This window comes from Nycticebus coucang, chromosome 12, assembly GCF_027406575.1.
Source record: "Nycticebus coucang isolate mNycCou1 chromosome 12, mNycCou1.pri, whole genome shotgun sequence".
Taxonomy (NCBI): domain Eukaryota; kingdom Metazoa; phylum Chordata; class Mammalia; order Primates; family Lorisidae; genus Nycticebus; species Nycticebus coucang.
This window is the reverse complement of record NC_069791.1, coordinates 17,550,813-17,611,651: the sequence shown is the minus strand read 5'-3', so window position 1 is coordinate 17,611,651 and position 60,839 is coordinate 17,550,813. Positions and strand designations below refer to the sequence as shown.

General features: G+C 40.6%; 2 protein-coding genes and 1 pseudogene across 3 annotated transcripts; all 3 read left to right on the top strand.

Annotated features, from left to right (window-relative positions):
• Positions 1-17,979: 17,979 nt before the first annotated feature.
• LOC128562805 (olfactory receptor 8S1) lies at positions 17,980-18,918 on the top strand. Its single transcript, XM_053558142.1, has one exon. The coding sequence runs from the start codon at positions 17,980-17,982 to the stop codon at positions 18,916-18,918; it is 939 nt and encodes a 312-aa protein (XP_053414117.1).
• Positions 18,919-34,173: 15,255 nt separating this feature from the next.
• Positions 34,174-35,530, top strand: LOC128561378 (heterogeneous nuclear ribonucleoprotein A1-like; annotated as a pseudogene). The gene has a single exon (XR_008373242.1). The product of XR_008373242.1 is annotated as a heterogeneous nuclear ribonucleoprotein A1-like (transcript).
• Positions 35,531-44,538: 9,008 nt separating this feature from the next.
• On the top strand, positions 44,539-57,048 carry LOC128561885 (olfactory receptor 2D2). The gene is made up of 3 exons (XM_053556572.1): positions 44,539-44,656; positions 53,739-54,492; positions 56,886-57,048. Exons 1-3 carry the CDS (start codon positions 44,539-44,541, stop codon positions 57,046-57,048), a joined length of 1,035 nt encoding a protein of 344 aa, XP_053412547.1.
• The last annotated feature ends 3,791 nt before the right edge of the window (positions 57,049-60,839 follow it).

Below are 60,839 nucleotides of genomic sequence, written 5' to 3'. Positions count from 1 at the left end.
CAACAAAAATAAACGAATGGGACTTCATTAAACTGAAAAGCTTCTGTACAGCTAAGGACACAATAACCAAAGCAAAGAGACAACCTACACAATGGGAAAGGATATTTGCATATTTTCAATCAGACAAAAGCTTGATAATAGGATCTATAGAGAACTCAAATTAATCCACATGAAAAAAGCCAACAATCCCATATATCAATGGGCAAGAGACATGAATAGAACTTTCTCTAAAGACGACATGGATGGGAATGGCTAACAAACACATGAAAAAATGTTCATCATCTCTGTATATTAGAGAAATGCAAATCAAAACAACCCTGAGATATCATCTAACCCCAGTGAGAATGGCCCACATCACAAAATCTCAAAACTGCAGATGCTGGCGTGGATGTGGAGAGAAGGGAACACTTTTACACTGCTGGTGGGACTGCAAACTAGTACAACCTTTCTGGAAGGAAGTATGGAGAAACCTCAAAGCACTCAAGCTAGACCTCCCATTTGATCCTGCAATCCCATTACTGGGCATCTACCCAGAAGGAAAGAAATCCTTTTATCATAAGGACACTTGTACTAGACTGTTTATTGCAGCTCAATTTACAATCGCCAAAATGTGGAAACAGCCTAAATGCCCACCAACCCAGGAATGGATTAACCAGCTGTGGTATATGTATACCATGGAATACTATTCAGCCATTAAAAAAAAATGGAGACTTTACATCCTTCGTATTAACCTGGATGGATGTGGAAGACATTATTCTTAGTAAAGCATCACAAGAATGGAGAAGTATGAATCCTATGTACTCAATTTTGATATGAGGACAATTAATGACAATTATGGTCATGGGGGGGAACAGAAAGAGGGAAGGAGGGAGGGGGGTGGGGCCTTGGTGTGTGTCACACTTTATGGGGGCAAGACATGATTGCAAGAGGGACTTTACCTAACAATTGCAATCAGTGTAACCTGGCTTATTGTACCCTCAATGAATCCCCAACAATAAAAAAAAAGTTGAACTCAATAACAGGAATCTGCATACCCATACAAAAACATGGAAGTTAAACAACCTTATGCTGAAGGATAGATGAGTCATAGATGAGATTATGAAGGAAGTCACCAAATTTTTGGAACAAAACAACAATCAATACACGAATTACCATAACCTCTGGGATACTGCAAAGGCAGTCCTAAGAGGGAAATTTATAGTACTGCAAGCCTTCCTCAAGAAAATGGAAACAGAGGAGGTTAATAACTTAATGGGACATCTCAAGCAACTGGAGAAGGAAGAACACTCAAACCCCAAACTCAGCAGAAGAAAAGAAATAACCAAAATCAGAGCAGAATTAAATGAAATTGAAAACAGAATTATACAACAGATCAATAAATCCAAAAGTTGGTTTTTTGAAAAGATCGAGAAAATAGATAAACCTTTGGCCAACCTAACCAGGAAAAAAAAGAGTAAAATCTCGAATTTCATCAATCAGAAATGGTAAAGATGAAATAACAGACCCCTTAGAAATTAAAAAAATCCTGAATGAATACTACAAGAAACTCTACTCTCAGAAATATGAAAATCCAAAAGAAACCGACCAATACCTGGAAGTATGCCACCTACCAAGACTTAGCCAGAATGAAGTGGAAATGTTGAACAGGCCTATATCAAGTTCTGAAATAGCATCAACTATACAAATATCCCTAAAAAGAAAAGCCCAGGACCAGATGGCTTTACATCAGAATTCTACCAAACCTTTAAAGAGGAACTAGTACCTATATTACTCAACCTTTCCAAAATATAGAAAAAGGAGGAAGACTACCCAACATGTTCTATGAAGGAAACATCATCCTGATCCCCAAACCAGGAAAAGACCCAACAAGAAAAGAAAATTATAGACCAATATCACTAATGAATATAGATGCAAAACTATTCAACAAGATCCTAACTAACAGAATCCAGCAACACATCAAACAAATTATACATCATGACCAAGTCAGTTTTATCCCAGGGTCTCAAGGCTGGTTCAATATCCGTAAATCTATAAGTATAATTCAGCACATAAAGTAAAAAACAAAGACCATATGATTCTCTCAATTGATGCAGAAAAAGCTTTTGATAATATACAGCATCCCTTCATGATCAGAACACTTAAGAAAATTGGTATAGAAGGGACATTTCTTAAACTGATAGAGGCCATCTACAGCAAACCCACAGCCAATATCGTATTGAATGGAGTTAAATTGAAATCATTTCCACTTAGATCAGGAACCAGGCAAGGTTGCCCATTGTCTCCATTGCTCTTTAACATTGTAATGGAAGTTTTAGCCATTGCAATTAGGAAAGAAAAGGCGATCAAGGGTATCCACATAGGGTCAGAAGAGATCAAAGTTTCACTCTTCACAGATGATAGGATCGTATATCTGGAAAACACTAGGGATTCTACTACAAACTTTTAAAAGTGATCAAGAAATACAGCAATGTCTCAGGCTACAAAATCAACACCCATAAATATGTAGCCTTTATATATACCAACAATAACCAAACCAAGAAAAACAGTCAAGGACTCTATTCCTTTCACAATAGTGCCAAAGAAGATGAAATATTTGGGAGTTTACCTAACAAAGGATGTGAAAGATCTCTACAAAGGCAACTATGAAACTTTAAGAAAAGAAATAGCTGAAGATGTTAACAAATGGAAAAACATACCATGCTCATGCCTGGGAAGAATCAACATTGTTAAAATGTCCATACTACCGAAAGCAAAATATAATTTTAATGCAATTCCTATTAAAGCTCCATTGTCATATTTTAAAGATCTTGAAAAAATAATACTTTGTTTTATATGGAATCAGAAAAAAACTCAAATAGCCAAAACATTACTCAGCAATAAAAACAAAGCAGGAGGAATCACGCTACCAGACCTGAGACTGTACTATAAATTGATAGTGATCAAAACAGCATGGTACTGGCACAAAAACAGAGAAGTAGATGTCTGGAACAGAATAGAGAACCAAGAGATGAATCCAGCTACTTACTGTTATTTGATCTTTGAAAAGCCAATTAAAAACATTCAGTGGGGAAAAGATTCCCTGTTTAACAAATGGTGCTGGGTGAACTGGCTGGTGATCTGTAAAAGACTGAAACTGTACCCACACCTTTCACCATTAACTAAGATAGACTCTTACTGGATAAAAGATTTAAACTTAAGACATTGGACTATAAAAATACTTGAAGAAAGTGCAGGGAAAACTCTTGAAGGAATCGGCATGGGTGAATATTTTATGAGGAGGACTCCCCAGGTAATTGAAGCAGTGTCAAAAATACACTACTGGGACCTGATCAAACTAAAAAGCTTCTGCACATTCAAGAACATAGTAAGTAAAGCAAGAAGACAGTCCTCAGAACGGGAGAAAATATTTGCAGATTATACCTCCAATAAAGGTTTAATAACCAGAATCCACAGAGAACTCAAACGTATTAGCAAGAAAAGAACAAGTGATTCCATCTCAGGGTGGGCAAGAGACTTGAAGAGAAACTTCTCTAAAGAAGACAGACGCACGATCTACAAACACATGAAAAAAATCTCATCATCCTTAATCATCAGAGAAATGCAAATCAAAACTACTTTGAGATATCACCTAACCCCAGTTAAGAGTAGCCCACATAACAAAATCCCAAAACCAGAGATGTTGGCTTGGATGTGGAGAAAAGGGCACACTTCTACACTGCTGGTGGGAATGCACACTAATACGTTCCCTCTGGAAGGATGTTTGGAGAATACTTAGAGACCTAAAAATAGACCTAACATTCGATCCTATAATTCCTTTACTAGGTTTATACCCAGAAGACCAAAAATCACAATATAACAAAGACATCTGTACCAGAATGTTTATTGCAGCCCAATTCCTAATTGCTAAGTCATGGAAGAAGCCCAAGTGCCCATCGACCCATGAATGGACTAGCAAATTGTGGTACATGTATACCATGGAATATTATGCAGCCTTAAAGAAAGATGGGGACTTTACCTCTTTCATGTTCACATGGATGGAGCTGGAACATATTCTTCTTAGCAAAGTATCTCAGGAATGGAAGAAAAAGTATCCAATGTACTCAGCCCTACTATGAAGCTAACTTAAAGCTTTCACATGAAGGCTATAACCCAACTATAGCACAAGAATATGGGGAAAGGGCCAAGGGAGGGGAAGGGAGGGGGGAGGTTAGAGTGGAGGGAGGGTAATGGGTGGGGGCACACCTATGGTGCATCTTAGAATGGGTACAGGCGAAACTTAGTAAATGCAGAATACAAATGTCTACATATAATAACTAAGAAAATGCCATGAAGACTATGTTGAACAGTTTGATGAGAATATTTCAGATTGTATATGAAACCAGCACATTGTATCCCTTGATTGCACTAATGTACACGGCTATGATTTAACAATAACAATAAATAAATAAATAATAAATAAAAAAACAAATCAAGGCATTAATGTAGTTACCTTAGTTACTTTCAAAATTTTACTCCTCAAAGTTACAACCATTGAAATTACATTGTATCATATTAAAAGTAAGAATCAATTATTGGAATAGAATTGTGTCTGAGTCTGTAAAAGGCCAAAAATGCATCCTCAAGAAGGATAAAGGAACGTATCACTAGTAAATGATATTAAAAATTTTCATTCATGGCTGGGCAGCCGAGTAACAGCTTCCTTGCTACTGGGCATGGTGAATCTGGGGAGAGAAGACCCCAGGCATCTCTGGCTGCTGGGATCTGCCCAGAAACATCCCTTTGGGGACATAGGGAGTCAGCGAGAGACTTCTGGACCCCATGAGGAGGACAAAAGCAGTGGAGAACTGGCAAGTGTATGCATGTGTTTGTTCAGTCTAATCCCACTGGAAGCTTTAAGTACAACAGCAGTGAGATTGTAAACTGGAAAGGCCTTACATGTGAGCTGTTTGGGGTTTTTTTGGACTTCGCACTCGGTTGAACTACCTTGGGAGAACTTGGGCAAGAGTGCAGAGGACTTTAAGCATTGTCTAGGGCCCCAGACTGAGCTGCTGAGCCAGACGGAGCTAATAATGCTCAGCTGTGGGCCCCACGGAGCCATTGTGGGACAAATGCCCCAGAAAGCTCTGCCCTCAGGGTAGCAGAGCAAGGATTTGGCAGGTGCAAGTAATCTAGTGACTGAGAAGCCTAAAGGCGGGGACTGAGATGCCTTACAGCCTTGGCCTTCAGGGGCATAGAGTGAGACCAGTTTTGGCACACTGGGTAAGAAGCTAGCCACTTCAGGAGTGATCCCAGCCACAAGTGCTTCCTGGGAAAGCTTCTGCTTGGCAAAGTTTAGCACTTTAAAGTGCCTTTGAAGTGGGCTGAGGAGAGATTTTGGCTCTCCACCCTGCTATGTTTGAGAAATCAGAGGCAGAGGCCTCCAGTCTCCATCTTGTACAGCCGTATCAGCATTGTGATTAACCTCTCATACCCCAGAAGATCACCTGTTGCCAAGACAGTATTCGGTAAGATACAGATACTGCTTTGTTTTTTGTTTTTGTTTTAATTTCAACATTTTCCCTATAGATTTTTTATTTCTTCTTTCTTTCTTTATTTATTTTTCTAGTTTAAATATAATTTTCCATTGTTGCCTTTTTCAACAATTAGAACTTCATTTTTGCTAGTGTTTCTACCCCCATTATTTGGTTTTTCTCCCAATTTTACCCCATTAAGTTTTCTGTTTGCTTGTTTTGGTTTGATTTATAGCATTTTTGTCTTTCCTCTCTACTTGGTGGAGGTGGGATACTGTGCCCAAACAGGCTAGCAAAGAGCTACTGATCTCAAGGAAACCACCCAACCCAGCACCCCCAGAGGTTGGGGTTTTTTAAGGTTGAGTCAAAGTACCCTACTGTACACCTATATTGCTCCTATCTCCCTCTTTCTGTGCCTCTCTTCTTTTTGTCAATATTCCCTTTTACCCATCCCCTCTCCTTTCTCTTTTTTCTTTCTTTTTTTTTTCCCCTTCTTGCTCTTCAGTCTTCTCATCCTTCTGGTCCTGTACCAAAAGGATTCATCAAAACCCTAGTCCAGAGGCACGGTAACTTAAAGAGCAAGAGGAAGTGAAAGAAAAATTAGGGCAAGGAAACAGATAAAAGAAATCACTCATGAGGAAGAATCAGCAGAAAACTCCTGGCAATATGAAAAACCAGTCCAGAACAACAACAACAACACCCTGCAAGGGACTGTGAGGTAGCTACCCCAGAGGATTGCACCTATAAAGAAATGTTAGAAATGACAGAAAGGGAATTTAGAATACAGATGATGAAAACAATGAAGGAAATGATAAAAACCATGAATGAAACAGCTGATGAAGTGGAAAATAACCAAAAGGAAATCCGAAACAGACCAAATAAGAGATAAACAATATGAAGAATATAGAAAGGAGATTGCAGAGCTGAAGGAACTGAAGTAGTCAATTAGGGAACTTAAAGATGCAATAGAAAGCATCAACAGCCAGGCGCGGTGGCAAGCACCTGTAATCCCAGCGGCTTCCAGAGGCTGAGGCAGCAGGGCACCCACAGCCCAAGTCTGAGGTTGCGGTGAGCTACCACGCCCACTGCCCTCTGCTCAGGGGCATAGGGTGGGACCCTGTCTCAACCAAAAAAAAAAAAAAAAGTAAAGAAATAAAAAATAAGTTGGGCAGCGCCTGTGGCTCAAGGAGTAGGGTGCTGGTCCCATATGCCAGAGGTGGCGGGTTCAAACCCAGCCCTGGCCAAAAACCAAAAAAAAGAAAAAAAAAAAAAGAAAAAGAAATAAAAAATAAGCAATAAAATAAAATTAAAAAACAAACAAACAAACAAAAAGTATCAACAACAGGTTAGACCATGCAGAAGAAAGAATCTCAGAGGTAGAGGACAAAGCTCTTGAGATAACTCACATAGTTAAAGAGGCAGAAAAGAAGAGAGAGAAAGCAGAACTGGGTGAAAGGAGATAACACATTACTAGAAATTGAGAAGACTCTGAGATGAAGAGATTTTGAAGGTGAAAACAAATGTTATGTTTGAGAATCTAAGAGACATTAAAGCAGAGACTTCAAGTATATTGTTAGATATATGTAGGATAATATTTAGAAATAAACATATCCTACATCAAGCACACAAAGTGCACTCAGTGTGAGTTTAAAATGGCTTGCTTTTTTTCTAGAGACTTAAGGGACCTGGGCCCCCCAGGACACACACAGAGTTGGCTTCCCTGGAGATAAAAATTCCACAAGCCCATTCTCTGAAGCTGTGTGCCTCGTGAAGCCTGAGATCAAAGGGCATGCCACCCTTCCTCAGAGATACAGGCCAGAGGGTTGACATATGTTAACAACATATTGTCAGAGGTCTATAGGTGCTCTGCCCTGAGGAAAAGACACAGTCGTTACTTCATACTGAGTAAACTGAGTGAACACTTGAAGATACTCTTCCATTAACTTTGTTCCCCTGTGGCTACTTTCTTCTTTGTGATCTTTATTTAGATACCTGCCCAGAGATTAGTCAGTGTCTAGAAGAAGATGTTTACTGCAAAAGTGATTGTGTTGATATGGTAACAGGATATTTCCTTTCAAGTTAATTTCAGATAGGTAAAATGAGGTAATGGTGAAACTAACAGATAATAGATTAAGTGTGTACGTGACTAGAAAGGTATAAAATCAAACCCCTAAATAAAGAACTTTGCTACACACCATTCCATCCCGTGTAGTCTCTTTCTTGATTTAATAATTACAGGAGCGAGTTTACACCCACTGCAAAGCTGCTGTTCATTTGCATCTCTGGTCATGCAATAGATATATGAATCTAGATTTCGAAGAAGAGATTTGGTAGCCTTTTCAAACAACTGGTCAATTACATTTATTTGCTTTTGTTAACCATGGCTTCATTGCTGGGCCAAAGGGTAGGGAGAGTCTTCACAAATTTTACTTCCTAAATTTTAAGGAAAGAAAATATAGTCTTAGAGAGTAGTAGGAAGTTTTGGAACAAAAATTCATGGAGAAAGTAAGACTTTGAAGGTACCAAAACAATGGGAGAAAGCAGGTTTTACAAATAAATACTCATGATAAAACCAATTGGCATGGAAAATCTCTGCATATCAGTGTGTGTGTGTGTGTGCACCTGCGCACATGTACACGTCCTTGGAACGCATCCTCATTGCCTAGCTCACCTGTCAGCAATCCCAACCTGACCAGCCCAGAAAAAAAAACATGAAAAAGGGGACCAGGGGCAGGGGCTCACACCTATAATCCTAGCACTCTGGGGGGCCCAGGCATGTAGATTGCTTGAGCTCAGGAGTTCCAGACCAGTCTGAGCAAAAGCAGAGACCTCGTCTCTAAAAATAGTTGGGCATTGTGGCAGGCACCTATAGTCCCAGCTTCTTGGGAAGCTGAGGGAGTAGGATCGATTGAGCCCAATTTGCGATTCCTGTGAGATATCACACTATGGCACTCTGTCTGAACAAGAAAGTGACACTCTGCCTCAAAAAAAAAAAAGAAAGAAAGTAGCTTTCTAACTGTTTACATAAGAATCAATGTGGTGACAAAGGAATGGGTATAGCAGAAATAACACATTTAAAATGTCATTAAAAACCACTGATTTCCAACATCATCACTATATTTCAACATAGTTCTGAATGTTCTAGACAACACAGTAGTCAATAAAAAAGAAAAGGAAGGGCGGCGCCTGTGGCTCAGTTGGTAAGGCGCTGGCCCCATATACCGAGGGTGGCGGGTTCAAACCCAGCCCTGGCCAGACTGCAACCAAAAAATAGCCGGGCGTTGTGGCGGGCGCCTGTTGTCCCAGCTACTTGGGAGGCTGAGGCAAGAGAATTGCTTAATCCCAGGAGTTGGAGGTTGCTGTGAGCTGTGTGAGGCCACGGCACTCTACCGAGGGCCATAAAGTGAGACTCTGTCTCTACAAAAAAAAAAATAAATAAATAAATAAAAAAAGAAAAGGAAAAAGAAGTGACAATTGTAGATATTGGATAAGGCAAGATGATATGTAAGAAATGCATGAAGGTGGCCTACATGTTTACTTGGATGTACTCTCCATGCTCCATAAGAATGTCCTCTACTTGTGCACTGGATCCATAATGAGCCAAGCCTACTCAAAGACCAGGCTCTAGCAATTCTCTGCTTTTTTCCTGAGTCTTTTTTTTTCTTTTTTCCTGTTGTTGCAATTATGTTCCATATCATCTCCATATGCTACAAACATAGTCATCAAACTGGCCAAGGGTAGCAAGAAAGAAGAAATCCTACAAACTGTAAGGCAAAAGCATCAGGTAACTTAACAAAGGAAAATCCATCAGACTAATTGAAGACTTCTCAACTGGCTGGAAGGGACCAGGGCCCCATTCTCAATTTTCTCAAACAGAATAATGGCCAGCTCAGCATTCTGTATCCTGGAAAACTAAGTTTATTGTATGAGGGAGAATAAACACCTTCTCAAACCAGCAAACACTGAGGAAATTTGTTAAGACCAGCTTTGTCCTGCAACAGGTACTCAGTTCTGCATAACATACTGATCAGCACAATAGAAACCCACCAGTATAAAATCACCTGAAAGCTGAGGTTCAGAGACCAAATTCCACAATGGCTCAAGAGGTAAAACAAAACAACAAAGTTCTCCTCAACAAAATGAACAGAAATCCAGTCTAATTCTCCATTCTTTCAATAAACATGAATGGCTGAACTCCTCCCTCATACAATAACTCCCCTCTCAAGAGACATAGATTGATTGAGTGGATAACAAAATACAAGCTAAGGATCTTCTATCTCCAGGAAACATCTCAAACCCATAATGGTTTATTCAGACTCAAGGGAAAAGGATTGGAGAACAATGTTTCATGCAAATAGAAAACAAAAGAAAGCTGGTGTGACCATTCTGTTATCAGATAACACAGACTTCAAAACAACAAAAGACAAAAATGGTCGTTATATAATGGTATGGGGAACAAGTCCACAAAAAAGACATAACAATCCTAACAACAAAGTTCTCCTCAACAAGATGAACAGAAATCCACTCTAATTCTCCATTCTTTCAATAAACATGAATGGCTTGAACTCCCCTCTCAAGAGACATAGATTGAACAGAAATCCACTCTAATTCTCCATTCTATCAATAAACATGAATGGCAAACAATCCTGTTTGTCTCTTAAAAGGGGAGTTCAAGCCATTCATGTTTATTGAAAGAATGGAGAATTAGCATCGATTTCTGTTCATCTAGTTAAGGAGAACTTTGTTATTTTGTTTTTCCCTCTTGAAACATTGTGGAATCTGGTCTCTGAACTGTAAATGTGGGCACATCTGCACCTAACACAGATGTGCCCACATTTACAAAGCAAATCGTACTTGTTCTAAACAAAGTGAGAAATAGCAAATCACAATAGCTGGAGACTTCACCATTCCACTGACAGAAGTGGACATATCCTCCAAGTAGAAAATAAACAACAGTGGACTTAAAGGTAATTCTGGAACAAATGGACCTAACAGACATTTACAGAACATTCTACCCCAAACTACTGACTATACAACCTTCTCATCAGCACATGGAACATTCTCTAAGATTGACTATGTCTTCAGTCACAAAATATGTCTAAACAAATTTTTAAAAATATAAATTAGACCATGTATCTCCTGATACCATGGTGGAATTAAATTAGAAATCAATTACAACAGAAATACTCAACTCTACACAAAGTGGCAGAAATTAAGAGAGTTAAGGGGAAAGAGTTCTATATACACTGATTCAATGTTCACAGAAACTTTATAAAACATAACTACCAGGGATAATTATAATTGGCTATATTTGTAATTGGCCCTAACTGGAGGTAACCAAGATATTCTTCGGTAGGTGAATGAATAAACAACCTGTGGTACATCTATACAGTGGAAAGTCATTCGGTGATAAAAAGGAATGAGCTATCAAACCCTAAAAATAGACATGAATAAATCCTAAATGTATCTTTGTAAGGGAAAGAAACCAGTATGAAAAACCTATGAGCTATAGCTGGGCGTTGTGGCGGGCACCTGTAGTCCCAGCTGCTCGGGAGGCTGAGGCAAGAGAATTGCGTAAGCCCAAGAGTTAGAAGTTGCTGTGAGCCGTGTGACGCCATGGCACTCTACCCGTGGGCAGTACAGTGAGACTCTGTCTCTACAAAAAAAAGAAAGAAAAACCTATGACCTGTATGGTTCTAATTATATAATCTTTTGTAAAAGGAAAAACTATACAGAAAGTAAAAATATCAGTGATTGCTATCAGTTCCAGTGGATGGGAAAGAGGGTTAAATAGATGAAGCACAAGGGAAATTTTTCAGGGCAGTGAAACTATTCTATAGATACTACATTGTGGGCACATGACATCATGCACTTGTCAAGGCCCATTGAACTATGCACCAAAAAAGAATGAACCTTAATGTATGCAGATTTAAAATTTATCATTTAGGAGAATGGGAGAATCTCAAGTCAGAATTTTGAATTCATAACCTCACTAAAGTGGTTAGGGGGAAAAAGTGCTGACATAACTTTGGAAATCAATATAGTCTATAAGACTAAATGCAAAAGCACCTGTACATAAGCACTGTACTCTAGCTGATAAACTTATTTCCCACAAAGGAAATAAGTTAGCAATTCTAATACTCCCATTTAAGTACATTTGAACAAATAAGCAGCCAAGTTTCTCACCATTAAAATGGGACTGTACACAAAGGGAGAAGGCTAGAATTATTAGCCTGTCCATATGATAAGACAGTTGGAAACATCAGAATGAACTCATGTTTAGCTTAATATAACTACAGATGGTTACATATAGAAATATTTATAGAGCAGCACCTGTGGCTCAGTGAGTAGGGCACCAGCCCCAGAAAACGAGGGTGGCGGGTTTGAACCCAGCCCTGGCCAAACTGCAACAAAAAAATAGCCGGCATTGTGGCAGGCACCTGTAATCCCAGCTACTGGGGAGGCTGAAGCAAGAGAATCGCTTAAGCCCAAGAGCTGGAGGTTGCTGTGAGCTGTCATGCCACAGCACTCTCTATTGAGGGTAACAAAGTAAGACTCTGTCTCTAAAAAAAAAAAAAAAGGAAAGAAATATTTATAGATATGCATATATAAACAAGTCAGTATGTGCGCATGTACTCCCTGCCTTTCAATTGAGAGGGCCTCAAGTGATAACATGCCAATAGCAACAATCACTTCTAGCACCCAGATCTTGGTTTTTAATGCCATTCTTTAACAGAAAATATTTTAAATATCCTAAATTTTAAAAATATATAGGATCCAAATAGCCATTGTCAGACAGTGTATTTTGGCAGCTGTTGTATGGCACCTGGCCACAGCTGTAACAAATGCCATAGGACATTGTCTTTTGCTGAACAAGCTTTAGCTATAAAATCAGAATTAAATATACATTAAAGAAATTAATATAAGCAATTACTCGAATGTCATTTCTGAATAGGAAATGGTACAGATCATTGTATTTCTAAAGGACTTTGTTTAAAGAAGATTTAGAAGACTGGGCTAGGGATATTGGGAGCACTGTCAATGCATGCAATTTTTCTGAGCATCAGGGAAAGGTACAGAGGTAGACAGTGGTTTGCTAGCTCTTATGAGGACAGATTTTCCCCCTTTCCTTTCTCTAACCTTCCCCCAAGCATTTGGAATATCAAAGGATTAAACTTTCTCTTTAAATTACCTTATACCACCTAATTATCACAGAGATGAGTTGAAGCATCAAGAGAAAGGTAATTCCAAGAACTCTTCTGATAATTAGTTGGAAAAGATCACAAAGAGGTTCACTATGGAACTAAAAAAGAAGGGTTTCAGTGGTCCTGGGGTTGATGTGCCTTCCCCAGACATGGGCACCGGTGAACACAATATGTCGTGGATTGCTGACACCTATGCCAGCACCTTAGGGCATTCCATATTAATGCACATGCCTGCATTACTAGTAAACCCATCACTCAGGGTGTTGTCTCTGGACATGTCTCTGCTACTGGCTTGGTGTTTTCCATGGGATTGAAAATTTCCTCAATGAAGCTTCTAACACAAGCACTGTAGGAATAACACATTGGTTATGCAGGGATTTGCTAAGGGGGGCCAACACTCTATGAGATATTTACATCGTTTTGGTACTAACTGTGTCAGTGTTGGTGAATGTAAGGGAAGCACATATATTTATGAACCCACAAGAGGGGCTCAATGTTACCTACCACACAGAAGGCCAATCACTGAAACAACAAAGATAGTCAAGGAAAAAAGGATTTATTACAGGACATGTATCTGCTGGGAGGGGGAGATGCGGACTGTCTCAAATCTGGTAATAGTCAGTGTACTGCTCTCTCATGGATGACAGTGGTTGAGAGAAAGATACCGGAAGATGCAGGCAAGTGTTATGTAATGAAAAGAGAAATGGATAAGATAGCATAACTGCACAAAAGCAGCCCTGCAACCCCAAGGCTTAGCAGCGATCCCCCCATTACAGGGTCTACCCCCTTGGGTTTCCACCTGCCACCTGGTTGCCCAGGCTTCTTGACCAGACTGACGATTCCCTCTGCTCCACAGAAGGCTAGAGAATCTGCTTACTTTTCAGCTGGTCCATTAAGGACTAATAACTACTTATAATCCCAGTACTAACCAAAGTACTTTTTATAGTAAGGGTGAATTTATGGTTTTATACTAGCATTGATATTCTAGTTCAACCATCCCCTCATCATAACATTTTAAAATTTTTGCATCTATAGGAAATTCTGCAAGAGAAATGACCAAAGAGGCAGCACAGATGATTGAAAGAGACTTTCAAAGCTACCAATTGATCTGATGTTTTTAATTTATCCCTAATGTCCTATATATTTTAGTGTTGAAGCATTAGTAATATATTACTTTTTCTTTTATTCTTCTGAAATATTTCCATTATAAAGAGTATAAAATGTATATGTGCAGTTTAAGTAGTAATAACTTAAAATGAGCAACCTCAGATTCTAGCAAACTAATAAGAATATCTCGTTGTGGTTTAAATTGCATCGCCTATTAATGTTGATCATGTGTTAATTTGCTTTCTGGCTATTTAGAAATTCTCTTTTGTGAAAGGACAGTTTAATTGTTTTTTCTATTTTAAATTTGATACTTGAAGTTTGTAGGAGTACTTCTCATATTCTACACATATCTCTGTATCATCCATATGTACCTTATTCATTGTCAATCTAGGGTTTTCCTTTTCACTTTCTTAATACTTTCTTATACTTAATGAATAGAAATACTTAATTTTAATTTTAGTCAAGTCCAATTAATTAATCTTTTATTTTAAGAAATAATCCAGAAAAGAGTAATAAAAAATATTCATCGTGTTTAGCAAGGCAAAAGCCACTATAACACTTCCAATGCCTTCTTCACACTGAAACACATACACATATATAATCAAAGATGCATACGTACTTTAATGGGAAAAATAATAATATAAAATTTCAAGGAATTCTTCAATATTCATATATGTATAAATTCTTAGTAAATGGATAAATGTTCTAATTAATAGCAAACTTTAAATTTTATACTCATTAACAAAGCAAATGTTTCCGAAAAGTGGATTGATTGTTCTACACGTCCTTAAATGTATTTCTTTCACTTAGTTAATAAATTGGCAAGGGACAGTAGGAAAGGACTCTTATGCCAAAATAGTCTAGAATAAATGAAAATCTTATACCTTCTCCCAATCCCTGTCCCTCTATTGATTACTATAATGTAATCACTCCAACTTGTGCAAATAATCAACACACTGAAATTGGCATAAATGTATTTATGATCTATATGCAAAAGACTTAATTAAAAAAAAAGAAAATCTTACACCTTGTAAATAAATAAATCTCGATTTTCATTTATATTACAATCTATTACTACTTGAAACTCTAATAAACTGTTAAACCCATACTTTCCTAAATGCTCCCAATCTGTGACCAATCAAACTATAACAGGTCCCTGTATAGCCATCAAAATGAATCCATCAAAGAAAATAGACTTGAATGGGCAGTTGAGACAAATGACTATGCTTGTGAACTTTTCCTTCTTTTTCATTATTTCACCAGCAAATTATTTTTCATAGTAAATCTTCCTGGAGATAAATTTCACTGAGAAGTCCCCAGCAAAACCAGTCCTTAGAGTGTCAACTGAAAACTGTTTCTTTCCTGTTTGGCAACCCCTTGCATGGGGTTCTCCTATTTGGAGAACCAAATGTCCCTTTGGTCACTTGCTCTCCTTTCAACTCCCAAAAGATTCCAACGATTTAGATTTCATGATGATAGGCTATTGCATCAACCCCCCACCTTCTAAAAGCCACACCTAAGAGATCCCAATTGGTCATTAATAACAGTCTATGTTATTAAAAGTTTTGCTTACTGGGCGGCGCCTGTGGCTCAGTCGGTAAGGCGCCGGCCCCATATACCGAGGGTGGCGGGTTCAAACCCAGCCCCAGCCAAACTGCAACCAAAAAATAGCCGGGTGTTGTGGCGGGCGCCTGTAGTCCCAGCTACTCGGGAGGCTGAGGCAAGAGAATCGCTTAAGCCCAGGAGTTGGAGGTTGCTGTGAGCTGTGTGAGGCCACGGCACTCTACCGAGGGCCATAAAGTGAGACTCTGTCTCTACAAAAAAAAAAAAAAAAGTTTTGCTTACTAAATCTGACTTCACACTGTGACCAGAGAACATAAAAGCTGCTGTCCCATCTATCCTCTGGGATGAGGGCAGAGAATCACCCGAATGGGTAGCTGAAACATGGCCTTAGAAATAAGGAAAAGTAAAGGATATTTTAGACCCGCCCTGATGGCTATCTAACTTGATTAGTGTAGGATTCAGTAAAACATTTTATCGTCAGGATTTTATAAACTCAACCATGATAAAAGATTTAGAAAGCGACCTATTCCGGTTCATCTTCCTTTTCAGCAGATGCATCAAAATAAAAGTCCTGTGGCCACATTGGAGAGAAGATTGCTTTACTGGATAGGATGTACAGGTAACCTCTATTGGGGCATAAGAAGGATTTTGAGGCTGAGTTTCTTGCTAAGGGCTGAAATAGTAAAGATTCAGATGTCTCCCCTTAGCTGGGCTTTGAACTTACTGGAAATGACCAGGACTAGGAAGCTCACTGGGCCATGATATTGAGTTCTTTGAGTGACCCATGGTCAGATTTAGGGTGTAAGACAGAAGCTGGAGGTTGTAAATAAACAGCCAGTGTTCAGGCAAATACAGCATTGTTGTAACCCAGACCTGAAGACTCATAGATACATACTTAAGAGACATGAACACATTCTGGCCAAGAAGGAGAGATATGGGATTTGAAAACTGAGGGCAGTGTCTCAGGATGAAAGTCAGAAGGTAGATTTAATTATCTGTACAAGAGAGAACTATCCTGGAATGAATGTCCTATTCCTATTATCAACAGCCTTCTGAGTACAATCAGAGAAAAGTTAGTGGGAGGGGACGTCTTCCTGCAGCACAGGGATTACTAGCAGCAGATGTTTCCAACAGAAGCAAGCTTTTTTCCTGTTACCTGAGCGAGCAGTCCAGAATATGTAGCAATGAGCAGAGTCTTCTGGCTACTGCTACAGCCTATATACCCATTCAAGTATTTCTGTGTCATTAGATCCTTTCAAGTTTTCCTCTTGCTTCCTCGTCCAGAGATTCCAGCCTTTTCTGGGATATACATACATCCTAGCAATTCTTTGAAGATCCCCTGTGGCGGCTACACGAGTCCCAACTAATTTCTTTCCCACTTATCATTTCTGAAGTCTGGTAGCAAAATCTCCTAAGAGGAATTACATGCCCTCCTTTCTGAGTGGCACCCACAGTAATCGAAAAGTGGTTTCCTCTTATAAGAGACAGTCTCCAAAATAATTCTCAATTTTTCTTCTAGCTGAAGTCATGGAGTGGTAGTCAACTGGTAGTGATTTCAATGTGGTTTTTTTACCCCTCTCTTATAAAGGCACAAAAAGTAATGATACCTACAGCATTAACAGCAACAAATTTGATCTTTGATGGTGCTTCATTCCATAGGAGAATTTTTCTGAGCTTCTCCTAGACTTACAATCTCAAGAAATTATTATGACATTAATAAATATTTAATGAAAAAAAAAAGAAAAGAAAAGAAAAAATAATATTTAATGAATAGTTAGGAGTGGGTGGTTTTGAAGCACTTTCTATATAATCCCATAATTAAGCCTCAAAATTCTACATGGTACTATTATTTCCAATTTATATACTAAGAAACTGAGGTGCAGAGTTTTAGGTATCTTGTGCCAGTCACACAGGTAGTTAGTGGTACAGCGGAATATATGAACCTAGTCTGATTATCTAATTATCTGTACAAGAGAGAACTATCAAGGAATGAATGTCCAGGAATGAATGAACCTGCCAAACTCAGGCTCCCTCCTGGAGCTGATCTTCTCTGTGCAGTTCACAGGCTAAGTCCACATTACCCATTGGTCTATGTTGCTCAATTACACTCTAAGCATTAGCTTTTTGGAACCATCCATGTTTTACTAAACATCACTTGACTTCTCAATCCTGAGATTTCCAACATATTGTGCATGCCAACTTATTGTCCCTTTTATACTCATTTCTCCTGGGGTAGTCACTAATATTTCTAAATATTCTAAAAATATTTGTTCACACTTCCTCAATGTAATGTCATTGCTGACCCCTACGTACATCAAATTTTAAGCTCCTTTTATATTATTTACACTGTTATAATTTCTTGTCTTTACATCCACATCTTTCAACAGACCATTTAAAGAACAAAGGCCACACCTCAATCATCTTTATATTTCACATGACTGACACAAAATCTAGGCCCTAGTAGGAGCCAAAGATATTTACTGAAAAAGAGTGATATAGTAAGACAATAAATACTTTGAGAAAATTGCTTGGAGAATAATAGGACCTTGGCTGCCATGAGTTTTTATATTATTTCTAGAAAACAGCCTTTCTAAATGGCCTTGGGAAACAACAGCACCGTCACAGAGTTCCTCCTCCTTGGGCTGTCTGCTGACCCCCATGTCCAGGCTCTGCTCTTTGTGCTGTTCCTGGGGATCTACCTCCTGACCATAATGGGGAACCTGCTGCTACTGCTGGTGATCAGGACCGATTCTCATCTTCACACGCCCATGTACTTCTTCCTGAGTCACCTCTCTTTTGTTGATCTCTGCTTCTCTTCAGTCACGGTGCCCAAAATGCTGGAAAACCTCCTTTCCCGGAGGAAAACCATTTCAGTAGAGGGCTGCCTCGCTCAGGTCTTCTTTGTGTTTGTCACTGCTGGGACTGAAGCCTGCCTTCTCTCTGTAATGGCCTATGACCGCTATGCTGCCATCTGCCACCCATTGCTTTATGGACAGATCATGAGTAAACAGCTGTATATGTATCTTGCATGGGGTTCATGGGGCCTGGGCTTTCTGGACGCACTCATCAATATCCTTTTAGCATTGAACATGGTCTTTTGTGAGGCCAAAATCATCCCCCATTACAGCTGTGAGATGCCATCTCTCCTCCATCTGTCCTGCTCTGATATCTCTGGGAGCCTCATTGCCTTGCTCTGCTCCACTCTCCTGCATGGGCTAGGAACCTTCCTGTTGGTCTTCTTATCCTACACACGCATTATCTTTACCATCCTGAGCATCAGCTCTACCTCAAGCAGAAGCAAGGCCTTCTCCACCTGTTCCTCCCACCTCACTGCGGTGATACTTTACTATGGCTCAGGTTTGCTCCGCCATCTTCTGCCAAACTCAGGCTCCCCCCTGGAGTTGATCTTCTCTGTGCAGTATACAGTAGTCACGCCCATGCTGAATCCCCTCATCTACAGCCTGAAAAACAAGGAAGTTAAGGAGGCCCTGAAAAGAACTTTGGAAAAATATTTTCAACATATCAGGTATTGAATTAAAATCTTAATATTATGGAAAAATGGGATAAAGCTGCATGCAACAAGACATTGGATAAGTGTACAGTGAGTACTTCTGACTACCTGCAATGACTAATACTACAAGCTAAATTAGCAGTGCATGAAAGAATGGCACAGAGTTAATATAGGGAGGATAATTCACTTTAATCTGTCGTAGAGAAAAAGCAAATGATCCAATTATCACCTTAATCTTAAAAGTTTTGTTATAAACACGTTGATTTCATTTTTCTTATTCTAAAACATTTGGTAAAGGCATCAGTATCATGATTACTTTTTACCTACTTTGGGAAATACACTAAAAGTCATTCATGTAATAAGAATGCAGTGTCATCTATGGGAGAGAAAAGTCATGAGTAAGAATTGATAGGGAGAAAAAGAGTTCCAACTGAGTAGCCATAGAAAGCAGGCATAAAGAGCTAAAGCAAATTGCAGAGAGGAAATCAGCATACTGAGTCAGAACTTAGATGAAACTTCTGAAAGCTTTGCTGTATGTGCAGCCTGGGGGCCAGACCTCCGAGCTGAGAGGCTGCAAGGAGGCTCTGTGGTTCTAGAAACTTCATTTCTCACTGGTCTTCATTCATTTTACAGGGGATTTATATTTTATGCAAATTATCTGACCTCACCAGTTTATCTTCTCCTTGTTAGACGGTAGTCTTTTCACCCTAGACACGTAATCTTGTTTTGCCTTTGTCTCTCATCTTTCACCTGTCAAACAACTAGTCGCTGTTTAGGGGCAAAGTGGTTCACTGGTTATAAGGCCATTATGTCATTCAAATAATAATCCATTTTTACCTACAAAACACAAATTCTGTCTCACTGTGCTTCAAATTCATTTAAGCTATCACTTACAATTGTCTAATTCACCATTACATGAAAAGGGGAAAAAACTAAGTACAAATTATTGAATTTATTTAATATTAATTTGTACTTTTTTTAAGCTTTCATGAATTCACTTTGTTCTAACTGTGAGTTATAAAGGCTTTTCATCTTCATCTGGCTATTGATGTCTCACAAATGAGATCTCCTCTCCACTGGTACTCCAGAAAACCCTAAGCACATTATCATCTTCCATACATAAAAGGATATTCGAGGCCTGCTTTGTTTTCTCTGATGCAAGATGGGGTACCAGCTAAACCCCAAAGTCAAGCTTCCTGTGGTAAAGGGGAATGGGAGGAACTGAACCCTGAGAGGAAGTTGCTTCTAATCATCACACAGATGCTACAGGATCAGGATGATGGTGGTTAAGAGAAAGATACCAACAGTCTCAGTCAAATTCCTTTTAGCATGAGGATGCAAGATCATAACTGCATGAAGACATTCCTACAGTTCTGGAGACTGAGCAGTGTTTTCCCCAGTGGAGAGGCAATGTCCTTGAACTTTATTGCCCCCAATGTTGCTCCACTGCCTTTCTAAAGAAAAGATCCTGTCTACACTTTAGGGAAGCTCTTCTTATCATTCTCTCAAGAGTTTTTATGCTCTTGTAGCTTTCATAAATTTGATGAGACCCTGGCTAGACAGTAACCTCTCAAAGACGTAAAAGGAACCAGTGACAATCCAGGGATATACTCTGAGCTTATTATTAAAAAGGTCTGGTAGTGTGATGACTCCGGATTTGTTTTTATTACTGGCTATTTGGAGTTTCTTCTGATTCCATATAAAATGAAGTACTATATTTTCAAGTTCCTTAAAATAAAACATTGGTGCTTTGATAGGGATTGCATTAAGTCTGTAAATTGCTTTGGGTAGTATGGACATTTTAGCAATGTTGATTCTTCTCAGCCATGAGCATGGTATATGTTTTCATTTGTTAACATCTTCAGCTATTTCTTTTCTCAGGCGTTCATAATTCTCTTTAGATAGATCTTTCACGTGGATCTTAACACATCCATTGTTAGATAAATTCCCAGGTATTTCATCTTCTTTGGCACTACTGTAAAAGGAACAGAGTTCTTTTTTTTTTTTTTTTTTTTTTGAGACAGAGTCTCACTATGTCGCCCTCGGTAGCAGCAACCTCAGACTCTTGAGCTCAAGCGATTCTCTAGCCTCAGCCTCCCAAGTAGCTGGGACTACAGGCCCCTGCCACAACACCCAGCTATTGTTTTGATGCAGTTGCCCAGGCCAGGTTCGAACCTGCCACGCTCAGTGTATGCGGCTGGTGCCATAATCACTATGCTACGGGCACTGAGCCAGGAATAGTTCTTGACTATCTTTTTGGCTTGATTAGTTTTGGTGTATATATACTGATTTGTAAGTATTGATTTTGTATCCCAAGACACTGTTGTATTCCTTGATCAGTTCTAAGAGCTTTGTAGTTGAGTCCCTGGGGTTTTCCAGGTATAAAATCATGTCTCTGCAAAGAGTGAGAGTTTGACTTCCTCTGATCCTATTTGAATACACGTGACCCCCTTCTCTTGCCTAATAGTGATGGCTAGAACTTCTAGTATATGTTGAGAAGCAGTAGTGACAATGGCATCCTTGTCTAGTTCCAGATCTGAGTGGAAATGTTTTCAGTTTTGCTCCATTCAATATGATATTGGCTGTGGGTTTGCTGTAGATGGATTCTATCAATTAAAAAAATGTCCCACGTAAGCCTATTTTCTTAAGAGTTCTAATCATGAAATGATACTGGACATTATCAAAAGCCTTTTCTGCATCAATTGATACAATCATATGGTCTTTGTTTTTTATTTTATTTATGTGGTATATTACATTTATAGATTTATGGATGTTAAACCGAACTTGTAACCCTGGGATAAAATCAACTTGATTGTGGTGTATAATTTTTTTTTGATGTGTTCTTGAATTCTGTTTTCTAGTATCTTGATGAATATTTTTGCATGGATATTCATTAATGATATTGGTCTATAGTTTTCTTTCTTTCTTGGGTCCTTTCCTGGTTTGGGGATTAAGGTGATATTTGCTTAAAATTAAATTGACAAAACAAAAGTAATGACAAGGAAAAACAGGATAACTAACAATAATGTTTTAATAACAACATATCTCACTATGTATGCTGCAAATCAATATCCATGGAACATTTACAAAAATTGACCAAATAAAAAAACTCATATGGGCTCAGCACCCATAGCACAGTGGTTATGGAGCCAGCCACATACACCCAGGCTGGCAGGTTCAAACCCGGCCTGGGCCAGCTAGGCAACAATGACAACTGCAACCAAAAAAAAGCTGGGCATTGTGGTGGGCCTATAATCCCAGCTACTTGGGAAGCTGAGGCAAGAGAATGACTTATGCCCAAGAGTCTGAGGTTGCTGTGAGCTGTGATGCCAAGGCATTCTACTGAGGGTGACATAATGAGACTCTTTGGAAAAAAAAAAACCCTTATATAATTCTAAAAAGTAAAAGTACCACAGATTAAATTCTCTCTTATAATGTGATAAAATAACAAATACATAACAGATGTACATGGAATAAACAAACCAAAAGAATCATTTGGATATTTTTCAATACTCTAATAAAAATATCAAAGTAAACCTCAAAACTGAAAAGGAAAACTAACTAGAAATAAAAATTAAATACTACATATCAAACATTGATCTGAATTGAACAGAAAATGCATAGTTTTAATTACTCATAATACTGAACAAGAAATGAAAAAAAGTAATAATAAATAAATGATTCCAATTGACAAGGCTAGTAAAATGAACTATAAAAATCTGGAGGAAATCATGATCATGAAATAGAGCTTTCCAGTATTTGTCCCCTCAAAGAAACATCAATTTAAACAACTATCTATGTATAAAAATGACTTCAAAGAGATAAAAAAAAAAAAAGTCAGGTAGAGGTTACAGCACCTGAGTGTAGCACAGAAATAAGAAAAGCCTCATTGAAGAGTATAGGAAAGACAGTTTTACATTCTTCCTCCAAACCCAGCACATACAAAGGTATTCCTCTCATGGGGAAGGAGAGAGATGTGAGCACTGGACATTGCCTCAGACCCTACCATTGGACCCACCCCCAATAAAACCCAGCACTATCTGGCCTCTAGCTCTAATATAGTCCCCTTTGCCCCTGGGTCCAAACCCAGGATACAGACTCATTCGAAAAGGCCACAATGGAGTCTACAGGACCACACCCTGAAGACTCGGGCTCTAGGCCTGCCCCTATGGACCAAAGATCCAGACTTACACTCACAGATTCAGGATTCAAGTCAGTCCCAGAACCAGGCCAGCCCTGGTGGACTCAGACTCCAAGACCAGCTCAGTGACCCCAGGCAATAAGCTCATCCCAACACCTGTAGACTCAGGGTCAATGCCACCCCAGTGACAGTTCAGCTCCCATGCACCCTGGACTCAGACCAGCCTCTGCAGATACAGGCACCAGGCTGATCCCACAGATCCAAATCAACACATACATCCAAGTGGACCCAGGCTCCAGAACCAACCTCATGGATTCAGATGCCAGGGGTGCCCACCTATTTGCCCAGACACAAGGTCAGCCTGCCTGAGTACTCTAGCAGCAACTGAACATGCCAGACAGCCTGCCAAGAATCTCTGGATAGGCTGACTGATTAACAGTTTGTTTCCCAATAGACAAAGCCACTCTGCAAAGATAGTAATAAATCACTACTTCTTCAAATGTGCAACTACTAATGCACAGCCACAAGAATCAAGAACAATCAAGGAAATATCTAACTATTCTGAAGGAACAAATAAAGCACTAATACCTTGCCCTAAACAAGTGAAGATTTATAATGTGTCTGACAAAGAATTCAAAATGATCATCTTAAATTCAGTGAGCTACAAGAAACCAGCGACATACAACTAAACAAAAATAGGAGAACAATATAAAAATAAACTTAGAGGTTCAACAAAAAGGCAGAAACCATGAAAAAGATCAAGGAAAAATGTTGGGCAGTACCTGTGGCTCTATGAGTAGGGTGCCAGCCCCCGATTCAAACCCAGCCCCAGCCAAACTGCAACAACAAAAACCAACATAGCCAGGTGCTGTGGCAGATGCCTGTAGTCCCAGCTACTCAGGAGGCTGAGGCAAGAGAATTGCCTAAGCCCAAGAACTGGAGGTTGCTTGCTATGAGCTATGATGCTACAGCACTCTACCAAGGCCGATAAAGTGAGAAAAAAACAAAAAGGAAAAGTGGTACATAGTGATGTTTTGATACATACCATGTATGGTGATCAGATCAGGTAATTAGCATATCCATCATCTCAAACATTTGTCATTACTTTTTTTTTTGCATTGGAATTCTTCATTTTGTAACATTTATTTCAAATAAAAATATCTGATTTAGTCAAGGAGAGTTAGTGTATATCTTGGGGCCTTGGGTGTAGAAATAAGTTTTTGCTATAGTTCATGAACAATTCATCTCAAATGGTCATTTGACTGGTTTAGAAAAATAAATCCGGCCCTGGTAGATCTCCACCAACTTATGTGGGAGATCTGCCAAGTTAGTGGGCCCTGAAAACAGCCATTTATGTGGCTGAATTATCTAAATTTTACTTTTTCGTGGAAAAAAGTAAATGGTATGTGGTTTGAAATAAAATATTCTGGTATGTGCCAATGTAAGATCTATAAGACATGAATTTTGAGCAAGTTGTCTAGCATATATGATCCTTTAGAATAGTAAAGAATCTTTAAAATATAATGAATGTGTTAACTTACTAATTCTCCAATTATGCTATTGTCAAAATATTGACTTTCTGAGTATGTTGAAGTTGCAAATTTATTAATTTTCCCATGGACTTCATAATCATACTACATAAAAATAAAAAAGGAAAAGGGAAAATGTTGAAGCTAAAGTACACAATGAGGTCAGGAACAGTGGCTCATGCCTGTAATCCTAGCACTCTGGCAGCCTAAGGCAGGTGGATTGTCTGAGCTCACAGATTCAAGACGAGCCTGAGCAAGAGCAAGAACCCATCTCTAAAATAGCCGGGTGTTGTGGTGCACCTGTAGTCCCAGCTACTCGGAAGGCTGAGCCAAAAGGATTGCTTGATCCCAAGAGTTTGAGGTTGCTGTGAGCTATGACACCCTGGCACTCTTGGAGGGTGACAAAATGAGACTCTGTCTCAAACATAAATAATTTTATTAAATAAATTTATTAATAATTTATTAAATAAATTGTTTATTAAATTATAAATAATAAATATAGATATTATAAAAATTATTACAAATATAATAATAAATAGTAAATTATTTAAATAAATAAATGATATAAATATATAAATAAAAAAGTACGCAATAACTTCACAAAAAAAATTCCATAGAGACCTTCAACGGCAGACTAAATCAAGCAAAAAAAGAAACAGTGGGCTTGAAGACAGGTCATTAGAAATCACTCAGACTGAAGAACAAATGGAAAAAACTAATTATAGTGAAGAAAGCCTAGAGGAATTATGAAAAATCATTAAGTAAATTTAATGAACCATTATGGATATCTTAGAAGGAGCAGAGAAGGAGATAGGAATAGAAAGGTTATTTTAAAAATAATGACAGAGGCAACTGTAGTCCCAGCTACTTGGGAGGCTGAGGCAAGAGAATCGCTTGAGCCCAAGAGTTTGAGGTTGCTGTGAGCTGTGATGCCATGGCACTCTACCCAGGGCGACAGCTTGAGACTCTGTCTTGAAAAAAAAAATAACAAATAACAAATAAATGAAAATAATGACAGAAAACTTCCCAAACCTGGGGAAAGATATAAGTATCCAGGTACAGAAAGTTCAAAAGTCTTCAGACAGGTTCAATTTAAACAAAATTGCATGAAAACATTATCAAACTGTCGAAAATCAAAAACAGAGAAGATTCTGAAAACAGCAGGCAAAAAGAAGCATATCATATACACGGGAATTGCAAAATGTCTATAACCAGCTATCTCAAGGGAAACGTGTGATTACAAGCTAGGAGAGAGTGAGACTATATATTCAAATTGACGAAAGAAGTAAATACTGCCAACTAAGAATATTCTACCTGATAAGGTTGTTCTTCAGAAATGAAAAAAAAGAAAAGAGAAAAACTTTGAGAGACAAACAAAAGCTGACAAAGTTTATCACTCCTAGACTTGCCTTACAGATTTGAAATAAAAGGATGCTAATTAGCAATGTGAAAATATATGAAAGTAGAAAACACTGGAAAAAATAAGTAAATAGAAAAATCCAAATATTCTAACACTATAATGGTAGTGTATAAATCATCAGATAAAATATTTAAAATAATCATAACTATAATAATTTGCAAAAGTATACACAATATAAAAAGAGGTAAACTATAATATCAAAAACATAAAATGGGGCTTGGTGCCTATAGCTCAGCAGCTAGGGTGCCAGCCAGATACAGTGAAGCTGGTGGGTTCAAATCCAGCGCAGGCCTGCTAAACAATAATGACAACTACAACCAAAAATACCCGGGTGTTGTGACAGGTGCCTATAGTCCCAGCTACCTGGGAGGTTGAGGCAAAAGAATCACTTAAGCCCAAGAATTTGAGTTTGCTGTGAGCTGTGACACCACAGCACTCTGCCCAGGGTGACAGCTTGAGACTCTATCTCGAAAAAAAAAAAAAATTTTTTTTATTTTAAAAATTAAAAATAAAAAAAACATAAAATGTAGGATGTGGTATAAAAGTGTAGAGTTTTTGGTTTTTGTATTCAATTGAATGAAATTATTATAAGCTGAAAATATTATAACTATCAGATGTTTTTGTCATTTTAAACCTCCCAGTAACCACAAAGCAAAACCCTATGGTAAAGCAGGGATGCAGTGGCTTGCTTGAGCTCAGGAGTTTGAGACCAGTCTGAGAAAGAGCAATACCCTGTCTCTACTAAAATAATTAGCCAGGCATTGTGGCAGACAGCTGTAGTCCCAGCTACTTGGGATGCTGAGGCAAGAGGACTGCTTGAGCCCATTTATTTATTAAAATAAACAAGTAATTTTTTAAAACCCTATGGTACACACAGAAAAGATAAAAAGTAAGATATCAAGCCAAGCTAAGGGATACATGCCTATAACTCCAGCTACTTCGGAGGCTGAGGCAAGAGGATCACTTGAGCCCAATTTATTTATTAGAATAAATAAGTAATTTTTAAAAACCCTATGGTAGATACAGAAAAGATAAAAAGTAAGATATCAAGCCAGGCTCAGGGATGCATGCCTTTAATTCCAGCTACTTGGGAGACTGAGGCAGGAGGATTACTTGAGCCTAGGACTTCAAGTCCAGCCTGGGCAACACAGTGAGGCTGTGTCACCAAAGAGAAAAAGAAAGTAAGAAATCAAAATATAACCACTAGAGAAATGATTTAATCACAATGGAAGACAATAATAAAGGAATAAAGAATCTACAAAAAAATTAACAAAATGACAGTAGTAAGTTCTTATCTATCAATAATTTCCCTGAAGATAAGAGGATTAACTTCTCTAACCAAAAGATATAGAATGGCTGACTGTATATATTTTTTAAATGACGCAACTATAGGTTGCCTAAAAGAGACTCATAACTCTTCCTCCGCATGACCTCCCAAAAATTTTACTTAGAAAGTAGAGAGATTGGGCTAAGTGGCTCACACCTGTAATCCTAGCACTCTGGGAAACCAAGACAGGAGGATCCTTTGAGCTCAGGAATTTGAGACCAGCCTCAGCAAGTATGAGACCCCCATCTCTACTAAAAATAGAAAAAGTAGCCAGGCATTGTGGCAGGCACCTGTAGTCCCAGCTACTGAGGAGGCTGAGGCAAGGGGATAGCTTGAGCCTAAGAGTTTGAGGTTGCTGTGAGCTATGATGCCAGGACACTCTACCCAGGGCTATAGGGTGAAACTCTATCTCAACAAAAAAAAAGAGAGAGAGAGAGAGAGAAAAGAAAGAAAGAAAAAGAAAGTAGAGATTGTAAAATTTCTATACAGAAGAGATTTGGAGGTAGCAGTCTGCTTGGGGTACTAGATTTAAAGCTTGTGTTGGTATAAGAGTGATGCAATGATTTGAATATTTGTCCCCTGTAAAACTCACAATGAAATTTAGACCACATGTGGCAGTATTGAGAGGTGGGGCCTTTGAGAGGTGACTGGGTCATAAAGGATCTGCCCTCCGGATTAATGGGTTAAAGGGTTACCACAGGAGTGGGACTGGTGACTTTATAAGAAGAGCAAAAGAGACCTGAGCTAGCATCAGCCCCCTCACAATGTCCACAGCCAAAAAAACCCTCAACAGATGTGGTCCCCCAACACTGGACTTCTCACCCTCCATAACTGTAAGAAATAAATTTTCTTTCTTTATAAATTACCCAGTTTCAGGTATTCTATTGTAAGTAACAGAAAGTATTCTTAGACGAGTGATGTCATCAAAGATGACAGACTAGGAGGTTCAAGCCATTCTCCCTCCACAAAAACAATAATTTAACAACTACCCACAGATGAAAATAGCGCTGGGAGGGCTCTGGAACAAAATTAAGACCTTTCAGCAACCTGGTGGGGCACAAAAAACCAAGGACAGCTACTATTAAATTGTAGCAAACATTTGCCGTGCATCACCCCAGGCCCCAGACCAGCACAGCTCAGTGCCAAAGAAGGATGACTTCCCCCTGTGAGGGAAAAGAAGGACAGGAGAATCCCAGTGGCCTTTGCCACTAAAGATCCGAGCAGACTTTGCAGCTGTCACAGACATCCACAGCCTCATCCACAGACCCCTGCATCTTCCTCCATGCTCACCCCAGCCAAAGGAGCTGTCCAGAGTCCATACCGTTGTTCTCTCCAGAGCAGGCTCGGAAAAGAACTAAAGAGACCTTAGGTTTATACCTCATTTTGATCCCTAGCAGATAGGTGGACTACAACAATCAAGAAAACAAAAACAGTAAGCCAAAACAGTAACAGAAAACAGCAAACTTGGGCGGCACCTGTGGTTCAGTGAGTAGGGCGCCAGCCCCATATACCAAGGGTGACAGGTTTGAACCCGGCCCCGGCCAAACTGCAACAAAAAATAGCTGGGCATTGTGGTGGGCGCCTGTAGTCCCACCTACTCAGAAGGCTGAGGCAAGAGAATCACCTGAGCCCAGAAGTTGGAGGTTGTTGTGAGCTGTGATGCCACAGCACTCTACCAAGGGCGATAAAGTGACACTCTGTCTCTACAAAAAAAAAAAAAAACAGCAAACTCTGGGAAAGGGGGGAGGATATGATTTCCAGAACTTCCACATTACTAGATTGAAATGTATAATTTTCAATAGAAAGCACAAAGCATACAATAGAAAAGGAAGGTATGGCCCATTGAAATAAAAAATATAAATCAACAGAAACTGTTCCTGGAAAAGACTTGATGGCAGATCTACTAGATGCTTTTAAAATGTCTTAAAGAGACTCGGCGCCTGTAGCTCAAGCAGCTAAGGTGCCAGCCACATACACCAGAGCTGGTGGGTTCGAATCCAGCCCAGGCCTGCCAAACAGCAATGACAACTACAACCAAAAAATGGCCTGGCATTGTGGCGGGCACCTGTAGTCCCAGCTACTTGGGAGGCTGAGGCAAGAGAATTGCTTAAGCCCAGGAGCTGGAGGTTGCTGTGAGCTGTGATGCCACAGCACTCTACCCAGGGTGACAGCTTGAGGCTCTGTCTCAAAAAAAAAAAAAGTCTTAAAGACATCCAAAGAACTAAAGGAGAGGTTCTCAACCTTCCTAATGCTGCGACCCTTTAATACAGTTCCTCATATTGTGGTGATTGCCAACCATAAAATTATTTTTGTTGCTACTTCAGAACTGTAATTTTGGTACTGCTATGAATCGTAATGTAAATATCTGATGTGCAGGATGGTCTTAGGCGACCCCTGTGAAAGAGTCATTTGACCCCCAAAGAGATGGCAACCCACAGGCTGAGAACCACTGAACTAAAGGAATATGTGGAGAAAGGCAAGAAAACAATATATATTGGGTGGCGCCTGTGGCTCAAAGAGTAGAGCACCAAACCCATATACCAGAGGTGGTGGGTTTCAACCCAGCCCCGGCCAAAAACTGCAAAAAAAGAAGTAGGGCTCCGGCCCCATATGCCGAGGGTGGCGGGTTCGGGCCCAGCCCCAGCCAAACTGCAACAAAAAAATAGCTGGGCGTTGTGGCGGGCGCCTGTAGTCCCAGCTGCTCGGGAGGCTGAGGCAAGAGAATCGCCTAAGCCCAAGAGTCGGAGGTTGCTGTGAGCCGTGTGAGACCACGGCACTCTACCCGAGGGCGGTACAGTGAGACTGATTCTCTACAAAAAAAAAACATAACAATAAATGGAAATATCAATAAAGAGAAAACTGAACAGCAAGTGGGACTACATCAAACTAAAAATCTTCTACAATGCAAAGAAAACAATCAACAAAATGAAAAGGTAATTTTCAGAGTGGAAAAAATATTTGCAAACCATATATTCAATAAGGGGTTAATATCCAACATATATAAGACACTATATAACTCAATACCAAAAACAGAAATAACCTAATTTTAAAATGGGCAAAAGACCTGAATAGACATTTTTCTGAAGAAGATATACAAATGGCCAACAAATATATATAAAAATATTCTCAGCATCTCTAATCAGGGAAATGGAAATCAAAACTACAACGAGCTATTACATCACACTTGTTAGGGCGGCCATTATAAAACAAAAAAAGAGGTAACAAGTGTTGGTAAGGATATAGAGAAATAGGGACCCTGTGCACTGTAAGTGGAGATATAAATTCATACTACCATTATGGGAAACAGCATGGAGGTTACTAACAAAAAATAGAACTACCTTATAAACAAGGAATCTCACTTCTTGGTATATATTCAAAGATAATCAAATCAATATCTCAAAGACATATCTACACTCTTATGTTTATTGCAGAATTATTTATAATAGTCAAGACATAGGAACAACCTAAATGTCCACTAACAGATGAAAGGATAAAGAAATGTGATATATAATATATATAATAACACTACTACAATATATATTATTGTATATGTGTACACATACACACACAGATGTTTGTTTATTTATTTTTTTTCCTGGCCTGGTAATCCCCAGTAATCCCCAGGCCAGGGTTGGGAAACCCCAGGCCACATTGCATCATAGTGTAGGCTCTGAGACGTTTGGGTGGGCCTTATGGTTATCATTAATATTATAGCCACAGGCAGCACCTATGGCTCAAAGGAGTAGGGTGCCGGCCCCACATGCCAGAGGTGGCGGATTCAAACCCAGCCCCGGCCAAAAACTGCAAAAAAAAAAAAAAATTATATATATATATATTATAGCCACATGTGTCTCTTCTAGTATACTACACCCACAAAGGGTCTTATGACAAGAACAAAAGGAAGTTGAATTAATGAATGCATGATGGACAGTCTTGCCAGGAACTGGATGAGGATAATCTATGCTGTGATTGATTACCACTTGAGAGAGGGCCGCACTTGAGAGGCACATGGGGAGAGCTACAAATTGCACCGGAAATCGGCATAGGACCAAGGAAGTCCACCATCGCGAAGATGCCCTGGTCACCACCATCACATACACTTTAGGGTCAGGATGCAGAGCATAACATGGACCCCTGCAAAGAGACAAGAAGGAGGCAATCTTGAATGTGAGTAGCTACTGAACCTTAAATGACTGAGACATCACTGAATTTTTCGCTGAAATCATAATCATGTGACTGGATCAAAGTTCTGCATCAGATACAAATGGAAGCTTAAGAGATAATATAGCCTGAGTACTGCTAATCCAAAAAGCCGAAATTCTCCAAATGTCATCACTTTTGAGCACCAACATGACGTTCAAAGGAAATGTTCACTGGAGTCTTTCAGATTTCAGATTTTCAGATTGCAGATGCTCAACTGATAAGTATAACGCAAATGTTCCAAAATCAAAAGAAAATTCAAAATCCGAAACATTTCTAGTCCTAAGCATTTCAGATGATGGATACTTAGCCTGTAGCGGTTGTATAAAATAAAGTTATATTTTGCATACCTGAGTCTGAGTTAAAAGATTAAAATATGCCACCCATCAAGAAAATGCAAGTTGGTGTCAACATTGCCTTAACTCCCTGAGCCATCTGGGAGACAGAAATGAAGAACCACCTCGTGTCCCTACAGATTTTCAGACAGAGTTAGAAGGTTATCCTTGTGTTGTTTGACTTCCACAATCATCAAGCTATAGATTATGAAATCCAAAAAGTGTCGTAATACAGCACTGCAAAGATCACACACAACTGTAGAGGTGTGGTCACACACTCAAACTGTAGAGGTGCTGACGTCGCTGGCTAAGCCTGATTGTATGATAGAATTAACAACAGTCATGGAGAGGAGAAGATGAAGAAGGTCTTGCTCTTACTCGTAGCTGAGATAATTGTCCATCAGTGATCCCTGTTTTCAGAATGAAGTATGTCCCACAGAGCCCTGCACAGAGAGAATCACTAGAACTCAAGCAAAGTCTCTCCGGACACCTTGCTGTGAGGCAGCCTTTGGCTGTGATATTTACTCTTACTTGACGCTGTTGCTATGTTCTGTCCTTTTCCTGCAGTAACTATAGATTTGTTAGCATTGTTATTTAGGATCCTGTGAGTGTCCTTTAACGACAGAACTCTATCTAACCACTGCCATGAGTTCAGCTGGTGTCAGAAGTTGGATTAAAATTCTGTCACTCACCAACTCATTTTTACTAAAACTGTGATGAAGCATTATTTAGACCAAAAAAGTGATTCTGATAAAGGGAATGAAAATGAATCATCAATGCCAAATTTTTCTTAAATTGCTCTTAGTTTGAAGCTGCACGTGCTTCCACATCAATTGCTGGTAATAATAATACTTCTTGGTGGACTCTGAAAATGACAAAACCTAAACCTCAGGAGCTAGCACAATCGATTAACAGGAAACTTCAGTCTGGTCGCAGATCCACTAGAAATTCAATTCCATGGTTGCTGCATTCAATCTTAGCAAAAATACTGTAAAAGCAGGCTCAGACTCTCCTTTCCTTGGTCTTTGTTCTTTCTGTCCAGGAGAAGGCGCTCCAAGCAAAGGAACCTGGGCAAACATTACCTGATAAATTGGTGACAACGTATGAGACCAATTACTTCTTAAAAGGTGATTTAAGTGGGGCAAGCTGGCTGACAATGGGAAGCAAGGAACCATGAGAGTAAGAGATTGTTGAGTGAAAGAATTTATAGAGTGTTAAAAGTCGCTCCATGGTGAAGCTTTGTTGACATGGCTCCTGAGGATTTGAGACCACGGGCGCAGTTTCCCTGTCCTTGAACACTGCTGAATGGGGGAGAACATTTGCTAGTTCCTGAGGGGATATTCGGGCTTACCTTGAATCTTTAATTGGCTGCTACTTCCACAGAGCGGTTCATAGGGCAGTACTTAGTTTACCAGCCTGGATCAAGGGAGAGCTGCCACGTACATACCTAGATGTGTATGAGCTCCTGATTCCGATGCGTTTCACACACATTCCTGGTTTCCAATCAAGAGAGAAAGCACAGGCTGTTACAGCTGTGCAGGGGGAAGACTATTGGACCCATTGCTGTGAGGCAGACTTTGGCTGTGATGCATTTGCTTACTTTAATGCTGATGCTCTATGTGACATCACTAAATCCCAAAGCTGCAGATGCTGGCGAGGGTGTGGAGAGAAGGGAACACTTTTACACTGCTGGTGGGATTGCAAACTAAAACAGCCTCTTTGGAAAGAAGTATGGGAAATCCTCAAAGAACTCAAAGTAGACCTTCTTTTTCAGTGGTTCTCAACCTTCCTAATGCCACAACCCTTTAATACAGTTCCTCATGTTGTGGTGACCGCCAACCATAAAATTATTTTTGCATTTTATGGTTTGAGGTCACCACATCATGAGGAACTATATTAAAGGGTTGTGGCATTAGGAAGGTTGAGAACCACTATTCTATTTGATACCACAATCCTATTACTGGGTATCTACCCAGACAAAGAAAATCATTTTATTATTAGGACATTTGCACTAGATTGTTTATCGCAGCTCACTTCGCAATTGCCAAGATGTGGAATCAACCCAAGTCTCTATCAACACATAGATGGATTAATAAACTGTGGTATTTGTATATCACAGAATGCTATTCAGCCATAAAAAAAGATGGAGACTTTACATCTTTGTATTAATCTGGATGGAGTTGAAGAACATTCTCCTTAGTAAAGTATCAAAAGAATGAAAAAGCAAGTACCCAAGGTACTCAATACTAATATGAAACCAATAGATAAACAAGTGCATGCCCGCATGAGGAAAAAACACAATTAAATTCAAATCAAGGGCTTTTTTCTGCCTGTGGACGCTGCCGAGGAAGCATCGTTAAAGTCTCTCTTCCCACTGCCGTCATGTCTAAGTCAGAGTCTCCTAAAGAGCCTGAACAGCTGCGGAAGCTATTCATTGGAGGGTTGAGCTTTGAAACGACTGATGAGAGTCTGAGGAGCCATTTTGAGCAATGGGGAACGCTCACAGACTGCGTGGTAATGAGAGATCCGAACACCAAGCGCTCCAGGGGCTTTGGGTTTGTCACATACGCCACCGTGGAGGAGGTGGATGCAGCAATGAACGCAAGGCCACACAAAGTGGATGGAAGAGTTGTGGAACCAAAGAGAGCTGTTTCCAGAGAGGATTCTCAAAGACCTGGTGCCCACTTAACTGTGAAAAAGATCTTTGTTGGTGGCATTAAAGAAGATACTGAAGAACATCACTTAAGAGACTATTTTGAACAGTATGGGAAAATTGAAGTGATTGAAATCATGACTGACCGAGGCAGTGGCAAGAAGAGGGGCTTTGCTTTTGTTACGTTTGATGACCATGATTCTGTGGATAAGATTGTCATTCAGAAATACCATACTGTGAATGGCCACAACTGTGAAGTAAGGAAAGCCCTGTCAAAGCAAGAGATGGCTAGTGCTTCCTCCAGCCAAAGAGGTCGAAGTGGTTCTGGAAACTTTGGTGGGGGTCGTGGAGGTGGTTTTGGTGGAAACGACAACTTTGGCCGTGGAGGAAACTTCAGTGGTCGTGGTGGCTTTGGTGGCAGCCGTGGTGGTGGTGGATATGGTGGCAGTGGGGATGGCTACAATGGATTTGGTAATGATGGAAGCAATTTTGGAGGTGGTGGAAGTTACAATGATTTTGGCAATTACAACAATCAGTCATCAAATTTTGGACCTATGAAGGGAGGAAATTTTGGAGGCAGAAGCTCTGGCCCTTATGGTGGTGGCGGCCAATACTTTGCCAAACCACGAAACCAAGGTGGCTATGGTGGTTCCAGTAGCAGCAGTAGCTATGGCAGTGGCAGAAGGTTTTAATTATTCCCAGGAAACAAAGCTTAGCAGGAGAGGAGAGCCAGAGAAGTGACAGGGAAGCTACAGGTTACAACAGATTTGTGAACTCAGCCAAGCACAGTGGTGGCAGGGCCTAGCTGCTACAAAGAAGACATGTTTTAGACAATACTCATGTGTATGGGCAAAAAACTCGAGGACTGTGTTTGTGACTAATTGTATAACAGGTTATTTTAGTTTCTGTTCTGTGGAAAGTGTAAAGCATTCCAACAAAGGGTTTTAATGTAGATTTTTTTTTTTTTTGCACCCATGCTGTTGATTGCTAAATGTAATAGTCTGATCATGACGCTGAATAAATGTGTCTTTTTTTTTTAAAAAAAAAAAATAAATAAAAAAAAAATAAATTCAAATCAAGGAGGGGAGAAGGAAAGGGGGAGAAAGTTGGGGAATTGATAAACTCTCACCTAATGTGCACAATCTAAGAAGACACACCCTCTGGGTGAAGGGCTCAACTATAACTTGGACTTTACCTAACAAACACAAATAACGTAACCTAATCATTTATATCCTCATACTAATCTGAAATCTTTAAAAATTGGAAATTCTTTGTCTCTTTAAAATATATGCACATCTTTTTAGAATCTAATGAATCCTCTTGCCAGCTTTAAGACCCGATAAGGTCTTTCTTAAGGACCTGAGATTCATCTTTTAAAAATATAATCCTCAAGAAGGATAATACATTTTTCTCCCAATGTCTGTGGTATAGTAGGAGCCTGACTTCAGTTGGAGCCTCACTCTAAGTTGCAAAACTATCTCCTGTCATAATAATATGAGATGTTTGTTTTCCTTTTGTAGAAAGCCAATTAGCATACACTGCCCCCTCACCCCAATTATCAGGTGATCTATTGATAAGTGGTGCCTTTAAGAGGTGATTGGATAATGAGGAATCTGCCCTCATGAATGGATTGATCCACTCATGCATTAATGGGTTAATAAACTATCATGGGAGAGGAACCAGTGGTTTATAAGAAGAGGAAGAGAGGGCCTGGAGGCTGCAGTGGCTCAAATCCTAACACTCTGGGAGGCTGAGGTGGGTGGATTGCCTGAGCTCACAAGCTCAAGCCCAGCCTGAGCAAAAGCAAGACCCCGTCTCTACTAAAAATGGAAAAACTGAGGCAAGAGAATCGCTTGAGCCTGAGTTGGACGTTTCTGTGAGCTACAATGCCACGGCACTCTAGCCAGGGTGACAGCTTGAAACTCTGTCTCAAAAAAAAAAAAAGAAGAGGAAGAGAGATCTGAAATAACAAACGAAACATGCTTAGCCCTTCAACATGATACTCTGGGCCATCTCATGATGTCAAAGAGAGTTTCCACCAGCAAGAAGGCTCTCACTGGGCGGCGCCTGTGGCTCAGTCGGTAAGGCGCCGGCCCCATATACCGAGGGTGACGGGTTCAAGCCCAGCCCCGGCCAAACTGCAACCAAAAAATGGGCAGGCGTTGTGGCGGGTGCCTGTAGTCCCAGCTACTCGGGAGGCTGAGGCAGGAGAATCGCTTAAGCCCAGGAGTTGGAGGTTGCTGTGAGCTGTGTGTGGCCACGGCACTCTACCGAGGGCCATAAAGTGAGACTCTGTCTCTACAAAAAAAAAAAAAGAAGGCTCTCACCGCGTACCTTGGACTTCTACCCTCTACTTTGGGCTTCTCACCCTCCATAATCATAAGAAATAAATTCCTTTTCTTTATAAATTGCTCAGTTTCAGGTATTCTGTTATAAGCAAAAGAAAATAAGACAGGAAAAGACTAACTGGAAGGATATCCATGTAATAGAAATAATCAAGATATTAATTGATATGTATTATATAATCCAATTTTATTTTTAGGAATACTTTTAGGTAACATAATATTAACCAATACTCTTTCCTGCCTGTAGTGCCAGAAGTTGAGGCCAAGGAGGTTCGCATGGGATTTGGACAGCCTGAAGAAAAACTGAGAAGCCAAAGGTAGCTGTGATATGCCCTTTATTCAACTCGGAAATGCCGGAAAGGCCAGCAAGCCCACAGGCGTGGGGACATCTGCTTTCATTCAGTTTGTGAGGGCAGGCAATTAGCATAAGAAGCTTCTCCTCACAGACATAAAACCTCGGGACCTTATATAGCAACCAGAACAAAAATGGCTCTGAATCAAGTACTAATGATGATTATTTAAGACAATACAGCACCTGCCAGCTTAATCATTCTTACTGGAAATAATCTGGGACCTGCTGGACATCAGCTGAGAAAGCCTAATTGACTCATCTTCCCCATGCTGCCTTAAAATTTTAGCTAAATCCCCACATGATAGAATATTAGGAGATAACCACTCCAATATTCTGAAGAGAACATCAAGATGTTGCCATCATGAGGAATCCGCCCTCCTCATGGCACCATATTGAAGATTTAAGTAAAGATAGAAAGGCCAGGCACAGTGGTTCACGCCGGTAATCCTAGCACTTTGGGAGACTGAGGCAGATGGATTGTCTGAAGTTCAAGACCAGCCTGAGCAAGAGAAAGACTCCCATCTCTAAAAAAAAGCCAGGCATTGCGGTGGGTGCCTGTAGTCCCAGCTACTTGGGAGGCTGACGCAAAAGGATCACTTGAGCCCTAGGGTTTGAGGTTGCTGTGAGCTGTTACACCACAGTACTCTACCAAGGGTGACAAAGTGAGACCATGTCTCAAAAAAAAGGAAAAGAAAAGATAGGAAACCAGTCCTAAAATACCCCCTCAAAACTCCAATAAGTTTGTGAAAGGATGGCATTATTGATGATCTAATTGAGAAAAATAAACTAACAAAAAAAAAGGGAGAGAAAGATCACAGCACACAATCACCCCTTTGTTGGATTTAAACACTTGTGGCTTAACTCATGTTGTGTTTAAGATTTACCACTTGTGACTTAACATGTTGTCTTTAAGGGTTTGTTTTTATAGCACTTGAAAAGAACTGAGCAGATAGGAGTGTGACCCTCCCCCAATTCCCACCAGGTCACATTCTAGGCCAGGGAGACTGATAATGCCAGCCTCATAGAGAGGAGGCAAGGAAAAACAAACGCAACCACGTCACAGCTGCCTCTTGCTATCGGCTGGCAGCAGTAACTATTCTTTTCTTTCTTTCCCTTTATCCCAATAAAATCCCCAAGCCTCTTAACCTTGATGCTAACACTTCTTCTTTCCTTTGTGCTGTGCCCTCTCCTTTTGGAAAGTAAAATAAACTTTTTCTTTAAACCTGTCCTAATCTTTGTGTCAAATATTCTTTCTCAGCCTGTGCTGCAAGTTCCCACCATATCAATTTGTATGAAAGAAAACTAGAAGTTTAATCAAGTTGATGGTAGAAGTGGAAAGAACTCTGGAAGGAGTCCATGTATCAGAAAGCTATCACCTTTCTCCTCTCCACTTCAAGATTTGGCAAAACTAATCAAGAAACATTGAAATGCAAATAAATAATAAAAACAGATATTAAAAATAATAAAGCATGGGCTCGGCGCCTGTGGCTCAAGTGGCTAAGGCACCAGCCACATACACCTGAGCTGGAGGGTTCAAATCCAGCCCGGGCCCTGCCAATCAACAATGATGGCTGCAACCAAAAAATAGTCAGGCATTGTGGCAGGCGCCTGTAGTCCCAGCTTCTTGGGAGGTGGAGGCAGGCGAATCACTTGAGCCCAGGAGTTGGAGGTTGCTGTGAGCTGTGATGTCATAGTTCTCTACCCAGGGCAACAGCTTGAGGCTCTGTCTCAAAAATAATAATAATAATAAAGCATGTTATTTTTAAAATGCTAAAATATGAAAACCTGAATAATTTCCATGTTGGAAAGCGTTAAGTCATGCCTTCCTACGCTTAAAGATAAATTATGTTCTAACTGCCACAAGTTTTTTTCTCTAGCAGCTAAATGAGTACTGGCCTTGGGATAAGCAATATTAAAGCAATTGCAGGCCAGGCATGGTGGCTCACACCCATAATCCTAGCACCCTGGGAGGCCGAGGTGGTGGACTGCCTGAGCTCACAGGTTCAAGACCAGCCTGAGCCAGAGCAAGACCTCATCTCTAAAAATAGCGGAGTGTTGTGATGGGCGCCTGCTGTCCCAGCTACTCAGGAAGCTGGGGCAAGACAATCGCTTGAGCCCAAGAGTTTGAGGTTGCTGTGAGCTATGATGCCACAGCACTCTACCAAGGGTCACAAAGTGAGACTCTGTCTCTAAATAAATAAATAAATAAAGCAATTGCGGCTCACCAACTGCCAAACACAAACTGACTCTCCCCAGTCCACAGCTATCACTGGATTACAGACTGACTTCAGTAACCTTGTACTGATGAAAGACCATGGACCACGAACTAATTGTGACTGGCTTTACAGAGGATGTACACGGAGCGACATTGTGTTCTAAGTTTCACCTTTGGGTAGAACTTAATTTTTCCTTATTTTAACGGTAGGTTTTCACTTCAAAGTAAACATGAGACTTATGTAACATGTACATTTGCTGATCACACATGTGCATGACACCCTTTCACGAATATCCATAGCTTCTCCTATAAGCTATTAAATATGTATCTTTAGCCATCCATTTAGCATAGAACTCCTGCCCCATCCTTCATCCCCTGAAATGCCCACTTTTGATCTCTGCAAAAAGCTAGGATTCCCTGGCTCGGTGCCTGTAGCTCAAGCGGCTAGAGCACCAGCCACATACACTGGAACTGGCGGGTTCGAATCCAGCCTGGGCCTGACAAACAACAATGACAACTATAACCAAAAAATAGCCGAGCATTGTGGTGGGCACCTGAAGTCCCAGCCACTTGAGAGGCTGAGGCAAGAGAATCGCTTAAACCCAAAAGTTTGAGTTGCTATGAGCTGTGATGCCACGGCACTCTACCCAGGGCAACAGCTTGAGACTCCGTCTCAAGAAGAAAGAAAACAGTAGGCTTCCCAGTCTGTTAGTATGGCCACCTTGCAGGCTTCAACTCCTTATAATAAATAAACCTCTCCTTGCTAAATTTATTAATTTCATGACTTTCTCAGTTGACACACTAAACAAAAGAATTCAATTTGATTATCAGTCCTTTATCAGATATATAGCATGCAAATGTTTTCTCCCATTCTGTAGGTTATCTGTTTGCTCTTTTCATTGTGTCCTTGTGCAGAAGCTTTTTAATATGATCAAGTCCCATTTATTTATTTTTGTTGTTGCTGTGATTGCTTTTGGGGTCTTCTTCATGAATTATTTGCCAAGGCCAATATCTGTAAGAGTTTTTCCAATATTTTCTTCTAAAGTTCGTATAGTTTCCTGCCTTAGGTTTAAGTCTTTTATCCATCATGGGTTTTGTGAGTAAGAGGTGCAAATTCTGTTTCAGTCTTTTTTTTTTTGCAATTTCTGGCCGGGGCTGGGTTTGAACCCGCCACCTCTGGCATATGGGGCCGGTGCCCTACTCCTTTGAGCCACAGGCGCTCCCCTCTGTTTCAGTCTTTTACATGTTTCACATCCAGTTTTCCCAGCACCATTTATTGACCAGGGATTTTTTTCCTCAGTGTATGTGTTTGTTTTGTCAAAAATAATATGAGTATATGGGGATAATTTCGTCTCTGAAATAGGTCTACGTCTGTTTCTGTGCCTGTTTCATGCTGCTTTGGTTACTACAGCCTTGTAGTATAGATTGAAGTCTGCTAAAGTGATGCCTCCTGCTTTGTTCTTATTGTGTAAGATTGCATTGACTATTTGGAGTCTTTTCTGATTCCACACAAAGTGTTAGACTATTTTTTCTAAATCTGCAAAAATCCGCATTGGTATTTTAATGGGAATTGCATTGAATCTGTAAATCACTTTGGGTAGTAATAGACATTTTAACAATGTTAATTCTGCCAATCCATGATCATGGTATATTTTCCCTTCTGTTTACATCCTCTGCAATTTCTTTCTTTAGTGTTTCATAATTCTCCCTATAGAGATCTTTCCCTCCTTTGTTAAGTATATTCATAGGTATTTTATGTTTTAAACAGATTCTACACAGAACTCAAGCAAATCAGCAAGAAACAACCAAACAACGCCATTAAAAAGTGTTCAAAAGACACGGACAGGAACTTTTCAAATGAAGATGTGCTAATGGCCAACAAACTCATGAAAAAAATGCTCAACATCTCGAATCATTAGGCATATGTAAATCAAAATCACAATGAGATATCACCTAACTCCAAGGAGAATGGCTCATATTAAAATGTTCCAAAACGACAGATGCTTGTGTGAATGTGGAAAGAAAGGAACTCTTACACACTATCAGTGAGACTGCAAACCAGTACATTCTCTATGGTTCTTTGAGGTATCGCTATGCATTTGATCCAGCAATCCCACTGCTGGATATATACCAAAGAGAAAAATGGTCATTTTCTAAAAAGGATGTCTGTACTCAAATGTTTATAGCAACACAATTCACAATCACAAAGATGTGGAAACAACCGAAATGCCCACCAATACATGAATGGATTAATAAAATGTGGTATAAGGCGGCGCCTGTGGCTCAGTGGGTAGGGCACCAGCCCCATATAGCAAGGGTGGCAGGTTCGAACCCTGCCCCGGCCAAACTGCAACAGAAAATAGCTGAGCATTGTGGCAGGCACCTATAGCCCCAGCTACTCAGGAGGCTGAGGCAAAAGAATCACCTAAGCCCAGGAGTTGGAGGTTGCTGTAAGTTGTGATGCCACAGCACTCTACCGAGGGTGACATAGTGAGACTCTGTCTCAAAAAATAAATTAATTAATTAATTGATTTAATTAAATTAAATGTGGTATATGTGGCCAAACATGGTGGTTCGTGCCTGTAATCCTAACATTCTAGGAGGCTAACATGGGAGGATCCCTTGTGCTTAGGAGTTTGAGACCAGCCTGAGCAAGAATAAGACTCCATCTCTACAAAAAAAAAAAGAAGATAAGAAAAATTAGTCAAGCATTGTGGCAGGCACCTGTAGTCCCAGCTACTCAAGAGGCTGAAGCAGGGGGATCACTTGAGCCCAGGAGTTTGAGGTGAGCTAGGCTGATGCCACGGCACTCTACTTAGGGCAACATAGTGAGACTCCATATCAAAAATGTTTAAATGTGGCTCAGCACCTATAGCTCAAGCGGCTAAGGCGCCAGCCACATACACCAGAGCTGGCAGGTTCGAATCCAGCCCGGGCCTGCCAAACAATAATGACAACTACAACCCCCCCCCAAAAAAAAAATTGCTGGGCATTGTGGTAGGCACCTGTAGTCCCAGCTACTTGGGAGGCTGAGGCAAGAGAATTGCTTAAGCCCAAGAGTTGGAGGTTGCTGTGAGCTGTGACTCCACGGCACTCTACCCAGGGCAACAGCTTGAGGCTCTATCTCAAAAAAAAGAACGAAATTTAAAATGTGGTAACTGTATACTATGGAGTACAACTCAGCCATTTAAAAAATGGCAATCTAGGGCGGCGCCTGTGGCTCAGTGACTAGGGTGCAGGCCCCATATGCCGAGGGTGGCAGGTTCAAACCCAGCCCCAGCCAAACTGCAACAAAAAATAAAATAGCCAGGCGTTGTGGTGGGCGCCTGTAGTTCCAGCTGTTCGGGAGGCTGAGGCAAGAGAATCGCGTAAGCCCAAGAGTTAGAGGTTGCTGTGAGCCGTGTGACATCATGACACTCTACCCGAGGATGGTACAGTGAGACTCTGTCTCTACAAAAAAAAAAAAAAATGGCAATCTAACACATGCATCTTTTGTGACAAACTGATGGAACTGGGAACCATTCTAAGTGAAACATCACGAGAATGGAGAAACAAATACATGTACTCAATACCAAATTGGGACTATCAATCAACACTTCAGTGTATATATGGGAGTAAATCTCAATGAAAATCAAGCTGGAGGGAGGAGCGAAGAGAGGACAGCTACTGGATATAGTGCACACTCTCTGGGTGAAGAACACACTTGTAACTGTGACTCAATTTGTACAAAAAACGAAGTATATAAACAAAACCTGTGTACCGCCTAACATTCTGACATAAAATGTATAAAGAAAATAAAAAGAAAAACGGGGAAAAAGAATTAATTTTGAATAACATAATGAACTTTTTCTTGTTTATATCATTTTCTATCATCTTATTTTTTATGATCATAAATATGATTTAAAGCATAAAACAGAAAGGAAGGAAAGAGAGAAGTGTAGAGGCAAAGAAAACTTTCCCTCTGACGGTTTGATAATCTGAGTCTCTGGAATAAATTGGGCAGTAGATAGATTAATAAGAGAAAAAAATTATTATGTGCCCACAAATTTATTTTGTGCCTACTTATGGGAGCCTCACAAAATATAAGACTCAAAGAAGTGCCAAGTGGTAGAGGCTTAAATAGCAGTTTGACCTACAGAAGGAAACAGGGGCTTGAGGGTTCCTGGAGGGTGGTATTGACAAGCTCTGGTGGGGGGAATTGCACCTCAGACAAAGGTTGTCTTTATGCAGAGAAAGTTTCTCAGGTATCAGTCCACAGAAATATAGGGGGAAAGTCTACCTAGGCATGGTATCTGAGCATAGAGACCTTTTAGTCCCTTTAGAAGAGTTAATCTTCTCTGGGTAAAATAAATTCCAGGGAGGTCTGGAAGAACTTCCCTGAGTCAGATAAAGGAAACTTCATAGAAAGCCCTTCCCTGAACATTGGGAGAGATGGGGGTGGGGTTAAGGTCAGAGAGACCTTGGTTCTGAGGTTATTTCTTTTTTTTTTTGGCCGGGGCTGGGTTTGAACTCGCCACCTCTGGCATATGGGCCCGGCGCCCTACTCCTTGAGCCACAGGCGCCACCCTGAGGTTATTTCTTTAATTCAAAATACTCAACAGGCCAAAGTGCCTTAAATGGGGTATCACTTTCTGAACTCCTACTGAAGGAAGAGGGAAAGGAAGAAAAGGAGAGAGAGGGGAAGACAATCCAAGCTTTAGAACTAGGAGAACTTGGAGCTCTAGATTTTCATCTTTAGAGACGACTGACCTCCCTCTGGAGAAGGGAGGCAGTCAGAGAACCACATTCAAGGCTGGGGAGTGGCACTGCCTATGGAGAACCAGAGGTTGATAGGATCATTGGCTGCCATCCTCGCAGTAGGATACTGGGTTTAAAAATGACAGCTGATACCAATCAGGAAAGATTCCAGTCACAGACATACCAGTTCAAGTATTATCAATGCAGATATAATTATTAATAGTCATTCTCATGAAAATGACAATCCATTCGCAGAGTTAATGTGGTGGAAAATGAATTCAACAAATAGAAAAGGAGTTATGGGAAGAAGAATTTACTGAATGCTAATTCCAGGAAGTGCTGAAAGAGGAAGAAGAACATTATTATAGCTCAAGATTTCCCACGAACTATGGACAAAATCCAAGTCGGATTTAATGACCTTATTATTTGTGATGACTCTTCTCTAGAAGTTCTTGTGGTCAAAAGCAATCTGAATCCAAATGCAAAGGAGTTTGTTCCCGGGCAAAGTACTAAAAAATTTGAGTAGACAGGGCCCTCTTTTGATGGAGGATTTGGATTGTCTTTTTTGAGACTAAAATAATTCCTTAGAGTTAACTAATACTTGTTAATGTCTAAACTTTTTTTAAATGAGTACATCTAAATTAATTTTTAATTGTCAAGCAGATTTCTCAGTTCAGACTTAAAATGGCATGTATCTCCATCAGAAAGAATCTCCTCTTTTGGAGGAAGGCTGTTAATTAATTTGAAATAATTTCTTATAGACAAGTATGTCTTTGGTTGCTGAGGTGACAAGGTAGTGATCAGATGAGAACTAAACCTGGTTTTTATGGTATGTTATCTTGTTAGAATTATTAAACTCTTGGAGACATACAGGGAGAATGCCATGTGAAGACAAAGATCGGAGTGATACATCTGGAAGTCAAGGAATGACAAAAATTGCCAACAACCCTGGAAGCCAGGAGAAGAGCATGGGACACATTCTCCCTTAGGAAGAACAAAAGCCTTGATTTCAGGCTTCTAGCTTCCAGGACTATGAGAAAATAAATGTCTTTTGTTGTAAGCCAAATATATATGTGTGTATATACATATATACATACACACACACACACATATATATATATTAAATTCTGCTCCTAAAATTACATTTGAGGTAGTAGGGGATTTGACAATTGTCTCTTCTTCTAAGGAGTCACTGCATCATATCTGTGCCTGTGTGAAATCTAACATTTGACCAATTCATAATCCAACTGAGCAAAGAGATTGTAACATTATGATTCGGGTGGTGCTTCCCTTCACTTTGTTAACAATCACAACAGTCTGCAGCGCAACTTTTCTTTTAACAAAGCTAGAGCAGTTTTGGCTTCCAACATTTTCTATTTGGGTAGGTTACATTGCCATACACTATTCAGTGTGAATAGTGTTTAAGTTGAAAATATGGTAACAAGAGGAACATTAGAAAATATAAGCAATTAACCTGGATAAAGCTGGAGAACATTCTCTTCAGTAAAGTATCACAAGAATGGGAAAGCAAGTATCCAATATACCTAACACTAATATGAAGCTAGCAGATGAACTAATACATGCCCACGCAAGAGAAAAACTCAATTTAATTCAAACTGGGGGGAGGAGGAAGAAGGCAAGGGAGAGGAGGAGGGAGGGGGTTGATGTGCTCCACCTAATGGGCACAAGGTAAGAGTATATGGCACACCTCCTGGGTGGGGAACCCAACTGCAGTAGGGACCTTACTAAACAAATGCAACATTGTAACCTAATCATTTGTATCCTTATATTAAAAAAAAAAAAAAAAAACGCCTGTAGTCCCAGCTGCTCGGGAGGCTGAGGCAAGAGAATCGCTAAGCCCAAGAGTAGAGGTTGCTGTGAGCCGTGTGACGCCACGGCACTCTACCCGAGGGCGGTACAGTGAGACTCTGTCTCTACAAAAAAAATAATAATAATAAATAAATAATAAAAAAAAATAAATTTTTTTAAAAGAAGATATGCATGGGCGACGCCTGTGGCTCAGTCGGTAAGGCGCCGGCCCCATATACCGAGGGTGGCGGGTTCAAACCCGGCCCCGGCTGAACTGCAACCAAAAAATAGCCGGGCGTTGTGGCGGGCGCCTGTAGTCCCAGCTACTCGGGAGGCTGAGGCAAGAGAATCGCTTAAGCCCAGGAGTTAGAGGTTGCTGTGAGCTGTGTGAGGCCACGGCACTCTACCGAGGGCCATAAAGTGAGACTCTGTCTCTACAAAAAAAATAAATAAATAAAAATAAAAGAAGATATGCAAACTTACAGAAATTAAACAACATGCTCCTGAATGACCAGTGGGTCAATGAAGAGACTCAGAAGGAAATTTAAAATTTTTTGAAAGAAAAAGATTTTTAAAAACAATTTTTTATTTTTATTTTAATTTTTTTTGTGTGACAGAGTCTCAAGCTGTTGCCCTGGGTAGAGTGCCGTGTGGTCATAGCTCACAACAACCTCCAACTTAGGCTCAAACAATCCTCTTGCCTCCGTTTTTCTATTTTCAGTAGAGATGGGGTCTCGCTTTTGCTCAGGCTATTCTCACACTCCTGAGCTCAAACGATGCACCCACCTCAGCCTCCCAGACTGCTAGGATTACAGGCATGAACCACTGCACCTGGCCAGATAAAATTTTTTTTAACCAATAAAAATGGAAATACAAGATATCAAAACCTATGGGATACAGCAAAAGCAGTAATTAGAGGAAAGTTTATAGCAATAAGTGCCTACATCAAAAATAATAGCAAAACTTCAAATGAACAGCAATGTATCCCAAAGAACTAGAAAAATAAGAGCAAAACAAACCCCAAATTAGTAAAAGAAAAGATGTAACAAAGGTCAGAGCAGAAATATTAATAGGCAAAATTGAAACCAAAATACAAAAGATCAAACAAATGAAAAGTTAGTGTTTTTGTTTTTGAGACACAGTCTCACTTGGTCTCCCTTGGTATAGTGCCACGGTGTCACAGCTCACAGCAACCTCAAACTCTTAGTCTTGAGCAATCCTCTTGCCTCAGCCTCCCAAGTAGCTTGGACTACAGGCACCTGCCACAACATCTGGCTACTTTTTCTATTTTTAGTAGAGATAGGGTCTTGCTCTTGCTGAAGGTGATCTCAAACTCCTGACCTCAAACAATCCACTTGCCTGGGCTCCCAGAGCACTAGGATTACAGGTGTGAGATGCGACACCGTCTGAAAAGTTAGGTTTTTGAAAAGATAATCAATTGACACACCATTAGCCAGACTAAGAATAAAAGAGAGAAGACTCAAATAAGTAAAACTAGAAATGAGAAAGGAGACATCATGAATGATACTGCAGAAATTCAAAGGATCATTACAGACTACTAATAACAACTCATAGCCAATAAATTGGAAAACCTAGAAGTGGATAAATTCCTAGAGCCATATAACCTACTATGATTGAACCAGGAAGAAATCCAAAGCCTAAATAAACCAATAACAAGTAAAGAGATAGAAACAATAGGGCGGCACCTGTGGCTCAGTGAGTAGGGCGCCGGCCCCATATGCCGAGGGTGGCGGGTTCAAACCCGGCCCCGGCCAAACTGCAACAAAAAAATAGCCGGGCGTTGTGGCGGGCGCCTGTAGTCCCAGCTGCTCGGGAGGCTGAGGCAGGAGAATCGTGTAAGCCCAAGAGTTAGAGGTTGCTGTGAGCCGTGTGACGCCACGGCACTCTACCCCAATGGCGGTACAGTGAGACTCTGTCTCTACAAAATAAAAAAAAAAAAAAGAGATAGAAACAATAAATAAAAAGTCTCCCATCAACGAAAAGCCCAGTACTCTATGGGTTTACTACTAAATTCTACCAAGCATTCAATGAAGAACTAATAAAAATCCTTCTTAAAGTATTCCAAAATATCAAGGAGAGATACTGTCAAACTCATTCTGTGAGGTCTGTATCACCCTGACACTGAAACGAGGCAAAGACACAACAAAAAAATAAAAACTGTAGTCCAATATCTGGTAAACATCAGTGCCAAAATCTTCAGTACTAGCAAACTTATAGTAGCCTTAAATAATAGATTCAAAAGATTATTCAGGCCAGGTGCAATGGCTCATACCTGTAATCCTAGGATTCTGGGAGGCCAAAGCAGGTGGATTGCTTGAGCTCAGGAGTATGAGACCAGCCTGAGCAAGAGCAAGACCCTATCTCTACTAAAAATAGAAAAACTAGCCAGGCATTGTGGCAGGAGCCTGTAGTCCCAGCTACTTGAGAGGTCGAGGCAAGAAGATCTCTTAAACCCAAGGGTTCGAGGTTGCTGTGAGCTATAGCACCATGGCACCCTACCCAGGGCAACAGAGTGGGACTCTCTCTCAAAAAAAATAAATAAATAATAAAGGATTATTCATCATGATCAAGAGGGATTCATCCCAGGGATGCAAGGATAGATCACCATAAACAAAGTAACCAATGTTATACATCATATCAACAGAAAAAAAAGGACAAAAACCATATGGTCATTTCAATCGATGCTGAGAAAGCACTTGATAAAATTCAACATCCCTTCATGATTTAAAAAAAAAAACAGGCATAAAAGAATCTTACCTCAATGCCATAAAAGCTATACATGACAGACCCATAGTGAGTATCATATAGAACTGGGAAAAACTGAAAGTCTTTTCTCTAAGATCTGGAATAAGACGAAGATGCCCACTTTAACCACTGTTACTCAACATGGTACTGGAAGTTCCAGAGCAATCAGAGAAGAGGAAGAAATAAAGGGCATCCAAACTGGAATAGCATAGAGAACCCAGGAATAAATTCACACATCTATAATGAACTTATCTTTGACAATGATGCCCAAAACATATAGTGGGGAAAAATCTCTTCAACACAGTCTCTTCAATAAATGGTGCTGAGATATATGGATATCCATATGCAAAAGAACGAAACAAGATCCTTATCTCTCACCATACACAAAAATCAAATCAAAATGGATTAAAAATTAGCCAAGTACTGTGGTGCACCCCTGTCGTCCCAGCTATTCAGGATGCTAAGACAGGAGGGTCACTTGAGCCCCAGGAGTTTGAGGTTGCAGTGAGCTTTGATGACACCACTACACTCTAGCCTGGGTAACAAAATGACAGAAATAATAGATTAAAGACTTAAATCTAAGACCTGAAACTATGAAACTACTAAAAGAAAACAGTGGAAAAATGCTTCAGGACATTGGTCTAGGCAAGGAGTTCTTAAGTATTGCCCCCAAAGCACAGGCAACCAAAGCAAAATTGGACAAATGGGATCACATCAAGCTATAAAGCTTTGGCACAGCATAGGAAACAATCAACAACGTGAAGAGAACCCATAGAAACAGAGAAAATATTTGCAAACTACCCATCTGATAAGGGATTAATAGGTAGGCTATGTAAGGAGCTCCAACAACTCAATAGGAAAAAAATAAAATAATCCAACTAAAAAATAGCAAAAAATCAGAACAAACTTTTCTTAAAAGAAATACAAATGGCCAACAGGTATATGAAAAAATGCTGAATACCATTAGCCATCAGAGAAATGCAAATCAAAACTACAATGAGATATCATTTCACCCCAGTTAAGGTGGCTCTTATTGGCTCAGCACCCATAGCACAGTGCTTACGGCGCCAGCCAGGTACACCAAAGGTGGCGGGTTCACACCCAGACCAAGCCAGCTAAACAACCGCAGCAAAAAATAGCCAGGTGTTGTGGCAGGCCCCTGTTTTCCCAGCTACTTGAGAGGCTGAGGCAAGAGAATCGCTTAAGCTCAAGAGTTTGAGGGTGCTGTGAGCTGTGACACCACAGCACTCTACTGAGGGCAACATAGTGAGACTCTGTCTCAAAAAAAAAAAAAATGGCTTCTATCAAAAAGGCAACAATAAATGCCATCAAGGATATAGAGAAAGAGGAATCCTCATACACTGTTAGTGGGAATGTAAATTAGTGTAACCACTATCGAAAACTGAATGGAGGTTCTTTAAAAAACTAAAAATAGCATTGTCCCTGAAATTCTACTGCTGGGTACATATCCAAAGGAGGGCATTTCAGTAAATCAAAAAGATATCTGCACTCCCATGTTTATCGCAGCATTATTCACAATAGCCAAGATTTGAACTCAACCGAAGTGTCCACCAACAGATGAATAGAGAAATTGTGATACATATACCCAGTGGAATATTACATAGCCCCAAAAAAAGACAGAAATTCTCCCATTTGAAACAACACAGATGAAACAGAAGAACACTATGTTAAATGATATAAGCCAACCAGGGTAGTGCCTGTGGCTCAGTGGGTAGGGCACCGGCCCATATACCAAGGGTGGTGGGTTCCAACCCAGCCCAGGCCAAACTGCAACCAAAAAATAGCCGGGCGATGTGGCAGGTGCCTGTAGTCCCAGCTGCTCAGGAGGCTGAGGCGGGATAATCGCCTAAGCCCAGGAGTTGGAGGTTGCTGTGAGCTGTGACGCCACAACACTCTACCAAGGGCAACAAAGTGAAACTCGTGTCTCGAAAAAAAAAGAAAGAAAAGAAATAAGCCAACCACAGTAAGACAAATCTTGAATGTTCTCACTCCTAGGTGGAAGCTAAATATTAAAAACAACTGATCTCAAGGAGGTAGCAGAATGAAGGTAACCAGAGGTTAGAAAGGGTAGCAAGGAGGGGGATAAGGTGGGGACGGTTAATGGATGCAAAAATTGATAAAACGAACAATATTTGATAGCACAATAAAAGTGATATAATCAACAGTAAGTTAGGGTATACATTAAAATAACTAAAAGGATAGAATTAGAATGTTCCTAATACAAAGAAATGATAAATGCCTGAGGTAATGGATACTCCAATTACCTCGATCTGACTAATTCACATTATATACCTGTATCAAAACTTCAATGCACCCCTATAAAGATATACAATTATTATGTACCCATAATAATTTTTTTTGAGACAGAGTCTCCCTATGGCACCCTCGGTACAGTGCCCTGGCGTCAAAGCTCGCAGCAATCTCAAATTCCTGGGCTTAAGTAATTCTCAGCCTCCCAAGAAGCTGGGACTACAAGCGCCCGCCACAACGCCCGGCTATGTTGTTGTTGTTGTTGTTGTTGTTGTTGTTGTTGTTGTTGCAGTTGTCGTTCAGCAGGCCCAGGCTGAGTTCAAACCTGCCAGCCTCAGTGTATGTGGCCGGTACCCTATGCACTGAGCTATGGGTGCTGCCCATACCCATAATAATTTTTAAAAAATTTTAAATGTTCTAAGAAAATACTGTGCCAGGCACAGTGGCTCGTGTTTGTAATCCTACTACTCTGGGAGGCCAAGGCTTAAGGATTGCTTGAGGATTGTTAGAAAACAGTCTGAGCAAGAGTGAAACTCCATCTCTACAGCAGGTAGAAAAATTATCTGGGCATGCTGCCACAAGCGTCTGTTCCTTCGCACTTCTCAAGGACTTTGCTTCTGTAAATAGCCTCTCTCGTTCCTGCATCATCAGTTTCTCCACTCTCAACTGGATCGTTCCCGTTAGCATACAAAATGCTGTAGTACTTCTCATCTTAAAAAGGAAAAAAGAAAAACTTCCTTTGAACAGCACATATGTGCTGTAGCTATTTCTTTTGAATGTCTGATCCATTTTCCCTTGACCCCTTCCTCCCCGTGTTGCCTGCTTTTCTGCTGTTCTCTGCAACAAAACTCCTCAACAACTTCTTGGGGTCTTCACTTCCATATCTCCCATTCCCTTCTCCACACATCTGAACTTGGCTTCTGTCTTCATGGTGCCACTGAAACTGCTGTTAGCACTGTCCACAATGACCTAGGTGATGCCCAGGGCCGTGGTCCTTTCTCTTCTGACCACTTCCGCAGGCTCATTGCTCTCTCACCCGCTTCCCTCATTGCTGGCCTTCAGTCTGCCTATTCTCTCCTCCTCCTCTGTGAATGTCTAAACCCCAAGGGGGAAAAAAAAAAAGCTACTCAGGAGGCTGAGGCAGGAGGTTCACTTGAGCCCAGGAGTTTGAGGTTGCTGTGAGCTATGATGCCACTGCTCTCTAGCCAGGGTGACAGAACAAGACCTTGTCTCAGAATAATATATTGTAAAAAAAAAAAATTACATTATTTCCAAATTTTTTTTTAAATAATAGTAGAGCTGAAAAAAAAAAACAAAAGAAATTACTGGTCACCCAAGGGCCCCCTTAATGACTCAACTCACTGAAACAAGAGATACAGGAGAGAGTGGCTGACCCCAGAGAACCCATTCAGGATCAGAGTAGGCCTCCTGCGTAAGGGTCTCTCTGGAGACCTCCCTCACTCTCCAAAGTCTGGCACTGAAATCAAGTCCCTCTTGCCATTGTTGTTTGGGAAGCAGAGTTGAGTCTTCCCCTTGGCAGAAAGACTATGGGGATATTTCCTGGTGCAGAAGTTCCACCTCTGTATCCTGAGGGAAGGACAAAGTCAAGGGAAGCCCACACAGCCCTAATCCTATCTGTGACTCTGGAAAAGATAGCATACAGGTATTCTCCACCGAGCACATCTGCTGTTAGCCAAGAGAGCTCAGGTGAATACAAATCTCCTTCTCATTCAAATATATCTTCTGAAAGTATCCACTCTGGGAACCCAGAGGGTACAAGTCGCATAGAGATGGGATCCTCATTTAAAACCTTCCTGAGTTAGCCATCAAGGGGGGGAAGGGGAGCCACTTTGCCCTCCTCTGATCTAGACTAAACCCTGTAACTGTCCATTTTACCAAGTTCTTTTTTCACCTTCTTAATTTTGGCCTTTAATGTCCCCATGATGCACAGATGTTCCAAGTTTGACTTAACTTTATTCACACCCCCTGGTGGCTATTCAGAGAATATCCCAGTCTTTGTAGACTCATACGGAGCCCTGAAACTGCAGCAAAAACAGTGGACTGCATAGATTCACAGAAACGGGAATGGGAGGGCCTTGGAATGCCTGACATACACAACCCTCACCTGCCCTTGAGGACGTCCCCTGCCTGGCTTCCATAAAACCAGCAGACTGTCATGTACCACTTCTGCTTGGGAGAGGAAAAGGAGCTTCTACTGAGTACCAGAGACACCCAAGGAAGATTATTTCCCCATCTTTACAATTTCTAAGCTGAAATGGACTTTAGAGAACATCTAGTTTTCCCAGGTTGGTTTTGTTTAGTTTTGGTTTCGGTTTTTGAGAAACTTAAGTGACTTTCAAGCTTCCAGCAGCAGAGATAGGATTTGCACCATCATCAGGTGTACCTCCTGCCAATCACTGAGGTACATCATAATCCGTCAGGCAGATGGTTCCTCACTCAGTTCCTTTCCGAGCTGGAGAACAGCTCTTTTTTCTCAGTGCTCTGGAATCCCCATCTCCCTTTCTTTCCTTCTCCAATCTGAATCATCCCTGTTCTCTTCTCTTTCCTTTCTAGTTCTGGTTCTCTGAACTCTTTCTCCCCACCTTCTCCACCATGGCGAAGAGGCTACTGCCCTGAGCCGGGAAGGGCTGCCCTGAAGCTTTGCTCGCAGCGCCCCAGACTGGCTCTGAGATGGTTCTGAGACCCCTCTGAGCATTCCCCTCAGTTCTTGTCCCACTGAAGAGGGACTTGACTGCTCCACGCAAGTCAGCAACGTCAGCACAGTCACTGTGTTTGTCCTCCTCCGTCTATCGAGCAGGCCCCAGACCCAGGCTCTGCTGTTCATGCTCCCCTTGGAGATTTACCTCTTGACCCTCGTGGGGAACCTGCTGATGCTGCTGGTGATTAGCGCCAATCCCCATCTGCACACCCCCATGTACTTCTTCCTGGGACACCTCTCCTTCCTGGATGTTTTCTATTCCTCAGTCATTGTGCCCAAACTGCTGGAGAACCTTTTCTCTAAGTGGAAGATGGTATCCTTCCTTGAGGGTTTCGCCCAGATCTCACTTTCCGGGTCCACGGAAGCCTGCCTCCTCTCTGTCATGGCCTATGACCGTTTTCAGGCTGTGTGCCACCCCCTGTTATATGTGGTGGCCATGAACAGGAAGGTATGTGCTGGCCTGGTGGGGGCCTCCTGGATCGTAGGAATAGCGGCTGGTCTAATTAACACCCTCCTCCTGGCTCAGCAGCACTTCTGCGGCCCCAACCTCGTCCGCAGTTTTGCCTGCGAGCTTCCTCCAGTGCTCTTGCTGGCCTCCATGCTGACCACCATGGTGGTCCTGGGCCTCAGCACCGTCGTCCTGTCACTGGGGTCCTACAGTCACATCATCATGGCAGCCTTGAGGGTCAATTCCACCGCAGGTCGGAGCAAGATCTTCTCCACCTGCTCTTCGCATTTCCTGGGACTTGTCATCTTCTATGGTTCACGATTCTCCAGGTAAGTCTTGCTATATGTCCTGATGGAAGTGTTGGGGGTTCCTCAGCCTGCCATGGCATTGGTCTGTAGAACAGAGCACTGCCAAGTAGCAGGAAATCCAAAAGGCCTGGCCTCTAGCACCAGCTCTGCTGGGGACGTGCTGTGTGAATTGTAAAGAATCCATTTTCTTTCTGAGGCCTCAATTGTCTGCTCTGAAAAATGAGCTTAGACAAAGATTTTCCTGCTTTATTAACCTATGATTTGGGAATTCTAAAAAAAAAAAATCAGAAAACTTTTGGTAGGCTTTTATTTAGGCTAGCCACAAAAATAAAACCTACCCTTGAAATAGATCTCATCTTTCTTTCCTACTGGAAGATGATGTTCTCCAAGTTTGTTTATGTTACAATTATTTATTAGGCACCTGCTATATACACCAGCTGCTTTTTGTGGTCAAGCTCAATTTTATTTATTTATGTATTGAGACAGAGTCTCACTTTTTCGTGGTGGGTAGATGGCCGTGGCATCATAGCTCACAGCAACCTCAAACTCTTGGGCTCAAACGATTCTCTTGCCTCAGCCTCCCAAGTAGCTGGGACTACAGGCACCTACCACAATGACCAGCTAGCTTTTCTATTTTTAGTAGAGACAGGGTCTCACTCAGGCTTAGGCTGGTCTCAAACTCCTGAGCTCAAAGGATCCACCCACCTTGACCTCCCAGAATGCTAAGATTACAGGCATGAGCTACCACGCCCAGCCCCAAGGTCAATTTTAATATGTATCACACCACAACAGAGATGTTATTAACCCAGTTTCAGGTAAAGAACCTGAGTTTGGGGAGTAACCAGATAATACCTTGACAGTCTCAGAATAAGCTGGTAATAGAGCCATAAGTTGAACAAAGATTAGTGTTCTTTCCTACCATGCTTCTCTCAAACATGAACACCTCTAGCTGATGAGCGTTCCCTCACTAGGAGACAGAATAATTCATGTTTGTGCTCTCTACTAGAGAACTGAAGGTAAATCTGCACAATTTGCTAGATGCTTTCCTCACCTGCTTGTGACTCAGAGAGAAGTCATGGAGCGGAAATGGATGGTGAGGAACAGTCCAGGTGAGCTCACCTGAGCTATGGACAAATCTTTTCATCTCCTTCTATCTCAGTTTCCTAATAGCACCAGAAGAGGCAAAAACACCTATATCGTAGAATTATTAGAAGGGATAAGTTCAATGATGAAAAACAGTCTGGGTGCAGTGATTCACACCTGTAATCCCAGCACCTTGGGAGACCAAGGTCGGAGGATCGCTTGACCCCAGGAGTTTGAGACCAGCCTCATAATGAGACCCCATCTCTACAAAAAAAAATAAGAAAAATTAGAGCCAGGCATGGTGGCAGGTGCCTATAGTGCCAGTTAATCAGGAAGCTGAGGCAGGAAGATCACTTGAGCCCAGGAGTCCAAGGTTACACTGAGCTATGATTGTGCCCCTGCACTCTAACCTGGGTGACAGGGGGAGACACTGCCTTTAGAAAAAAACAATGCTATCTTTTATAACAAAATGCACCAGAGCCCACAAAAAAAAAAATCCTTGGAATAGTCTATACTTATTCCATTGATGATGGTGCCATTGCAAAAATAATAACAATAATGCTTTTTTGAAAAATACTACAGTGTGTAACTGGCTTATTGTACCCTCAATGAATCCCCAACAATAAAAAAAAGAAAAAAGAAAAAAGAAAAATACTACAGTGCTACTTAGCAAAATGTACCCAAATTTTTTATTTTGTTTTAGAATTATCTTGTGCTTAACGTGTTTTCATCTCCCATTTTGCCAGTTTTGGCTTATTTTCCAAACCAAAGAAAAATGCAATTAAAAGGACAAATGTTTATTCCAGTAGGCATTATAAAGATAACATGCTATGATTCTGAGGGTAATTCCAAGAGCCATAAATGTTGGGAACAATACAGCGTTTGGACTAAGCATCCATAAGAACAGTTATCACAAGCTGAGAACATAGTGTGTTGGTATTGCTGCATATACAGGGGAAAAACAGAAAACTCTCTCATATTATCATCACAACTATTAAGAAGCAATGCTTCGAAGAGTGTGAAGTTCTGTGGAAATGCATGAAATTATCTTTCTTAGTTCTAACCTGCAGCCCTTGACTTGCTTCAGAACTTTCTTTTTCTCATGGTAGCTCCTATAACTTTCTGTGTAAGGTCACTCATGTTTGGAGGCATTTGAAGGCAAAAATGACTGACTTTTCATATATCAAATAGTCATTTCTAGAGGCTGCCACCAGAGATGGTCAACTCAGCTCTGAAGACCCCCTTTGCAGACATGGGATGGACCATGGCCGCCAACAGTATTGTCATCAATGTGATGGTCTCAGTTTACCTCTTTGTGCAATTCCTTCAAGGTACATGACTCCAGCATCTGGCTCAGCCCTGGAGCACGTGCTGTCTGTGCAGTACAGCGTGGTGACCCCAATGCTAAACCCCCTCATCTACAGTCTGAAGAACCAGGAGGTGAAGGCCGCTCTGAAGAGGATGCTGACCAGGAAGTTCAGGCTGACCTTCTAACCCAGGCTCTCCCACCTCGCCAGAAGAAAAAGATATGGGGTAAAGAAGAGGCAGGAACAGCTACCAGCACTCAGCTATCTCTGCGTTCACCCAAATGCAGAGCATCTATTCCAAAACACGGTGCCCTGTTTCCTTCCAAGAAACACGGAGAAACCACCACAGAACAGGTGGTTCTCCTCAAGAAAATCTCCAGGTCTGGCACCCCACAAGAAAATCTCCAGGTCTTCACTGGCCATTTCTAACAGAGTTTTCTGTTTTTCCCCTGTTACTCTTTACTCTCATTTCTTGACCTTTTTACCCCTCCTCTTCCTGCTTCTCCTTCTCCCTTTTACTTTTGTCTGTGCATGAAAGACGGCTGGTAAATATCTCACCGCATTCTGAGCGAGTCCCAGCTTGGCACTGTGAGACCCAACTCCCACTTTGCTCCCATCCTGAAAGACCCCTGGAAAGAGCTACATCTCCATAATAACTTGGAAGAAATAAATAAAATAAATGTGTCTCCTGTCTTCATTTTTAACAAGTAGCACCTAAAATAGACCCTAGCAAATGGCAAATCCTCAGTAACCATTTGTTGGCAAATTAAAAAATAGGTGAAAGAGTGAACATGGATCCATCTGAGGATGGACAATAGTAAGAAATGGGAAGTATAAAAGTCTCAAGAGCAAAACCTCTGTCTAATAGCTTCTCTGTCTCAGGTGTATAGTAAATCCTGTCATCTTACAGATAAACTTGAAAAAATGAGAGAGTCTTGGCATCCATAACACAGTGGTTATGGCGCCAGCCACATACACCAAAAGTGGTAGGTTCAAACCCGGCCCAGGCCAGCTAAAACAACCACAACAACAACAACAACAAAAAAAAATAGCCGGGCATTGTGGCAGGCACCTTTAGTCCCAGCTACTTGGGAGGCTGAGGCAAGAGAATCGCCTAAGCCCGAGAGCTGGAGGTTGCTGTGAGCTGTGATGCTACGGTACTCTACTGAGGGTGACAAAGTGAGACTCTGTCTCAAAAAAAAAAAAAAATGAGAGAGAAAGTGGGGTGGGATAAAAAAATATGAAAAGTAATGTTGAATTTTTTTGCATAAACTGATTTTTCTTGTTTACATATACATGTGTTTATTAGGTTTCCATTTTTTTGCCTTCACAAAATTAAAAAGGCTTAAAATTTAATAACAATAACAATGTTTACCATAAGGACTAGAAACAAAAACCTCATAAAGAATGAACAAACATTCAGAAAAGGAATCAGATGATTTCTACATGGAAATATTAAGCAATAATAATAATAATGCAAAGAAAGTAACATTCACATTATCAAATAAGAGTGTGTCTATTATAGAATGCTTTGACTCTGAGATTCAGTATGGAGTCATCAGTTAACTTCTTCTTATTATTTTTTTAAGTACCAAAAAATAGAAAACTAATATTTATAAATAAAAGTAAAAGATAATTTCAAAAACAGATCATGCCAAATCTTATAGACAATAGAAAAAGAAGAAATACTTCAAAATCATTCTACCTGATCTGGGTACACCTGATATTAAAATTAGAGAAAATATATTATTATAAAGGGGAAATTACAAACATATGTCTCTTATAAATGAGGATGCAATATCCTAAACAACATATTAACAAGTTGAATTAAAAATTAATGTTTAAGGTGGCACTTGTGGCTCAGTGGGTAGGGTGCCAGCCCCATATACTGAGGGTGGCGGGTTCTAACCCGGCCCCTGGCCAAACTGCAACAGAAAAATAGCAGGGCGTTGTGGTGGGCACCTGTAGTCCCAGCTATACTTGGGAGGCTGAGGCAAGAGAATCCCCTAAGCCCAGGAGTTGGAGGTTGCTGTGAGCAGTGTGATGCCACAGCACTCTACAGAGGGCAATTAAGTGAGACTCTGTCTCTACAAAAAAATAAAAGAAAGAAAGAAAAGAAAAAAAATAATGTTTAAGTAATGTACTTTGGTCAAAATTAAGGAATTTTTAATTTTATCTAAAATGGAATCAAAGGAATGTTGAATTTTATCTAATAAAATCTGCCTTCATAACAAGATAGGTGTCAGAGCAAAGTAGCAGAGAAGAGAAATCATGATAGGAGGAAAGAAAGAGACTCCATATTGTTGGGCACCATCCCGAGTCCTTCTCACACAAAGCTCAATAAATGGTCTACACTCTGACACCTTTGAAGGTGACCATAGTGATATTCAGTCATGAGGTATGTAGCTCTTTTTCTAGGATGAGTATTTAACTGTCCAACCTCGTATGCTTTTTTAAAACGACTGCTTCTGTGCCAGCTCCCTGGCTTCTATCTATTCTTAATCTCCTGACCCTCAGGCTTAGATCTTCTCTACAAATAAATCCCTTATTGTCAGACTCCTTCAGCAAAGGCTCTTAAAGATCATGGCTTCGTAGATGGGTATATACGTACTCAACAGGTGAACTTTCCCTATCTCTGTAGGACAAGGGCCAGAGGCATGGGCTGTGCAATGCAACCCTAACTTTAGTTGTGTTTCTGCTCAGGCCATTTGATGGAACTGGTCCCTCATATTTTCTATAGCATGTGGCTTTCAGGAGATGTAGCTGAGGCGAGTTGATAGGTAAGAAGTAGATGTGTGAGTTCAGCAGGAAGAATGGCCATTTGACTCCTCTGCCCCCTCTCACACACTCATACACGGGGTTTACTTCTGAAACCTTGAAGATTTAGAGGAAGGTTTTTTATCTCATAATTAGGATGGGAATAATATGCAACGTCCCCAGGAGATGCATCACATTGTGTTCAAATCCACACTAAATTGATGTGACTAATACCACAGTATTTCCTGGAAGTTTGTTCCCATTGGATGTGGGAAAGAGGGATGGCCTCACCACCCCTTGTCTGCCCCTACGAGTTCCCTAAGCCTTAAGTTTGGAGGCTTCGTTTGGAAGCTGATGGTGTCTGAGACAAAGGAAGCATGTGTGTCTAAACTCTCAGAGGGTACTGGGGTGAAAGGAGTGGAATTGGCAGTATTGGACATCTTAGGCAAGGAAGACAGAAAGAGGCAGAAATTTCATTCCCCATTCATTCAGAAATGTGATAAATTAAATTGTGGTTTTGGAAAGCTGGATTATCAAAGTAGGAAACAATCTCAAAAAACCATCAAGACCAAAACCTTCTTCTTCTTTTTTTTTTTTTACATATACATGTGTTTATTTGACCCTTTTTTTTTTTTTTTTTTTTTTGAGACAGAGTCTCACTCTATTGCCCTGGGTAGAGTGCCATGGCATCATCATAGCTCACTCCTGAACTCCTTGAACTCCTGGGCTTAAGCAATCCTCTTGCCTCCATTTTTCTATTTTTAGTAGAGACAGGGTCTCACTCTTGTTCAGCCCAGTCTTGAACTCCTGAGCTCAAGCAATCCTCCTGCCTTGGCCTCCCAGAGTGCTAGGATTACAGGCATAAGCCACCGCGGCCAGCCCCCAAACCCACGTTTTAAGATGAGGAAATCGAGGCACAGAGAAGGGAGATGACTTGCCCAGGTTCAGACCATCCATGAGTAGCAGAAATAGACTTTAGGACCCAAATCTCCTGATTCTTTTTCTTTCACAAATCCCATAATTATTGGAATAAATAATATTCTGCAAACATCCTCCTCGAAAATAAGCAAAGAGAAAGAAGAAATAATAGAGTGGAGGGTTCAAACAAAAGGATTCTAGGTCCTCAGACTCTTAATAATCCCTGAGCTGACTGTAAGGGTTTCTGTTCTATCTCCAGTTTCCAGAGAAAAAGAGAGAGTTCCTTGCACAGCTCTTCACGAA

Excerpts from the sequence above, each read along its gene's own strand:
- LOC128561885 (XM_053556572.1), top strand. The coding sequence starts at position 44,539 with ATGGACAAAATCCAAGTCGGATTTAATGACCTTATTATTTGTGATGAC. Across the intron at positions 44,657-53,738 it reads GGAGTTTGTTCCCGGGCAAA|AGGGACTTGACTGCTCCACG; the intron begins GTACTAAAAAAT and ends GTCCCACTGAAG. Across the intron at positions 54,493-56,885 it reads TATGGTTCACGATTCTCCAG|GTACATGACTCCAGCATCTG; the intron begins GTAAGTCTTGCT and ends AATTCCTTCAAG.
- LOC128562805 (XM_053558142.1), top strand. The coding sequence starts at position 17,980 with ATGGCCTTGGGAAACAACAGCACCGTCACAGAGTTCCTCCTCCTTGGG.